This window comes from Porites lutea, chromosome 5 (genome assembly GCF_958299795.1).
Source record: "Porites lutea chromosome 5, jaPorLute2.1, whole genome shotgun sequence".
Lineage (NCBI taxonomy): Eukaryota > Metazoa > Cnidaria > Anthozoa > Scleractinia > Poritidae > Porites > Porites lutea.
In genome coordinates, this window is record NC_133205.1 from 9,634,168 (window position 1) to 9,695,981 (window position 61,814).

A 61,814-nucleotide genomic window follows, 5' to 3' on the forward strand; every position below is an offset into this window, starting at 1 on the left:
TCTACTTTTTGTATTTTCTGTATTAATTCCTTCTTTTAATGTTTTGCGCGATAATTGTTATGTTTCATTCAATTTTGGTGATAGTTCCTATTGTTAGAATTTGGATAAAATTCGTGACACAGCTAGCTACAGCTGCTCAATTAGATGTCACAATCTTTCTCCTCCAAGTTCCTCTCCGTCTGAAGTTTTGGGAAGAAGTTTTCGTCAAATGACATGCGGAAAGTTTCCAGCGCTTGTTTTGATACTTTGAAAGCAAACTAGGCGTCAATGTGGCTATATTCCTCAAAATCATAAGGCAACCATTGAAATTATTCTCTTCAAAATTTGCGAAAAAAAGAACATAAAACACTCAGCTAACCAGACTTTTAAATCATTCTGTTCTGTCATCTGGCAAAAAAATTTCTCGTTGTTTTTTCAGTGTTTCGCATTTTTTATTCACTACGCTTGACATAGAATTGAATTAAAACTGTACTTTTCGGCAGAGGTAACGCTGACATTCGAGCATTGAGAGTCTGGGTATCATTTTCGTTGTAAGTTATATATTTTATATCAATTGGTTTGGACTTGTGCAATGTACTATTGCAGTCAAATTATATTGATACCAAGGCCAACATTTAAGTTAAATGCAGTTTTTTGTCGCTTCATGAAGTTGTTCCAGAGAGACAGGTATCACGTAGTTCAGGCATTAGAGAATCTGCCTTTGATAAAAGTTTGTTTCAGCACTGGAAGCCAAATGATCGATACTGAATAAGCATGAGCCAACCTCAAGGTTCGACTTTAGCTGTTTTGGACGCTTTCAAGGCCAGTTTATACAGTGTAGGATCGTAGCGTTTCTCTCTTTTAACCTGGATATGAAGCCCGTAAGGCGAGGATAGTCGCGCATAATTTAGGCGCTAACTGGGGCGCGATTACTAAACTCTGTAATGCACATGCTGAACTGCGGTGGCCACTCGCCTCGCGAGTGTCTACCCCTCTCGCGCGCATCACTTATATCGCGTTCTGCTTCGCCCCGCAAGCCACTCGTACTCACTCCAGCCACATCTCGGTCAGACTCGCTGAGACTTGTTCTGTATCTGCGCAGCGAACTCGCCCAAAAACCGACTTGTATGGTACAAATGTTTCTCAGTTACGTAAGTGAAGTTCATGGTAGCTATGTAGCCTGCATTTCAGACAGTCTTAGCGACCTCATAAGTGGTGACCCAAGACATTTGACCTTAGAAGTTTAATTTTCTTTTATCCATTAACCGTTCTACAATAGCCACAAGTTCTTATGTTCGCCCCACCGCAGCACAACATAATACATATTGAGCGCATCAGTGATTTTGAGCTGATTGCAAAGTAGAGTAAGATTTCACTGTTATTTTTAATTTAGTGATAAATTTCTTCTGGTTATATCGATGCGTAGTTAGTTACAAAAGTCAGTTAGCTGGTCTTGTAGATGTTTATCAGGGGTCGTGTGTTGATATAGCTTGCCCCGTTCACAAGGGACGCTCTTTGACTGTAGAGCGTGTAGTTTTTAGGCAGGGATAATGTTCCTAGGTTATAGAAGCATTAACAGCCATCGGCGGAAAGTGCCCAAGTCGATTTGCCCGGCTTACGCGTGAATATAATACTTACGTTTAACGATTAATGTCGTGTAACAATGTAGCAAGCGCAGGCTTGTTTGTTTACAGAACAGAATCTTTGCGACAAGGACATCCGTCGTAGCATTCATTTGCGTAATTTGCGAAGAGGAAGGAAATTCTGTCACGATTAGTACGTCCACGTGCAATTGAAAAACTCTTTGACCGAAGCTAAGTGGTATTTCCTTCTCGGCGATATAGGGTAATTCTAAACTATTAAATGTTATAACCTTTGCCTTTACTTGTTGAAATTTCATTTAACTCAAATGAATATCGCTTAAGACGAATGGCTTTTAATTATAACCTATTTTAATATTAAACTATTGCTTGTTTCCATGGGCGCAATTTTTATTGTGTTCATAAAAAATATTGTGCGTAAAGCTGAAAATAGTGAGCGAGTGCGGTGTATTATAATGAATTAGAATTGACCCGGAAATTTCCTCTGTTTAGCTTATGTCCTTGTAAAATTGTAAATACAACCAACCGCACAATCAAACACATCAATAATAATAAGTCCATGACCTTTATAGTCCCGTTATCAAACAAATTGAGTACCGAAGGAGAGGCGCGAAAAATCGCGTTTTGGTGGGCAATAAATTACGCCCTCTTCCAGATCTTTCCAGATATCCGCAAAGAATGAATTGAAAGCGAAGAAGTGGGAAAAATTTTGGCGCGTAATATTTGGTTACTTTTCCGACGGAAGTGGGATCTAGTTACGTATGCGAAACAAAAAAGTAAGACCCGCCCCCTTTGGCATGTCAAGGTTAAACATAGTTTTGTATAAACACAATTCATCAAGCTGTCTTTTCGCTATTATCATCAGCTTTTAGTGTTTTTATAATGCTGCAATTTTATCCCTGGGAAATGTGTGCTATTTTAAGAATGCAACAGAGCCGGCCCTTTGTCTGGTCAACGCTTGAAGAATCTAATAAAAAAAATCGTGAAGCGGTTGCCTCAAACATGATTTGGACGCTTTAGATAGGTGGTTAAAAAATTTTAGCTGCTTTTTTCGCGGAATATGTATCATCAGCTAGCCAGGTTCATTAAGAGTAATACTTTTTTTTGTTTCTTCGAAAAGTAAAATTTGCGTGACTTGGTGTAATTGTATTAGGTTCTTAGGCTAAATGATAGCGGGCGGTTGCTCAAATTCAGTAAACATCTTTGCGTAGTATCTATTTGGTATTTCTCGCAGCCTAATTATGCAAGTTATCTACGAGTAATATTTCTCGTATCTACAGCATACTAGCATTCGTCCCTGTCAGCAGAATTGCGTTTTGAAAAAGCAGAACTTTTTCTGGTTGTTTCTTGACTTCGTGGTCTCCTAGGAGCTCAATCGGTCGTAGCATTAATTTACATTTCCACTAATACAATGTAAAATACTTATGTAAATAAGCAAAGGTTGCGTGTCCGTGCGTATGTTTTGGGCAAAGTGAAAATTATCCATCTTCAATCTCCTAGATCCGTTATCAGGGCATGTCATTCAATTGACCATCGTTGACAGTCATGTGTTATCATGAGACATGGGTCAAATGGACGTTTTCGCTTCTCTCCTGATCGGAACAAAGACCTTCGCTAAGGGGCGTGCTAGGGGACTGGATATTCGCTCTGGTATATTCTGGCGTGACTGTCAACAAACTTAAAAGTCAAATGGAAAGCACAACAAGGCCAATGAACGCTGCTTGAAGTGATCAACTATCGATTTTTTGTTTTTCGTGATATCTCGATTGACACTCACACGCCGAGGTGTTAAATTGCTGTTTACTCAATAAAGCTCACGTGTCTGCGACATGCGAACCTCGCTTTTCTCTAGCTTCCGAGATAATTTTTCAATATGACTTGCAAATTGCTTTTCTTTGGAACCACGATCGCCCGGGGCAGTACTTATTAAACAGTACAGGCTTTACTGCGCAGAGTTATAATTAAACTTCCATCGCGGGCTTACAGACAAAACCTGATCGTGATAGCGGAACAAGGTCTATTTGACCAATCACACGTTCGTTCGTAACAAATGCAACCAGTGAAGCAGAACTTTCGCAGGCCCCCGGCAATTTGTGAGCCAACTTTAAAGAGCACTTGAACCTCGTTTGACAGGCTTACCATATATAGAATCGGTCGCCACGGAAACCCGACATTTTCAACAGATTATGTCAAAGTTCAGCCTTTTCAGACATGACACGGTTGATGTTTTTACATAGCGACTTACTGTTCGAAGGTTGTGTACCCTCCACTCTTCTACATATGCCGCTTTGCTGCGTGAAAGCAGCATTCGCGCGAGGGTTTTAAGTCAAGTAAGTAAACGCAGTTAACGTGGCCTTGGGATCCCGTTAATAGATCCCAGGTTCCAAAGTTGCCTCGAGATTGAGCGGCCGATCACGGAAATGCCATCCGCTTGATCACGCGCGATCTTCAACCACGCTAACTCTTAGCTCGTAATTACATCCACAGTCCTAATTTGCTGAGTGGTATGGCCGTGGTCCCTGCCCCTCAGACATGGTGCAGTGAGAAGACGGAACCTTTAGAAGAACCGACGGAAAAAAATGTGCAGCAAGTGGAGTGCGCAGTTTGCGGCGACAAGTCTTCGGGAAAACACTATGGAGTATTTACCTGCGAGGGGTGCAAGTCGTTCTTCAAGCGTAGCGTCCGTCGGAACCTCAGCTACACTTGTCGTGCATCGAGGAACTGCCCTATAGATCAGCACCACCGCAACCAATGTCAGTACTGTAGACTGAGAAAGTGTATAAAGGTCGGCATGAGACGCGAGGGTACGGGTGAGAAATTTTCATTTTAACAATACTAAATCAATGTTCTTCAGTGTGCGATAGTAGGTAGCTCGCAAGTATCCCGTGGCTGCTCGAGCAACTTGTTGAATGAACCCTTTCACCTTATCTCAACAGCCGTCCAACGAGGTCGAATCCCTCCAACTCAAGTACCGCAACCGAGTCCGCAGCATTCAGCGCTGAATGGGAGTGATGTGTCGAATGGTCATTCGTTTCTGTCCGGTTTTATCAGCCTTCTCCTGCGAGCAGAACCTTACCCCACCACTAGATTTCAACAGGGGTTGAACATGCCATGTGGAATCATGGGCATCGAGAACATCTGTGAATTGGCCGCTCGCTTGCTGTTCAGTGCGGTCGAATGGGCTCGAAACATACCGTTCTTTCCTGACTTGGCTGTAACAGATCAAGTGGCTTTGCTGCGTTTAGTTTGGAGTGAGTTGTTTGTGCTTAACGCTGCCCAATGCCCGATGCCGCTCCAAGTTGCCCCGCTTCTCGCCTCCGCCGGTATCCACTCAAACCACATGTCCCCGGATAGAATGGTAACGTTTATGGACAACGTGCGAATCTTTCAAGAACAGGTCGAGAAGTACCGAAACCTGCATGTGGACGCTGCTGAATTTGCTTGTTTGAAGGCCATTGTGCTTTTTACATCAGGTAAGTCAGCTCGCTGGGCGCCACTTTCTTCATGTTTGAAATATATTTTGATATTTTATTTATAACTGTCTTTGAACATTAGTAACATTTGATCTATTGCGGTGAATTAATAGCAATGCCCTCCCTATTCAAGGTCGTGTGCTAGTCCACTGCGGTGCGGCCTATCGCGCCACCAACATTACTTCAAGTATATACCAATGTCACGGATCCTAATTGTGTTTTCACAGATGCGTCCGGTCTTACTGACCCGCAGTACATCGAGAGTCTACAAGAGAAGACGCAGTGTGCTCTTGAAGAGTATACAAGAAACCAGTACCCGAACCAGCCGAATCGCTTTGGAAAATTGTTGTTGAGGCTTCCCTCTTTACGGAGCATTAATTCATCCATTGTGGAACAGCTTTTCTTCGTTCGTCTCGTGGGTAAAACTCCAATAGAGACATTACTTAGGGATATGTTGTTATCTGGAACGCCAACAAGCTGGCCTTACCTGCCTTGTTCATAGAGCAAAATGCTATAAAGCAAGCGGGGATTTTGGCGTTTCAGTTGAGCTTCACGCTGGCGCAACAAGCTACCGCTCTCGTTCTTGAAAAGAACACTAAAAACATTTTCTTCCCGTTCAAATTTTGTTAGCAAAAACCGGCTTCAAGCCTGAAACCTTTAGTCTAATTTTTATTTAGGTTCCTTTCTAGTTAGCAATTTATAAAGGATATTTCTTGTTCGTGCACGAACTCGCAACATTTTATAACTATTTGCGGAGACGACAAAATGGAACCCGCCGTTCCAAAAGTGAAACTAGTAGGTATGGTTTAGATATTAGTGACTGTGAATGTTCCAAGTTAAACTGTCTATGTACATAGTCGAGTCGGTTGAATTCTAGACGCTCAAACTAGCTTTTGACAAAGCTTGTTAGTTAGAAGTTGTATAGCGTAGTTATTTTTATTACAATGCTGTGTGAACCACGAGTAGCTTAGCTATATGTTAAAGTATTTTTTTTTCTCGTCGAACTCTAAGTTCGACCAGTGTTTGATCTATGTCTCTATGGACCAGAAATGGTCACGTTGCTGAAAGCAACAGGTTCGATTATTGCTTCAATGTCCCGAGTTATGTGTGTCAAGAAATTGATGTCCAAGACATCGTATAATGAAATAATACAAAATTAAAGAGACATTTTTGAATAGACGTGATGTTTAGCTGTTTAATATTCCTCACTTGTCTGGAAATGAAACGCAGAATCCGTTTATTCATTGCTAGAAACAGAACTGTATTATTATTTTTTTTCGCTTACAGTAGCTAATATAAAACCTGGGTTATTTAGTTTGGGGCGACATAGGTCAAGATATATCTTTTACCCTGTAAATAAGAAACAAATGAGTCGTTTCTCTTTGTATTGTACACTTTAATCGGGGTGATCGTTGGAAATGAATGGAACTTCTTTTGATGGTGATAAAAATACACAGTACACATCGGTGGCAAAGAACAATACTTAAGTGTCCTGCCGACTCAAATTTGCTCGTTTCATTTATTCATCGACAGACTTATCAAGGACGAGGAGGTACTTTCCATATAAAATGTAACTGGATTAAATGAATAGTAAGATATTAGAACTATGATGGCGTGCGAGTATATTGTTCTGATAAAGTTCTTCAGAGTGGCCTCCGTCGAGAAGACATTACTTTGTAAACAGGCTCTTATTTTGGAAAATGTTTAGACGGTTAAACAATACTCAACCACAGCAGATCCGTCGGCTTCCAAGTTCACTGCATGATCGCTCCGTTATCGTCATGTTGTGACACACAGGTGTTGTGTAGTGATGATGTTATTTATTGAGAACAATCTTTAATTTGGGGAATGTTGCGTTTGATGGTGTTACTTCAAACGGCGGAAGACAGCTAGTTTAACAGAACAAGGTTTTACATCAACAGGCAATGGCGAGTGTTAATTTCAGTAATGAGAAGAATGCAAATCTTTTCCAGCAGTTAACAGAAATTAAAAATGTTGCTCTCTTTTTCAGGCTGGCCGGCAGACTTTTTTTAAGTGACGAGAATGGACAGCAGAAGTTTCTCTGTTAGTCATGCCTTACATAATATCATGTATGACCTGCGTGTATAATTGTTTCCACACGGAAATTGGTTCTTCGACCTTGTATTTGCAACATAGTGCCGTGCAAACGGACTCAAAGTGTTCTAATTTCGAACCCAATTTCAAGGTCAATGAATATAGTGTTTTGGCGATGTCCCACCGCGTTGTTGTCTCTCATCGGTGACCTCTTGTTGTACGGGAAACGAAGGTGGTTTGAGTTATCTCTGAACTCAAACGGAGGCGGTGCTTTTTTATACCGAATTAGAAGCTAAACTGGGCCTAATCCCTCTGTGATTGTAGTCCTACTTTTCAAGCTTTCGACGGCTGTTGTGGTTGAACGTTTTCGCTCTTCTCTCGTAAACTATGTCGTCTGGTATGGTCCTCAAGAAAATCGTCGAAGAACGGTCTTTGGCTTTAAGTATGGGATGGTGCGGTGATCTGTTGCATAGCCATAACGCGTCAAAAATGACCTCTGCGAGCTTGTTAAACAGGAAAACAAGAAGCGGTAACATTAACTTCGTGAACCGTTAAAACTTTATTCCTATTAAATCGCATCAAGAGAAATGAACATAAATGTCCTTCACTCCCGCTTCTGAACGTGTCCGCAGTTTTCAATGCAATAATTCTTCCTAGTGATCCAACCTCGATTCTTAAAAAATTTTTCAGACATGAAATAAACACTCTCTCCTTTAGTGATTTCAGTTTTTATTCAAAGTAAAGATCTATGTTTACTCTAAGTCACTTGGTGAAATAACTTGCCACTCACAAGCGCTTAGACCGCGACATTACCAAGCTGAGAAAACGAACTAAGGGAGCGCTATTTGTTTTTAATTTTATTAAACTTCTTACTACTTCCTGTTGGTCCGCGTTAGTTTTGCCAGCTAACTGCCCAGATTTATGTTGCGTGATAACTTGTACTTCGGCGTGTCAGCTAAATGTTTTGGGGGATTTTGAGTTGTAACAATACACGCTATGTTTTCCAATAGAGCGCATTCTCTAATCACATTACTGCACTACAATTATCGACCTATCGACCTCTGATATATCTTTTACGTAGTGGTTTCTCCCCGTGTGAAGTGCCTACCCTTTATGTGGATACAGGAATTCTAAATCATCTTTCCTGTGATTTTGAACATAAATTTGGGCCCAAAAAAGCCATTTTAAAGTTTGCGTGATGGACAGTGTTTCGCGTGCTCTAATAAAATTCAACAATGTCTGCTTCGTATGTATATTAGCTGAAAGCAATTTCATTCGATTGTTTAGTGTCTGCTTTGAAATTCTCTTTGTCCGATCACCATTTTTAATCTTTGCACTTCCAAACCCACTTCTCATATTTAATAGCGAGGCAGATTTCTCTTTACGGAGCAAACGCTTTTTTACCACTGGATGGAATATTTTAATCAGCCAAAAACAAACTCCAACACAACCTTTTTGCCGATAGTAAAAGGAAATGGATTAATTTTCTGTCCAGATGTACGTCAATTACTTACGGTATAAACGCATCACTGAATTGTGTTTTGCTACACAAAAAACCGCAGCAGAGCATTTTAACCGCGGTTTAATAAAATAGATGAAATGAATGAGACTCGATGTTGTTGCGATGGCTTACACAATGTGTTAAATCTCCAGGTAACCCTACGAACACTGTGATCACACAAGACAAGTGCAATGTAATACAATTGCCAGAGATGGCTTTATTGTGTATCTATTTTTTCAGGCCTCAAACTTTTCGTGTAGAATTGGCGCGAAATAGGAGAAAAACCGTCGACTTTTTTGTGATCTTATGAGCTCGAGTCGTTGAACTTACACCGAAAATGATGGGTTATTTCAAGGTATGGGGCTAGTGCGCGTGTGACGGCAGATAATCATTGGATTTTTCTTAATGACTATTTGTAGAAAGCACTCAGCACTGATTAACGAACAACCATCATTGTGTTTTGTCTCCTCTGTCTCGCATTATGTCTGGTCGCCTTGGTAAAGTTGTTCTAGCTCTGCCATCAATTATAGACATTCTGCTTGCTGAATGTTCTGATAATGGTTTGTTTTTCAACGTAACCAAACAACACAAACCAACTGTAAACGTTTTCTTTCAGAGCAAGAAAAATAAAGAACTGCTTAAACCATCGTGTGACCGGCTCTCACCAAAGAGAACAAAAACTCAAATTAACATTCTGACCCGAGGGTAGGACAGATGTAATCACCGTTGCAGGATGACAAACATTCACAAGGAAATTGTCCCTTATTCGCACGCCAATTTTAAAACTAAATGTCTATGTACGTTGATCTGATTAAGGAGGGAACACTAGGAAATAATAGCGGTCATTGGTGTTACATCTCAAAGCAAATTCTCAAGCCTGTCTTCGACCGTTGTTTTCCTCCTCTCTTGACCTAGTTTATCGCTTTCTTTTGTAAACTTTCCCTCTTCTGTTTTCTTGGGTGATAGAGTCAAGAGGAGTATTGCGCAATCGTGCCTAGACGTAACCTGACTAAAAACATTCAAAGCTCGGTATATTCTTACTTTGAATGTTATTTGCACTAAAGTCGTGCAAAAAGGCGGGATCATTGACTTTCTTATTAGGTAAGTATAAGTACGTAAACTGATTATTTTGTCTTCTTGATTCTGGGAAACCCATCTTCCCATGACGTTAAAACTAATTGATTCCCGGCCGCCTTCAATACTCGCAACATTCTAAGCGAGACGTGTTTACTCCTTAGCGTGTGCTGATCCAGCAATCAAATTGCACCCAGACATCCAATATCACGCATCGATCAGTGCCCGATAATAGGAAAGTAACTTTGTCCTAGTAGGGGCACTCGCCAAGCTGTCGGTGCTTTAGAAAACTATCACTGTAGGATAGAATTTGGAGAACAAAAGTTGGCAGATGGCTCGGTGCCTTCATCATAAAATTGTATTCATTCCAAAAAGTACTCAAAAAGAAATCTCGTTTACATTTCATTACTGTCCAATATTTTGAAGTGCAATCACCTTTCAAAGTAATATAATGTAAAGCGTAGCAGACCAGCGTCTTAACATTGCATTTGCGTTTAGGAAAAATGGGGTGTTGTTTTGTTATGATAGCGAATGCGGCTATCATTCTTCAATACACCTATACAAGTTCAGCGCAAAAACATGAACAGTAGGTTCAGTTACTTTATATTGACAAAATCGCAATTTAAATAAATAGTCAACCACCTAGTTCTCTCTGTGACTTGAATAAAGCCCGGCTCAAGTGAATCGAATTCGGTGTTGTGGTACAACACGCGACCCGGTTGTTCTATAGCCAAGCCATCACGTCCGCTGTTTCGTAATGAAAAGTGTATCTATTGAATGCACTTCTGTAAAGGAAGATCTGGGGATTATGCTGAGCGAGTTGGTTCTAAATTTGAGTATTTTTAAAGCTACAGTAGGTATGCTAATTAAGTGATAAATCCTAGAGGGTAGCATAAATCTGTACCCAAAGGATTTACAAGTCCCCGCAAAACGCTGGTGTGGGGCTGAGTGCCTTTTTGTTTCTTGTTTAATTATTAGGCCATACAGGATGGAACCAGTAGCTGAAATTGTTTAGGTTCAGCATTCTTTATTAAAGGAACAGAGGAGGCCTTTCCTGTGTGGGTTCCCGGTTTGTTAAGCTGTACTATCGTAAGGAAGTTCTAAGGCTTCTAAGTAAGTGTGATCCTTCAACCAGAAGTTGTTGAACTGCGCTTCCCCGTTGTACTATTTAAATAATTCATCATCTACAAGAAGGATCGTCAATAGTGTTTAAACAGAAACTTCAATTATCCTTTAAAAGAAACCCGTTGTCCAGTCTTACTGTAATACTACAAGATGAAAGGTTATTTTTAACTTTTAAACAACAATAAATAAAACCCATTCAAACGGGACCTGAGCAGAACTGTTCACGAGTACTGTTTACTTTTAACAACTGAACAAGGCGTCGCTCACTTTTGAGTCAAATTGGACCATTTTTGGGCAGGCTTACTAGATTCTTTCATTTTATTCTACAACTATTGAGCAAGGTCGTTCTAAAACCTAACGAAATTTCGTTCTTTCTTCGTGTGTGATTTCTTTTAAATCAGAGTTATTTCGTTGTGTTCTCCCATGTTCACTGGTCTATTCACTCATGTCGCATAATCCGGATGATTGTAGCCCGTGGAAAAAACTTCAAAAAAGATTCAAAAATCTCTCCTTGAGTAAATAAAAGCCTATTCTTGTAACTGATATATTATTATCAGTTGGTTTTAAACGGGTGCCCGTAAGATTTGATAATTCAAACCAGAGGGCCACGAGTGGCTCTTTCCTGAAGTGCTATGAATTTTTAAGATTGTGAATATGTTTAAGGTGGGTTTCAGGTTGAAATCTTTGAATGCTGATTCAGGTTTCTCTTCCATTAGTGCAAAATTGAAATAGCCATACGTTTCGTGCCTCTTTTAGTTCAGGTAAAACGGTTGCAGTCATACTATATTCACCGTGTTGACTCGGTAATCAATATGTGGTTATTGTTTATCAAAATATCATTTCATTAGCTAATGTAAGAGTTAACCCTTAATGACAAACGTATAAAGGCTTTCTCCTCCTTTTTAACTTTTTTGCTTGCGGAAAACAATCTGAAATAGGGAAACTCTGGATCCAAGGGAAATATTAGGTTAGCTTTGATCCAAGTACAATGCTGCTGAAAGCTGACTGTAATTATCACATTAAAATGTGGCGAAGTAGAGGTTTTTATTTATGTTACTATTTGAAAAGAAGAATAAAAAATTACTAAGTGACTTGTAATGAAAGTATTTATCAAGATCAGACTATCTATACGACACGGATGTGCCGGCAAGGGGTGTGAAAAATAAACATTGCTCACCCGTTTATTTCAATGCCATGAACTTTGTTTATTTAAGAAAATACAACAGGTGTATTGAAACACAGCTACCTCAAGATGGTGAGGACCAAAAACGTTTATTGCTGGAAGGTTGGTTGGGAATAATTTAATAGTAATTCACCTTGAAATAGGCATAGAAAATAGATATCATCTTGATGTACAAGTCTGTGTGTACATGATCCAGTTTATTTAAGTTCAGTCTTTTTATTGTCCAAGTGTAACTTGAAAAACCTTTATTTAATAAAACAATACTACAAAATAAAAATACTTTCTGCCTTGTACTTTTCCAGAAAATACGTTCATTTTAGAAATGTATTAGTTTCGTTGATTTCTTGTGGGTGGGCCCGATCTTGGCGAACTGGGAGAGCTTACTATTGAAGGTCAAATGTCGGTATCAAAAAAGGATCGGTTTGTTTTAAGGACATAATTATAACTTTCTAGAAATAACAAATAATACACAAAACGCTTTTTATTCACAGCAACTGCACTGCATGCGTATCACAGTCAATTTCGCCAATGGGTTGAGGTCCATATAACACATCTTTCAATATTTATTCTTGGTATAAGTATACAATTTATTAAAGCTGAGGGCTTATAATTTTTCTAAAGAATTTTTTCCTATGACTTGGGGGCACAGTTTCTGGGGGGTTTCACTTATCGTGTCCACAGTTACAAAAATATCTCGTCTTTTTCTTAGAATTCCTCTAAACATGCACCCAGGAGCCTATTTTGAGTGGTTGCTGTGGGATAGTTATACTACTTTAATATTAATATATAAAACTTCATATTCTCTGGCAAGCCTACAGCCGATTGTTAAAAACTCTGGAGTTTCTCATTGTGTTTCTCACCGAAAAATATATGTTCAACACGGCTGCACTTAAAAAATTATATTCTCTAGCTGAGACTACCTTTCAGTGATATGGGTGAAACTGTTTGTGTAGCTACGCCCTGTGCTCTAGCCTCTTTCTAATACGCTATCATTCTCCTGTTCAGCCCTGAACGGCTTATTGTTCATGGTTTTTTAAACTTGCTCTGACTTAAACTGTAACTCGTAAAATTCTCGCTCTCCTCCCTGTTACTGCTCTTATGGCATTACCATCACTGCTCGACATTATCATTACTGCTCGAAGCACTCCTCTCTCAAGACTACTTCCCTGTTGCCTCCATTTTGAAATATACCTCTTTTTCTAGGCTATACAACAGTTTTTTCCCTTAGAGACTGGCATTAATCTTCAGCTCTATTACAGTAATTACTCTAGATTTCAAACCATATCTCACTTAACTATTGAGTAGATTTGTTGCATTTGGAACAAACTGTTGGAAGTATTGTATACATCACTCAGTCTTGAAACTTATGATTCAGGTCTTAGAACGAGTGAAATAAAGACTCTGTTATCATACGTTATCCGGACGATTCTACTCCACCAATCTCTCATTTTACTGCAGAATACAAAACTTTACACCGTCTATTTCTCCCGCTTCTGTATGGGGCTTTTACCTCTCTTTGCTACGACTTGTCCTCATTAAATCCGTGAGGCACTTTCTCGAACTTCCATTTAATTCTGGAGGTTCTCAGTATACTTTTCATTTTAACACAACTAGTTGTTCCTTTCTGAGGCGAATGTGGCAGTAAGTGTGTCTTTCTAACTCTCGGGTCTTTGGATTGAAATGAAATTTTCAAATGGAATTATCTGTTGGCAGGATTTTACAATAAGAAAGCTAGATTTTTCATGTCTCTGAAAGCCTGTACACTTTCCCCTTTTCTCCAAGTACAGTACTCAGTGTTCCTTTATCAAACCCTTTTCTTGTAGTATTCTCCATAATAATTGTCCCAAACACAGCTATGTCTCTTAGTTACTTTCTCCTGTACCCCTCCTTTATGGTACTTTTTAAATTTTGCTAATTTTATTTACTTTTAAACCTCTAATAACACTTTTCTACATCCCTACCACTTCCAAACCTCCCTTGCAGCGCTTCTCAGTTTTGCCAGTACTTTCACGTCTCCGAGTACCGCTATAGAGTGAATTCAACGACTAGGTTTCTTCGACTCATTTTAATTTTTCTCTATCAGTTAATTAGCTGGATCGAACAAAAAACTAAACTGAAACACTTTTCATTTCTTCGAGCCCTTTTACACTGCTGTCACTTCTCATAACTAACTGTGAACGTGAACAGTACACTACTTCGATCGGTGCACTCTGTTTTGTCTGTGTTTGTTTTTTACTCATAGCATAATAGTGCTAATCGCTGTAGTAAGTGTTAACATCGTCATTTCCAACCCGTCACTTCATGAGTAAAATTCTAAAACTATCGTGATCAGACGGTGTCTTGCTTTATGCTCGTGTTTCTCTCCCTTTACCCTCGGCTGACTAATGCTACAAACTCCTGTTGTTAGTAATACTGTTTTCCTACTGTTCTCTTTAGTCTTCTTCAGAGAAGTTTTCTGCACCACACGGCTGTAATCTCAGTCGCTTTCTATTTTTTTTTACTGACTATACTGGGTTAAATACAATTAAATAGCCCATCGATTTCAGTCACTGATACAATTCATTTCCAAGTGCAACCACTAGCTTTAAGTCAAAACTCCAAATGATTACAAAAAACAATTTACGCTTGAGAAGTATCCTAACAGACCTTTTATTCGAATAGCTTAATCTTTAGATTTAATTCACCGAGTTAAAAGCTGCAAAAAAGACTTTCGCCGCCGACGATCGCATTAGATTTGTGGAGGTGCAAAGGTTGTTGACACTCCCATAGTACAGCAGTTTCAATCTCCTACAGTCACTCATGCAATCAGCTGAGTAACTTATGATTCAAAGTGTATATGCTTTATCGAAAAAGATGCTTGTAATATTTACAAATGGATGATTCATTGTTAGCATTAAAATCATTATGTAACCACTGAGTCACCTAGTTACTCAGCTCTTCACCCGCTGTATGTGGTATTGATCCGTGATCGCCGCCCCGCGACCTCTCATGCTGGTCGAACGATAATCTGTGTCTTCCTCCCAGTCACAACTCCAAAAATGCCGAATAATTCTCCGTCCAGCAGCTCTTGCCTTCACTGATCTGCAAAATGAAAACGTTCAAGATCAAAATATAATCCTAGGACCCGGACTAATCGTGTGCGTGCCATCTCTGAATGTGAGCGAAGCGTAACAGCCCGCGTGCCTGTTGGCGGACGTGTGTTATTTCAGCCACAACAAGTAGACTAAATATTGTGCACTGATTCCTATTGTTGAATCTAGATAACAAAAACCTGCTGTCATTTTCTCAAACCAATACACTTTCCACGTTGCGACTAGAGAACGCAACCCTCTGTAACCGATTGAAATGTATTGCACCTGGCGCTTCGCGCGCGTAAAGGAAGTCTTAAAGCTTCCTTTCAGAGTTGAGATTACAACACTGAAGCCAAACGACCCGGGCGGAAGAAGCTGAGCAACACAGCAACCAAAATTGAATTTTCACATCATTAAAAAGCGCAACAAAACCCATTATTATACCGTGTATAGGTTATGTTTAACCTTTTTCGACCTTCTTCCCCTTCCACCCTTCGTTTGAGCTTAAATCAATCATTCGAGTTTTACCTTTCGAGTCTTTTGTAGTTGAAGTCCATCGTTCAGCCTTTGAGCTTTTAGCAACTCTTTCGCTGAAGTAACCATATTGTTTTCTTTCGCTTTTTTTTTGCTCTCTGGGTATGTTAGTAAATTGCTCTAGGGATATTTTACTACTTTGAGTTTTGCCGCTGCCTCCCTTGGGAGTTATATTAAAGAGCCGTAAAAGGGCAGACTTCTGATAAATAATGACGCGGTTTTAAGATGGCCATACACCGTCTCAATAAAGATTCACTGAGCATTGAGGTATTAAAAGGTCCATTCTCTTTTCTGAAAGGTGAAATTACACTGAGAAACAAAAGGCTTTTCATAGGGCAGCTGGTCGGCAGCAGATCTTAGTTTTACTACACCGCTGTTTATCCTTTGAGTTTGACCAGTTTGTATACTAGATAGATATAAAATATCAAAGCTCCACTTTGAAAGGGAAAGTCTAGAGACTATAGAGCCGACACAACAACCAAATGTAGTGGTTGTGTTTGGTTAGTCCCATTATTATATCAATATTTGAACGTAAGCGTTGTGTCCTTAGTTCCAAAATACACGGTTTAAAAGTTTTATTATCAAGCTATTCTCTAAGAGCAAATAATTCCGGTCGGTGAGTGGAACAAGGCGACATATTGACCCTTGCGTTTGCCGTGTTTTATTGTTGATAGCCGAAACATTACTTCTTTTCCTGATACTGTAGAAAACAAATCGATAAAGGAACATATAGGATCATCTGTCTAAGGAAAAAATCATCTGCGAGGCCTTTTATGATAGACAGACTGGCAGTTGCTGTAGATCTTTGCGAATCTTTTAAGAGTGGTTTAAAAACAGTATCAAGTTTGAAATGTTCAAAATAAGTCCACAGTCTACGGCATTGTGAAATCTACGTGTTACAAACAACACTAAGGCTTTTGCCTTTTTTGCAGTTCCCAAATAATCATAACATTCGAAAAGTACACTGGTATTGATTGAGAATTGATTTGCGAGATTAAACCAACACATGAAAAACTTGTACTGAGCAACAAGGCAGCAGGTAATATGAATCAGAGATGAATGGCAACACTTAACAGTTTATTCATTTAACAAGTAGATCACTTGTCGACCCAACTGAATGTTTGACTTTATGTGAACGTCAGGTCAATAATAGTAAAGAGAATTGGGGTAAAAGTTAATTACGGAAGAGACGAAGGATTAACGTATATAAGTTATGTGATAAATACAGCTTTTTTCACTCGGTTGATCCGTTTTTAGCACTTTTATTGGGGGACACCTAAGATCATTGCGTGTCGTGGGTAAGACTCGAGACTTTCGCACACACTTCGCACTTTCATTCACCGCTATCACACTTTTCTAGCACCTTTTTTTTGTTTGGGGGAAAATATTTGCCGGCGACGTCTCCGGAATATTGAACAGGCACTCTCTCTCAGCCCAGACAAGGTCACAGTGTATCGATTTCAAGCTAAAACCGCAGAGATATATCTTTAAATCAGTGAACTGGGTCACGAGGGTAAGTGGGACCTACAGACTCAAAAGTATTTGCACGCGAATGCACGCAAGTTTTACCATCATCTTTCATTTAAGATGTTGCAGTAGAATTTACATGAAGGGTATAAAGAGGTTACATTTTAACTTCTGTATAGAACTAGCTGCCTTCATTGCTTTTAATTTTCTAGGAATGATGAGCCACTGCCGTTGTGCTAATTACATAAATAAGATTATATCTTCAATCTTTCATCGACTTACATAATAAAATGTTTCATGTAATGGTTCTGATGGTGACTGATTTTTTGCCTCTTATCATGATATTATCACACGACTCTTGTGTTATATAACGTTGTTCCACATTAAGTCACAAATTATTTCAATGATTAAACAAAATGAAAAAAAGAAAATAATAATTGTGATAAAAAACCCGAGTTATTTTAAAAAACATTTCTTTCCTAATGATAAATCCAAGATATTTGTTAAGAAAGACTTAAGCAATGGATTTGGGGTTATTAGATTATAAGCTCACTGCTCTTAAGAACCACCGGGGTCCATTATCTTCCAATTCACTATGAGCTTACGATTCTAAGTATAATAGCTGAATTCCCTGTGGTATTCATTTGTTTGAAAAATTAAACAGGAAAGATTAACTGGGATACCTACTGATAATCATTTTATCATCTTGTCAGGCAGCTTCACATACGTGCACTCCTTCAAACAACTTATTAGTTTAAAATTTAGTTTAATAATTTAATTTGTTTGTTTTTGTTCCATACTTACGACTAGACAAATACACCCCCACGACTGTAGATGAAATAAATATTTGGCAAGTAAAAGCATCGTGAAGTTTGTTGCAATTAAATGCTTCATTATTCTTAATCCATCTCGATAATATCTGAATTGACAACAAAAAACTTGAAATCTTTATGAAGTAATAGTTCATGATTCTCACAATCCTTTGTCGCATCTTTCTGTTAGCCAAGTTTAGTTAGTAAGTTATCCAAGTCGGTCAGGCAGGCAGATTGATGGTCTTTGTCATCCAGGTCGATCAGGTTAGCAGCTTGATGTTCTCTGATGTTAGACATGCCGGTCTGATAGAAGTTAGGTGATCCGTGTTTGCAGAGTGGGTCAGACAGAAAACGTAACTTGATGGTCCATGTTTCCCTGAAATCGCTTTGACAGGCAGTTTAATGTTCCATGCTAGTAATCAGCCAGTCAATCAGTTGTACTCTCTCATTTCATTCACAAAGTTGGCTAGAAAGTCAGTTTAATGGTCTATGTTAGCCAAGTCGGCCAGGAAGGCAATTTGATGGTCCAGGTTAGCCATGTCGGTCATGAAAGCAGTTTGGTGGTCCACGTTGGCCAAGTCGGTCAGGGAGGCAGTATTATGGTCCACGTTAGCCAAGTCGGTCAGGAAGCCAGTTTGATGGTCAATGTTAGCCAAGTTAGTTAGGAAAGCAAATTTGATGGTCCATGCTAGCCATGTCGGTCAGGGAAGCAGTATTATGGTCCATGTTAGCCAAGTTTGTCAGTCAGCCAGTTTGATTGTCCCTGTTTGCAAAGTTGGTAAGGTTGAAAACGTCATGGTCCATGTTTTCCCTAAAGTCGCCTTGGCCGGTAGTTTAGGGGTCCATGTTAGTATTCAATCAGTCAACCAGTTTGATTGTTCTATTTCATTCTACGTTAGCCAAGTCGGTCAGAAGGCAGTTTGATGGTCCATGTTAGCCGAGTCGGTCAGAAAGCCTGTTTGCATGATGGTCCATGTTAGCCAACCGGTTAGGAGGCAATTTGATGGTCCATGTTAGCCATGTCGGTCGGGAAGACAGTTTTATGGTCCATGTTACTGTCATGTTACCCAGGTCGGTCATGAAAGCATTTTGATGGTCCATATTAGGCAAATGGGTCACGAACGCAGGTTGATAGTCCATGTTAGCCATGCCAGTCAGGGAGGCAGTTTTATGGTCCATGTTCGCTAAGTCGGTCATAGAGCAGTTTGATGGTGCATCAATGCCAAGTCGGTCATGAAAGCCATTTGATGTTCCATGTTAGCCGAGTCGGTCAGGAAGGCAATTTGACGGTCCATGTTAGCTATGTTAGTCAGGAAGGCAGTTTGATGGTCAATGTTAGCCAAGTCGGCCAGTCAGTTTGATTGTTTGCCAATTGGAACAGGGAAGCTGTCTGTTAGTTCATGCTAGACCAGTCAGTCAGGCAGTCAGGCATAGTAGTTTCATGGTCCATGTTTTAGAAAGTTGTTCGCTCTGTTTTTCCTGTTTTCAAAGTCGGTTTGGCCAGTCGGATCCATTTGGTCCCTTTCTTACAAGTTTGGTGGTCTATGTTTGCTAAGTTTTGTCAGGAACGAAGTTTGATGGTACATACTAGCCAAGTCGGGCGGATAGTTTGATGGCCCACATTAGCCAGGTCAGTCAGGAATGTAATTTGATTGTCACTGTTGTGAGCGAGTCAGTTTGATGGTCCATGGTGTCCCAGTCGGTCAAGCAATCAATTTGATTGCCCATATTGGTCCAGTTAGTAAGTCATCAGTCAGTTTAATTGTCTCTGTTTTCCAAGTCCAGTGAGTTACTTGGTCAGTTTTTTTGGTCCCTGTTAAGCAGGCCAGTCATTCCAACAGTTTGATGGTTTATGTTTCCCAATTAACCAGTCAAAGAAGACGCTTGATGGTCTCCGGTCATTCAAATCACCTTGTCAGTCCGTCAGTTTGATGTGCCTTTGAGCCAATTCAGCTAGTTTGTGAGATGTTCCCTTTTTGCCAACTGGTTTGGTAAGGCAATTTGATGGTCTCTGTTAGTCAAGTCAGTCAACCAGCCAATCAGTCAATCTGTTTTTGTTTTTCTTTTAGCCACGTCTTTCATTTAACCATTCGCCCGAGTAACAAATAGTTTGATAATTTTCACCCTGTTAGGCTAGTCAGTTAATCAGCATCATCGTGGTTATCATCTATACTCCCCTAATCGAGGACTGCGCTGCATTCTAGAAGTATTTTCTGACACACGGGAAATTATCCTTGTACGAAGCCATAATAACCTTAATAATGTAAATAAACATTTTTTCCACTTACGCGTCATAGTGTGCGATATGACAAGTTTGGCAAGTTAGTAACGATCCTTAAAGGGGCTCTCACTATCTTTGCCATCTTTTCTAAAAGCTAAATGGTGTCTTGGTATCAATTGAACTGAAAAATAATGGCCCAATTTTGTTATTTAAGGCTATATGTAAACATTAAAACTCTTTCTTGCTGTCTGTTGTTACGGATGGAAAGGATGGACATGCATTGTATGGAACTTGAATAAGACTAGGCGAACTTTTTCACGTTTTAATACTATGCCCGCAAACTATCATCAAAACATTATCATGGGTAGTGATCCTATGATTTGTTTGGTATCTTCTTCATAACTCTACAGAAGAATTTTGCGTATTTTGGGTATGGCATTAGCAAAGAATTGACCTAAAACAACAATATCCTCCTGACATTGCCGCTTTAAGTTAGTCAGTCACTCAGTTAGCAATCAACTTAATCTAACACCAGACAATTATGTAATCACCAACGTACCCTGCATGCACGGAGAATTGAAAGATACTTCATGCGAGGAAGAGGACAGTCACGAGTTTTTATATTTAGACATTAAAGATGAGATCGTTTTTGTCCCGAAAGCCCATTCTAAATTTAGCGGTAAACAATACCTTAGATTAAAACTGAAACAAGTGTTCACTCTGCGATCTTCAGATCATAACTGCATGGATTAGTACGCCTGTTCAAGTGCAATCTGGTTGAATGACTTTTCTGTATCATTTGTCTGTGAATTTATGGGCAACTTAATGGCAACTAAATAACAATGTGGGCGCCAGTGGGTCTAATAAAATGAGAAAATTGTTACAAAAATAGAAGGCTTTCCACATTTATTTGTCCACTTGCAATAGAACCGGCAGGTGTCTTTAGAAGTATCGACAAGTGAAAAATGTTGCGGTTTTGCCTTTGAGAAAGTTAGACGCATGGTTTCTATAGATAGAGTACTTTTTCACATTTGTTTGTCTAGTCATAAGAGGGCGATGGGTGTCCTTAAAAGAATCCACAAATATGATCATTGTTGTGGTTTTGTCTTTCACAAAGTCAGACACATCATATATAGAAACCCCATTTTTCAAAGAATCGTTCATTGTAGATACTCACAAAACTCAACAATTTGGTAGGATAATAAATCATACTCCTTTGCAAAATATTTTAAGCAATATGACTACAACGGGAGTGTGTTTATGTTACAATTGATGTTAACTGTGCTGTAATTTTGATCGATGGTAAACGGCTTTCTGTAAGCGCAAGAGGTTGTATTAGGTATAATTTTTGACTCTTCGGCACTTAAAGATTAACAATGGCCGGAAAGCTCCACCAAGCCTCAGAGTTCAGTGGTGTTTTAGCTTTGGTTTTAGTTTAGTGTGCTTAGTTTTTATTGATCACAGAACCCATTTGTCAGATTATTTATAAGCCCGGGACGTAAGTTTCTAAAAATCCTCCTCAAAATCATACGATTGAGCTGTAAATATTGATCATCTTTTCAGCCTCCATATTACGCACATTCTTTCACATTCTTTTTACCCAATTAACAAAAATATAACTGTAGGAAATAGGGCGACAATTTAAAGATTTTCCACCATGATCTATATCACCTATACTTGCCAGCCCTTTTTTCTGATCTTTTGCTGGTATATAAATTATTGAAAACAGTAAAATCTAAACTCCTTCCTGTGTTAGCTATCTGCATGCGCCGCTAAATATATGATAAGACTTTTCGCCGAACGGCTTAATGAGCTTGAAAAATACTAAGTTAAATCAATCTCTATGGATATACAGCGAGGAGGAGGTTTGTTGAGTGGAGTTTAAAGATAATTCGTAATCGTCCTTCCTTGAAAAATCTCGACATAGGTTATTGATCGAAGAGATCACCGTGCCACTGCATGATGATGGAGAAGGAACTCACGCTAAAAAATGTCCGTCATCATAAATTACGGTTACCAGTGTTCAGTTTACGTTTTCTAGACTAAAATAAAACCTATCCAATGAACCCTTTGTAAGATAACAGACTGCAAAGTTCCCTTTTTGATGTTATTTTTCTGTCATTAATCTCCATTTTTGACGGTGGTCTGGCGGCATCTTTTTTATGTCGCTGGCCAATGGTATTCTTCTTTTCTCAGGCTACTGAGTTAACATGCTTTAAGATTTAGATTATTTAATATTGTTCGATAAACTAATGTAAAACAGTAAAACATTAAGCGGCGACTTGAATATAATTAATGGTTAAGTTAAACTACCGCAAGGCTCAGCGGTGGTGTAAGAAGATAATAATGATAATGTAGGTTGGTTCCTATTCATTAGCGCACCGAATTTTCTCAGAAAAATTGTCTTGGCGTCCCTTTGATTTACAATGTGCTTATGAAAACAGAAACCTTAAAGGGGTGAAAAAGAGCGGATACCATAGTTTCTACGGTAGACAGCAAATTTCGGTTATTCTTTGAGCATGAAGTCCTTCGCTTTTAAACGGCGATCACGAGAGCCGAAATGTCGGGTCGATACCGCTCGCTCAAATATGGTCGCCTTAGACTTGAAAAAAGCGAGCGAATGAAGGAGTGAATGGAATATATTTATAATAAAAACTATTTTCAGTTTTGGTTGCTGTAACACTGCTGCCTTTAAACTAACTTTTCATGAGAGCGTAAAATGTTTGCCCCTTACTCTTGGACAATTCGCCAACTACCTCACTATAAAGCAAAAATTCGCAAGACTTTCGAAACATTTTACCGTATTTCCTACCTTCGGTTCCTGTTTACAAAGTTGCTTCAGTGACTGAGGCTTATCACTTTGCCGACTGCTACACTCTATGATTTGCGATCCTGCATTATCCGGTAATTTTCGGTGGTCTGTCTCACTTCAGTTTGACGAAGATCAAAATGGCGTTGGATAGGTTTTGGAATGGAAGGCAAGCAATCGACATTAGAGGCCAAACAATTTAATCAGATAGCGACTTTAAAAGCTAACTATATTTGTTCTTAATATGGAAGTAATTTTCTTTTTAAACCAACAAAGACAACGCAGTTCAAGGGTCTTAACTTTTTCTGTCTGGGTCAAAACAAAGCAAACAAACTAACGAATCTTCACTGAATATTTTCTAGCTCTAATTTTATCCGAAATATCTGTTTCTCCAATGTTTTCCGTGATCTATCTACTTATCTAGTATCTCGTTATTTTAGTTCATTAACTGAAATAAAATGAAAGCAACTTGCGTTGTATGACGTGCATAGACATTTGCCCATGTTTATTTTGCCGATTTCGGAAACAGGTCGCGACTGTGAGATTGTTCGTTTCGGGCGTGTCGCCGCTGGCAGGGGAACATGCAAAGGCCTCCCTGTGCCTCTTTATCCCTGGGATACTTGTCAACGCGTGCAATGCAGCTCAAACCGGCGAAACATATGCGCTATGCACACACGGTTTTACTTATTACAAAAATAGGCACTTCGAAGCAATTGTCTAAGCTGAAAATAACTACATTTTTTCAGCATGAAAGACAACCATCTTTGCATGGGTTTTATTTATAGTACCACAAGAGAAAAGCACCATCGTTAAAAGTTGCGTGAGACTGTTAATTTTGAATTCGCTGGGCTGGGATGGAACGGTGTATAGGGTGTTGTCAGGAGCCCATGCTCCTGGTGTGGTCTAATTCATTTAGTTGTTCGTAATGTAGAGAGCATGACTCAATCATTGGTTTCAGATCAGATCTCACGAGGAATTTTGAAAACATATATCCGCTTGCTATAAGTGCTATTGGAGGTATAATACTGAGCGCGATCTAAAGATGTTTTACGCAGGAAGGTTGGAACATAGAAAAAAGCTCGAGCAAGTGTAAAGGAAAGTACAAAAATTTTGACTCTAAGGAACCATTCAACGTAGGTTAAAAATCTACCGGTACTAGGTCTTGTTACCCGGCAACCTCTTTTTGTTGAGATGCTTGGACTATACGGAACTGTAACGTGTGATACTACTTAACTGCAAGGTTTGCACTGCCACATAAGCTGAGGGCACTTAAATCAGATCAGTCCAATATTTTATCTAGTACAAACGGTCTTCTTCAAGGCTAGCGGGCTAGCAAAAAAGCAGACCAGCCTTCGGCTGTAAATCTTCATTAGGTTAGACAGTCACTTATCCTTTTCGCACGCTTGGTACGTGGAAGCCAGAGCAGGCACCACCCCTGAATGTTTTAACCACTGGGACAAGTCCATTTAGGACTGTTTATTACCAAGTGTGGCAGTGATGAATTGCAGCAAATGGTCTTCTCGATCATGCTCAAATATGTACTCGGATGATTCGTGCGTGACTTCCTCGAGAAATTCAACAGATTAACTTAGTATAAGGCTACAATAGTTTGGAGCTTATTTCTAGGATGCAAGCCAACATTTTTTAAAGTTTAAGTGAGTTTGTCTTTTATCACAATCTCAGGAATTTAAAACAACGATAAGTATATTTTGGAAGTAGACGCAAAACGTGACTTGCCCTAACCACATCTTTTCGGCTCTTGTTTGAGATTTGAGACTGTGTTAAAAAAAAATTATCAAGGACCAGGGGCAACTCGCCAAAGAAATTGAAAAACATTTTGAGAGTGTCTGACAAAAGATCCAAGAAAGCAATGGAAACCGTTAATAGTAGAACAATAAAAATACATTTATCAGCTTAAAAAATCGCATTTGTTCCAAAAGTGTAAAAGTTCATACCATTGTCTGAAAGAGACTGCAAATTTATTTTAATCTGATATAAAATGACAAAACCATTGACCTTACACATAAAACGTTCTCCCAAACTTTAACCTTGGTCTTATTTTCTCTATTTTATATTTTTTCGTCTTTTTATAACTTTCCAGACCCAGAGATGAGATCAATGCTAAAGCCTACAGGCGCACGCGCGTATTTGGGAGTCGCCTGTATCTTTTTACAGTAGCAAAACGCCAACCTCGTCCCTGAGGTTGGCTAAAACTTAATTCACCCCGGGTCAGCAGAACGCCTGAAACTGCACTCCAGGAGTTTTTGCAGTTTTTTTTGCAGTTTTTATCGCGCTTGAGCTCAAAGTTTGCAGGGTAGTAGAACTTTGTATTCCAAACAATCGTATGATTTTTGTTTTTAACGGTTGTTAAGCTACGGGAAAAATAACGTTACAAGATTGACAGCAAAACTTTTAGTCTTAAAAGACTACATTTAGCCATTGAAAGTGTTTCAAGTCGACTGCTGCAATCGGAATGCCACGGATGGAAAAATTGGCCCTCCTTTTTCAAGTTTATTGATTGATTGATTGATTTGTTTTTGTCACATTACAGATTCTATATACCGAAAAATATATTTGGGAAAAGATAGTGACGGGCCTGAGAAGCCTGAACTGGAGGCCTGGGGCTTATATGGGGTCCAGGCTCCCCAGGATTAGTTTAAGTAGACATAACATCTTGCATAACATCAGAGGAAAGAAGGCGAAATTTAAGAAATAAACTACTGTATGAACTAAGATACTACAAAACAGAAGAATTATGCAACTTAAATTACAGACAAAAAATTACTTACAAATGTTTAAATAGGTGTCTAAACACTATGACTGCAAAAGTCATCAAGGAATATTATAGTTAGGGCTTCCGAATGAAGTTTGGTAGATATCATCTTCATGACTATACAGAAGCGTTTTGTGTATTGGTAAAAGCAGTGTAAGTAATGACTTCAGCACAGAAATGACCTCAAACTGAAATATCCTTGTGGCATAACCATTTCAGACCCATTTTTGTGTAACTTCTTTATACTAAATTATAAAATTATGAGAGTAGTTTCTCTAGCAACCTTTGTGGCTTACCAGGTGTTGGGAAAGGGATCACCAAATACATGGCTTCTCCTCCACCGATAGAATCAGTGGGTGAAGAAGTAGAGGATGTGTGGGAGAACGTTAAAGGTATAAAGTGAACGTAAAATGGTTGAGTTGTGTCAGGAGCCCATCAAATTTGAAGGGCCCCTGGTTGTGTAGTAAAGAATGGAAACTGGTGGACTACCAAACGGCATTGCAGTTAATTAAGTCCTCAGTGACAGCGTAATGAATGAAATGAATTAAGGGGTTAGCAGATACAACTTTAGAGAGGGCAGGGGCACCCAACGACAAATTTTGAGAAAAGGACCTAAAAACAACAACAAAGCGTGAATAAAATTTTCTGAAGCCATTTTAAGCATTCTGGGAGGTTGCTGGGAAAAATGTATCTGTTCCTCACTCCCAGCAAGACTGATGGAAGAGTTCCAAGCCAGCAAGGTGCACCTACAACCGGCAACCTGACTTACTGGGAAGTCACCAGCAGACGTATGTCCAGACATTACTGGCCAGTTTGGGTGTGGTCATGGGGCAAAATTAAGTCCCTCATTGGTGGGGGAAGGCGGGGTGTTGGATAGGAAATTGGGTGTGAGAGGAACCCACAAACTGTTGTGCAGCTAGCTATGTCCGCTATGTACAATATTGTGAAAACAAAAATCATATACAGAGTAGCAAGTGTTTATAGAGGTACTTAGTGCAAAGGTTGCTAGAGAAACTAATGATTTCATAACTTTATAATTTTGCCAAAAGAAGTGATAGGCATATTCTGGAGACACCCTTGTATTTAAAGGACTGTTATCCATTTTGTTCATAGTTTGCCAGTCATCACCGATACTCACTTTGAAACTTAACGACGAAAATACTTTCAGAGGACAACATAAATTCTCACTGTATTTTTATCAGGTATAATTTAACTAAAGTTCCACTTAAGGCAAAAAAAAAAAGCAACATCATAATCAACAACAACAAAAGCAACTACAGTAACAGTAACAAACATCACCGTGGCTGGACAGAAAAGTTTTCAAAAATCCCAATTGTTATATGAATTATAATCCGAATTAATCTTCTTCAAATTTGTCCATCCGTGCCCTCCTTTATATTTGCTTTGTTACTTAATATTCCCTCACTGTGTTGAGAAGTTATTTTTATAGATATTTCAATTATTGTTGGCCAAAAATTAGTATTCGTCTTTCACCAATATAATGTGGCACGGGTTCCATTTCCGGCAGCGACGTGGGAGGCCAAACGCGGGTTGAGTTTCTTGTTGGTTTTCTAGCTTCATTGCTATAAGACACCTTTTTCGCGCGTACTTCGGTTTGCCCTTTTCCTCAACTGACCCAACACAGTCGAACCTCCATGTGCGTCTACGACGACTTCCTCTCCCCTCGTAAGCTACCCTACACCACCTATCATCACCTATACAAAGCACCAAAGGTTTCCCAGTTAAAAGTTTTTCAATGGGAACCTCCTGTCAACGACCATCTCCCTAGCGACCGCGACCACGTTTCGGGGCTGATGGTTTAATAATTTTCTCCTTGTTTTTTCACCTCTTGTAAACGACCATTTGACGCATGATCTGATCTCTGCGTTCGCTGTAAGTACAATGCTAATTAGAGTATAAAAGGAGGCTCTAGCGACAACATACAACTACACATATTGCAACTCAGAAATTGTACACAGTGAACTATCTTCCATAAAGTAGATATAAGTGTCCAGACATCTTTTCAGAAGAGAACTCCTGTGGTTGGATTCTTGTAAGTGATCATCTCCTGTGGTGTAGCCTTCGCCCCCTGGGGTGGGGGGGGGGGTACTTCCTTATAAGAGGCAAATGGGGATGTGCCGCTGCATGGGGTCGCATTCTCACGCCTGAATTGACTATAATGGGGTCGCATTTTCAATAGAGTTACTAGAATGGTGTCGCACATTTTCGGATTTTTTGAGGTAAAACAGTTCTTCATATTTACAGAACGTTGGAAAACGTACCAGAATGTATGTAGTGCAGATGAAAAGTAAAGTGTTCTTCATTAATTGAAAAAATGGGTCAATTCATAAAAATAGAAAGTGACTAAAAAAATTATTTGCCCAAAAGTGACTAAGATGGGGTCTATAATTGGGCACAGAATAGACTATAATGAGGTAGGGGTTCTGAGAGGCCAGTACCCTGCGTACCCAGTATCTCTCCAGGCCGGACGCTCCGGGAGAGAAAGGAAAGGAGTTTCTCTCCCTTCGTAGCGTAGCGTCCGGCTTGGAGAAACCACTGCTCGCAGGGTAAGAGGCCAGCGGCACATACCCAGCAAAAATTAACCTAAGTCCCACCCCTCCCCCACCCCCCGGCTGGGATCTTCGCAATTTGGGTGGTCAAATTGCGGGAGGTTCGACTGTATTTCCTGATCCGAAAATAACAATGATGTTAACAACAACAATAATAATGATACTGATAATAATAATAATAATAATAATAATAATAATAATAATAATAATAATAATAATAATAATAATAATAATAATAATGACGACAATTACTAGCGAAAAGCACTATAACTACGAGTAAATAGTAATAAAAACGTCTAAAAAAAAACAGGCACCAGATAGGTATTGAGCCCTCAGGCTTTAACGACTGTTTTACGGTCTAAAAAATCGAGAACTTTTAAAAAGCCAAAACAAGATAATAATAATGATAACAATGATAATGATGATGATGATTTTTGTTTGCTTTTTATAATAATATATTGCCTGACAAAAAATTGACTACGGCAGGGTAACAACTAACATCAACTAGAATACAGTTTTTCACTGAAATACAATAAATGTCTAACCAAAAAATAAAATAAAATATCATAGAATAAAAGACTCTAGAACAAGAATAAATAGCACTTAAGCTAACCCATATAGATTTGTCTACACTAACACCACGAGGCATGATTATCATTTACATTGACAGAGTATTGCTACTTTAAGAATTCAAATATACAGATTGCGACAAAGCAAAAGAACTAACAAACAAACAAGCAATCAAACAAACAGAATTATTTATGATTTACTAACGATGATGACGATGATGATGATAAGGCAAATCCCTATATGTCAGGCTGATTAGAAATTTAAAGGTTTTTTTCGGGGCATGCACCACCGTGAGTAGAAATTAAAATACCCACTTCCTCGGTGATTACGTTTTTGGAAAACGGTCTTATTTGTCATTTTCCTGGATCAGTGGAGTATAAATTTCCGTTTTGTATTATATCGAATTTCGCACATGTATTTTTTGTGCTGGGATTACGAACGTATTATATAAATACATCTTTCTTTACATGCTTCATTACAGTTAAACAAAACACTGTTTTGAAACTAACCAAAAAAATAAAATCTGAAAAGATTTTTTTTGATTGTAACGACCTGGTTACGTCTAAATGAGTCTGGCTGCATGGGTGATCCTGACCTCCTATAATTATCCTTACTTATTAGGATAATGTTTTCCGTTTCTGTCCTCACGTGAGATAAGGTGTTTCGTGAGGTCACTTCCCTCTAACTTTAAACTGTTTCTTAATTCTACGACAAATTATTCAACATGAAAGGAGAAACTCGAGAGGAAGTGATACAATCAGGCCAGGCCGTGGGGTGGTTTAAGATTTATTTTTAATTAAATGCTAGTTTTTTATTTTTCCCCTGAGGTTTTACATGTATAAAAATGCAAAGGATTTTATTGACGCATCGCCTGTTTAGTTCTTTTATTACGCCAATGTAATGATCAGAATGATCGCGATTCGCGAAGGGTAACTTTGAAAGAAGTATTGGGCCGGACTGTATGGCAGGCAGGGGCACCCAATGGCTGTGTTCCTCAAAATATCTGCTCTTCAGGCAAATTTTTGCTGGCTGGAAGATGTCCTTGGAAGGAAAGAGTTGCTGGGCAAAAGACAATTCAGGGTGTGTGAGGCAATTGATGTCTAGAATAGCTGGTATGTGTTCTTTGTAAGAAACCTCCTTTGCTCCTCCCCCTCCACCAAAGGGGTGAATTTCTCCCCCAGGCCACACCCATTTTCCTACGAAACCCCCCTACTGAAAGTCTGAATTTTGCCCTATGACCACACCCAAACTGGCCAGTAATGTCTGAACATACGTCTGCTGATAAACTTCCCAGTAATTCAGATTGCAGGTTGCAGGTGCACCTTGCTGGCTGGAAACTCTTCCATCAGACTTGCTGGGAGTGAGGAGCAGATAAATGTTTTTCCAACAATCTCCCAAAGTGCTTAAAATGGTCTTTTCCTCAAAATTTCCTATTGGGTGCTCCAGTGCAGGGGCTAACACCGTAGATATCTGTTTGTCTCATACACCAGTGTCCGTTTGGAAGTTGGACTGTTTTCTGTATGATGATACTGTGGATTCGTCAATCCGAGAAGGAGCAAGGCCACCTTTTCCTGCATGAATTGATGAACATAAACGTTCTGCTATTGGGAAATATCTCTGTGATGCTCACAATTTACAATAAACCCCTACCATGGAATGTACACTTCAGTTTTCCATCCTGAAAAGTTGTTAAGGAAAATAAACCTAGTTCCCAGGGAAAGAGCACAGGGTCAGTAATACTCGCCTCGGCAGTGAAGGGTCTCTGATACAAGGGCCCAGTCGCCCGTTCTTAGACCAGACTGCTATACCATGATGATGAGCCCCCCAATAAGGGCGAAACACTGGCTGTCCATGGCTGCCACTGTCTGGGTGATGTGGGCTTGCGCATGCGTGAGGTACTGGCCAGGCGAAGGGTTGGTGTATTTGTGCCCCTTACTTTAATTAAGTTTTGAATTTACTGGCAATCAGATCCAGGGGCGGATCTAGGGGGAGGGTGCAGGGGGTGCGCACCCCCCTCCCCTGAGATGACCTGCGGTTTTCTAATACAACTGGTATTCTGCAAAAAAAAAAACTATGTGGTTAATTGGTGTTGAAGTAGAGCAAGAGACGAGTGCACCCCCTCCTAAAAAAAATCCTGGATCCGCCCCTGAGATCAGGGTGGATCCGCCTTCTTCGCTCAGCCAACAGCTTCCACATGCGTTGTGTGGAGCTGGCGATTAAAGGAGTGCTTTTTCCTCGCCTCGGCAGCATTAAAATGTCTCTAATACACGGGTTCTTCCTTTGGCTATGTCACGCTGACGAGCCTCAATGAGAGCGAAACAGCTGTCCATGACTGCCACTGCCCGAGTGATATGCCTTTGCGCATGGGTGAGGTACTGATCAGGCAGTGGGTCAGAGTATGTGTATGTACCCCATGCTTTAAGTTTGTCTAAGTTGTTACCAGTGTTCTAGCGTTTGAATACAGCCGTCTCTCCTCGCTCCTCGCAGTTTGAGAGAAGGCTGTTTTTCGCAGTAATAAAGGAATAATTAACTGCAAAAACCGTAGACGAAGACCCTGCTAGTTGTAAACGTTGGATCTCTCGCAAGCTCATAGTGCTGTTCATAGGGATGAAAAGCCTGAACTATTTAAATAATTCCGCTCGTACCAAACCATCTGTCTGATTTTCAAGTGAACGTTGGTTTGCTTCTCTCATTTTCATTATTTTTTCCCTTTTCCACATTTTTCATATTCCTTTATTTATATACCATTTACAAAAGCACATTGCTGTGACAATGGCGACTTGTAGTCGCGTTGTGTTTTAGCGAAAATCTTAGCGATAAATTTTAGCCGTAAAGCCACTAATCGAAAAAGCGAAGTTTCGCCTCCTCACCCCCTCCACCCTTACCAACCTTAGCCGAAGAGCCCAGATCCCAGCCACGTGTTTATAACACGCAAGGAAGTCTGGTATACTAAACAAATATGGCGGAAGGTGGTGATACGGGAAAGGCAATTTCATCCTCAGAAGAACCTCTGGGAATGAGAGCTGTTTTGATTGGAGCTACCGGTGCTATCGGTGAATGTCTGCTTGGAGAACTTTTGACCTCCAAGGTTTGCTTCCTCCTTTTTAACCAGAAATACGTCTCGGCAGCCCTGTTGAGAATTAGGCGGGGTGAATTAGATGGGTGACCAGCCGCGTATATCCTGTCGTGATTTATATCTCTCATTGTCTTATTGTCCGCTTTTTTCTCTTAAATGCGTAAAGTGAAATATATAAAGATTTTTTCGGCCGCGGAAGGAAAACAAACGACATGTTTGCCCAGTATTTGTGAGTATTTATATGTTATGCATCAGTCATTTCCAGCTGGGCCCAGCCCCCAAGGGCCGATATCCCCGGACATTAGCATTTTTTTGCCTTGGATATATGGCAATTTCCCGCGGGCGGGGACTCTTGAGCTGACAAATCCCCCCGGGGTGGAAACGAATAAAGAGAGCAAATGCCCCGTCCTCCATCAACACTGCAACATTTTCATTGATCACACAGTCGAGTCGTGGCATATTTTAAGCATTTTAATTTGTGATTTTTTGTTTCAATTAACGTCTGCCTTTGTAATAGAACTAACTATTCTAATTAAGACTTCACGCCACGATGACACCAGTTTAGTCAGTTTATGGTAGTAGTAATTTGTTGGCAAATGTCTGCAAAAGTTGCTAATGCCCCACCCCAGGACTGACAAGGTGGGCAAATGCCCTGCAATAGCCTTGGGGGGTGGGGAGGATGGGGGGCTAGGTGCAACAGGAATTTACTGATGTAAATAAAGTTAGAGTCAATACAATATGTATTGCTGCTACGGCCGGCCAGTCTTAAATCCATCGGTGGGGAAAAGAGTTTAACATGTATGAGACCATGAATTCAAAGATATATTGCAGGTAAATAAGCAACTTTTTGAAGTTAAAGCCAAACTGAAACCAGGTCCGTAGCCATAGAATATTTCCCAGAGGTACTCACAACACTAGGGGAAGGGATAACCTAATAGAAGCCTTATAGAAGATTATGGTTTTTGTGCCATTTCGGTCAGAAAACTGCCATAGATTTTGCCCATTTGTCCTCTTCAAAAATTTCCTTATCCCTCAAAAATATTTCAAAGATGAATGTTGTTGATGTATAGTATTGACCCCCTTAAAAGCCCCTATCACAACATCTCATCTGCAGGGGAGATGGAGGTGTGGTTAATTAAATTACCCTCCCCTTGGCATGGTGTGTTCTTTCAAAGCTTGTAACAGCTGATAACTTGTTTCTTAAAGCATATTTCCAAAGTTGTGTCCTTGGGTCGAAGAAGTGCCACAGTTCCTTCTGGATACTCTGTTGATCAAAAAGCTGAGGAAGATTCAGGAAGGCTGGAGCAGCATGTTGTAGGTACATAAAGGAAAATACATTTTAGTTATTAGTCAAATTTAACTTGAGTATCAAGTCTTTGACTGAAACCTTTGATGTCACCCTTACTTGTACTTGAAAATAAATTTCTAATGCTTACTTTACATTGAGCTGGTTAAAAAATTGTGCCATTATAATATTTACTTTATGCACCCTTCCTATTGAGGTGCTCAAGATTGAATATTACCCTTTCAAAAATAGAAATTTTTTCCCTCACAAAACAGTGGTGAATCCAGACCTTCAGATAATGGGGGGCCCCGGTCATTCAAACCCTGCGAAAGGGGGAGGGGGCGGTCTCAAAACTTTTTTGTTTTTCCGCCCTCAGTTTGGTCTAAAAATTAGGGGGGTGGAGGGGGCCTGGGTTCCCCGGGCCCCTCCCCTAGATCCGCCCCTGCAAAATTAAAGAGATCAAACCTTGGCCTTCACAGTCAGGAAGATGTTGTTGATTGATCAAAGGTACTGTTAATGACACAGCTACCCCTTTAGAAATTATAACTCTTGAAAACCTCTTCCCTTAAACTTCCACTAAGAATTCATGGTACCTCATTAGGGGGATGCAGACATCAAAATAGGATGGTAATAGATAACAAGAAATACCTCGATGGGATCTAAAGATCGAAAGGTGACAGCTAGGTGACCATAAGGAAAACGATTTCCATACCTGGGAAAGGGCAGAATGCGGGCTTTACAGAAGACCATTAATATCGGTTAATTGATTGTATTTTTTCATTTTTTTCTGTTTGTGTAAGACTTTGAAAACATTAGCAGTGAAACATTTGGGGCACATTTCAAGGACAAAGATGTGTTCTTTTGTACTCTGGGTACAACACGGCGTGCTGCAGGATCTGCAGTAAGTATATATTTTTGCTAATGGTTGTAAATATTAATACTGTCGATGTAACATGTTTTACAGAGATTTTAAGAGAAGTCTCACCCCACAATACCAATACAATGGTACAGTATAAATTTAGAAACACCAGGATTCTAATCTCCTGTTCTGGATATAAATATTTCACTGCTGTTATTTGAGGGTTTTACCTTTGAAGTATCTTATAACTTTAAAATGAGAAATACAGTTTTGTATGAGATATCCTATTCTCTGTCCAGTGTCCTGCACCTGCCACCACACCCTTTTGGATGGCACACATCCATTAAAGGGATTTTGTGGAAGTATGTTCCTGAGTTTTTCATTTTCCCAAGAATCCCAGGGAGGCATAAATCAATACTTACAATAATTTAGTTCTGACGAGATGTCGTCATTTATTTTTAGGCTGCTTTCAGACATGTGGATTTTGACTATGTTATCAACTGTGCCAAAGTAGCAAAGGAAGCTAATGTTCCACATGTGTTATATGTGTCTTCAGAGAGAGCAAACGCTTCCAGTTGGTTTTTGTATATGAAAGTTAAAGGCCAGGTAATTACGTGTAAAAGGTGGCTTTTTTTATTGTGAGCCAGGGTGGAGTGGGGTGGGCAAATTTGTTGATATGCCAAAAACTATCTTTCTATGCCCCCTCTGTAGTAAGCTGAAAATTTTAATACAATTGTGCTGAATATTACGTGGGCTGTGATTGGTCGCTGCCCATGATCTATAAGAGTACAGACACATGGATGATGTCAAGGCCGGGAAACTTGTTTCCTCTATTTTGTTCAATATGGCGTGAGGTTCTGAAAATGATTGCAAGATTATTTCAGATTAAGCCAGTGGGGGCCGCCTCGAAAAAAGTTAGGAGCTATTAACAAAGAAGAAAATGGAAAAGTCAAGACAAAAAGAGTTCTTGATGACTTTAAAATGCCTAAACTGGAACAAATCTTCACAACAGTTGCCATGATGTGTCATCGCTTTGAGAGGCTTGCAGTTTTGGAAATATTTAGTGATTATTGCCCTTTAATGAGCAAATGAAGGTGCTGAAAATCTTTTTGGAGTAAATGTATGCAACTAAGATAAAGAGGAAAAGAAGAACAGGGTTCGAACAGTCTTGAATTCTTGAAAAAGTCTTGAAATTTGCTCAGTAATTTTCCAGCCCTAGAAAAAGTCTTGAAAATAGAGATAAAGTCTGGAAAAATAGTAGAAAGTCTGGAGCATTTTGACGTCAACAGTGATCTATTACTGAACAGACATACGGCAACATGGAATCTATTATTTTCTAATTGTTAAACAGTTTTTGAGCTAACTCTTCCAGTTGGCTTTTGTATCTCAAAGTTAAAGGCTAAGGTTACAATTAAAAGGTGGCTTTTTTTATTATGAGCTCACCAAGGGTGGAGTGGGCTAGGCAAATTTGTTTATATGCTGCGAACTATCTTTGTATGCCCCTTCTGTAGTAATCTAAAAATTTACAGAACTCCCCTTGACTTTGCTTAAACTTAATCAGCCCTAAACAGTTTCCAAAAAAGGAACACCCTCCACAGTTTTGTGGTCCCCAGTGGCTTCAAAATAAATGAAAGCTTCTAATTAGCATACATTTATATCCTGGGAGCTTAGCAACAGAACAACAATAATACGTGTATGAAATCTACAAATTGAGAATTTTCTAAAAAATCTAGCCATATGTAATCTTATAAAATATAGTCCTCCAGTGCGATTTGGATTGTAGTCTTTACCTTAGGCAAGATTTTAAAAAAAATCTACAAGAGCATTAATTTTTTGAAATACACAAGATGCTCTAAAAGCATCAACTTGAGCTTTCTTGGATATTAGATAAGAAATAAGGAGGTGATTAATTCTTAAGTGCTGCCTGTTTGTGGGCATGGAAACCATATAGGGAAGGAGAAAAAACTGCCAACAGCTAGCTTGGTTACACAGTAACAATTGACTGCCTTTGGGACATACAATAGTCAGAGACTTTGTGTACCTTCTGTTTTAAACCTGGAAAAAGATTATAGCATTACACTTGGGTACCTAAACTTGCACACATTTGCTAACCACTAATTATTATTGTGGGTTAAACCTCAACAAAAAATATAAGATTGCTCAACTTTTCATGATTTTTTATGATTTTTAATTTTTTTGATGAACAGAAAGACCACACCATGGACACCCTTCTTCTTCTTCTTCCTCTTACTCTGTGGCATTTCCTTGTGTTCCTGTCGTTAGCTGTCAACAACGAAAGAATACTAAGCTACTGAAAACTAATACAAACAAATGCAATAGTGCAATGCAATGCAATTTATTGTATATCTAAAGTGAAAATTTCCGATGATTTCTACGCAATTATTACTGAAATTTTAAGGAATCTTCCACAATCAAAAGCAATGTATTACTAGCCTGCATCACAGAAATAATTTAACCTCAGTTAGGGTGGATTTTCACTGTCGTGTAATATTTATGTGGGTTAATGCACGTAGATTTTGTGGGCGAAGGCAATGTTTGGGAGGTCAATGGTAACGTAAAAGTTGAGCATGAACCTTGTTAAACTTTTATGTTTACGCGGGACTTGTCATGCATTGCAGATTACGACTCTTGCTGCTATGGGACTTAAGTAATAAGTTCTAAAAATTTTGTTTCCCAGAAAAATTCACTTTTTGTTTTTTAATCATCAACAAAAGTGATTATTTGATCAATCCGTATTTTCAGCTAGCATAAGGCGTGATTTAGGTTTTTCAGAAGTGAATTATTGTAACAAAGTTTGTTTCTTTGTCAGGTTGAAGAATCCTTGAAGGAGATGCAATACCCAAAGACAAGCATATTTAGACCTGGTCTTTTAGATAGAGGGGCCAAGAAAAGATTTTTAGAAAAGGCATATGGTAGGTTGCTTCCTTTTTTAATGCAAGAGACCTTATTTCAAGCATGTGATTCATTTTGTTTTGCATGCTGAATATTAATTAATAGCAATTTTTGAAACCAACCTCACAGAATCACATACCTGAACTTTGAAAGTTGTTCGTTTGGCATCTGCCAGTAACAAAAGTCAGCATAGTGCTGGACACTAAGACATTACAAATGCTTTCAAGAGTTTGTCATTCGAAAATTGAACTTGTAACTTGTACCAGTCACTATAATTCAGCACCTCGACTCACAAACACCTTAATTGGTGTGTTTTTGCGCTGGAATTTAGACCAAGATTTGTTCCATTAATTAGCGCCATACTTTCGTTTCCACATATAGATTGGGTTAAAGCATTGTTTATTCATCTTTTTTTATTAGGTTGGATTGCAACGTCCATTCCTGTTTCAACAGTTGCAAAAGCAATGTTGATTGATGCTGAGAAATATGCCAGAAACAAAGAGGCAGATCCTGCTGCTATCACTTATGAAAACTCTGACATTTTAGCTTTACTTTCTGCAAGTTAAGTAGATAACACTGTCAATTGTTTCAAAGGAAACTTTTAAAATAGTGAAATACAGCACCCCTGTTCCTGAAAAAACAAAATGAAACTGAAAACAGTTTGACATGTCCCTTTACAACAAAGCAGAGCTACATTAGAGTACAAGACATTGTGCCCTTGCATAGTTTGAGGCTAGTTTAAACCAACCGTCATATGATAGGCTTTTCAAACAATCCACTGAGTTGTTTTTGTTTTAGAACATAAATATCTGTCATCCATCCTGCTCTCAAGTCTAAATGTACAGAATAGAACTACCTTTCTCCCAAAAATACGGCCTTAAAGACTCACCATAAAAGAATCTAGAGCTCATTTGATTTTGTATTTATTAATTTCAGATGCCTTACCAATAAATATTAACCTCTAGTAAATAAATTAAATTTTTACAGACCTCATAATGTTTACAAAATCCAAACTTTGTACCTGAAATTTACAAAGGTTCTGTTTATACAAAATTAACACCAGCCAACACACTGATCAATACATGATTCAATGTCCATGTCGAATCACTAGTATTACAGTGCATTACTGGCACTGAAATCTTGTTCATTGTTTTCAAAAGTTTTTTTCTTTCATGATATCAGTCTTCTACCGGTAATAAAATTAACAATTAATGCAAAGCATGTACACTTTCCCTTACTTTTCCTACCCTGGTCACAAAGGTGTTCTTTTTTTCTTTTGTTTCAAATGAACTTGAGCTGACAACTGAAACATAAGACCTTTGTGACCAGTTTGTTCTTATCTCTGACTTTTGTTTATCATGCAACATAATTCTTTATAAATTATGACCTTGTACTCTAATGTTACTGTCAAAGTAACAAAACCAACCCAGAAATATTGCTGGAATGTTATTGTGTTTCAAAGAAAAAAACCCAATCAGGCGTGAGAGACTAAACTGCCAGCAATGACATTAATAATATTAGTCTGTTGTATTGTGCCTAGCCCGTGTGTCATGATCTTTGCACTGGATGGTTGCAAGAACTTCTTCAAAAACATTTTGCAATATTAACAAAATGATTTTTAAAAACGTCTTAACTCTTTGGCGCACCCATTCCACTGGTCACAACATTGACTACCTGCTAGCAGAGTCGCTTTGATCTTTCCTAGATAAGTTGGGAAAGAGACTTATCTAGGAAGATCAAAGGAGACTCTGTTCGCAGGGTAGAAATTGACAGGCTCATATCTGATGTCTCGAGACCTAAATTAAGGAGCTGAAAAAAAGGATTTTATGCATTCTTATCCCTTTTATAGGCTGCCAGTATTGTTGCATCTAAATGCAACGCATCTTACTGGCATGTTGTTCTTTTTAACAGCTGTTTCCGTTAATTGTGAATTGGAAATATTTCCAGAACTCCACACTCGTTTACTTGTATTCAAAGTCATGTGTTCCCTAATTTATATCATTAAAATTTCCTTAATGACCTTAATCTATAGCACATCTTCGTATTCTGAACGGCTTTCAAGAGAAGACTAAAATGGATGGGGTGCTAAAATAGCGGCATGTTTGACTGACATTAACAAAAGAAATCAAGGTGTGGTTAAATAAAAAATATTTTTTGCAGAAGTTCTTGTAGTGTGTTAATGTTATGGCACTTCAAAAACTTATTAAAGCCTTAAATTGTCAGCAATTCTATAAACAACACTGACGCATACAAATATATTAACAGATAAGGAACACTCTGCATGTTATTTATATGACTTGTTTTTTAACAACACCAAATATACCACTCACTATTCTAAGAAGAAAAATATTGTAATAAGAAAAATAAAATGTATTTCTACCCAGTGTTATGGTACTGAGATATACGTGTAAAAAGTTCTTTAAGATTAAAGTGCCGTCCTTCATTTTTGTAGAATGGTGCAAAAAAGAAAACTTCCGTTTCACTTTACAGTACACTTGCTGGACTTTAAATCAATCAACTCTCTTGATACCTTTCCTGACCACATCTATCTTGGTTCGCATTACTCCCAACTATTTCTTTTCCTTTTTAACCATCATTAATAATGTCAAATGGTTGTTGTTCACAATTTTTTTTATCATGCTTATATAGTGTCACTCTCCACTTGTCTTTGAAGTTTCTGATAAAACACTTTGTCGAGCTGTCTTTGTCTGTACCACACCAGCAAAGAAGAGCAAATCAGCCCTAAAAGCATCAAGCCCTGTAGAGACACACAAAAATTTGTACTTAGGGATCATGCACAGTGTTTCGCAGCACAGTCTTAAATTCGGCAGGCGGCCATGCTTGTGTTTCCCTCCAGTGTGGAAATAACGCTAGTTATTTTAGTAAGCATTCTTATAGTTTTGTCAGTGACTTAAGAACCAGAAAACAACTTCCTGCTCATCAACAGAGCATCCTGCCTCTTTTGGAGGACGAGTGGAATGAGTAGGAGAGGGTTCCTTGGAACTACCCTCCAACGCAGGCATTTTTAGGGGAGCTTGTATTTTGTCCCTCCCTGTAAACGCATGCTCAACCGAGAACAACGTTCCTTTCCCAAGATTAGCCATTCACACTGTACCTTCCAAATTCTGGAAGGTTGACCTTGACTGCAGGGTAACCTGATAATATTACTTGATCTCCATGAAACACTGGGAAAGATTTATGACTTGTAATAAATGTCAGTCTCAAAGAAGCAAAAGTAAGAGTCAGATTTTAAAATACTCCATGCACAGCATAACCTTATGAGTCCTGTTTAGCCTGTCAACATGTTATTTCAAAACTGTTGATTTGTCACTTACCACGCAAATAAAACAATGGGAAAGGAATGTTGTTCTTGGTTGAGCAGGCGTTTGTGGGGAGGGACGAAATAAAAGCTCCCCTTAAAATGATTGTGTGGGAGGCTTCCTTGGAACGTGATAAATTGATCAGAAAAATAATACAATAATGATAAGATTGGATAGTGTTTTGTTTTCATTCACCTGTGTCCATGGAGCATTTCAATAATAACTATTATTTAATTACTTTTCTTTGCTTTTGAATGGTTCAGAATCGTAACATTTAACAACACAGAGCAACACAAAAAACTGGACCAAGGAGGAAATTGAACTAGCTGAAGTTGTTCTTTTTCTTGCCAGCTATGGCTTAAACATTTCCAACTGGACTAATATCTAATCTTCCTTTGCCTTAAATTATAGAAACAAACCTTCCAATGTTGTCAGTTATAAATGACAGTTCAGTTCATTTGAAATTTTCAGTCCCCTTCCCCCACCCCTACTCCTGCAAAATTCCTTTGGTAAATACACAGGCATAAAGAAAGGCACATCTTTACCGTAAACATCCAGAACTTCTTTTCTTCCCACTGAAGTACATGTGGACAACTACAGCAAATAAAAATAAAAAATACAAACTAACTGGTTGAAAATGTGTGGTTCCAGATAATATCCACACTCGGCTCATGGAGGGTCAGTAGATAATACCCTTAATTCCCTTTTGGTCTCCTTTTGATTTTTGCTAGCATTAAGACTTCACATAAAGCCCTAAGCCACACTGGGGACTGGGTCAATCCCTTTAAACCCTAAGATCAAAATTTGAATTCTCATTTGTTGCCCCTATTCATTTCCAAGAGAAGTAAAGGGGAGAAGTTAATAAAATATCAAGCAAATTTCATATTGTGTGATCATGTCCCTAATTCTCATGACCACTTTCTTTTACACAGCATTGATATTGCAAGGATAAATTTTTGTGCTGATCACCCTTAGGGCTTAAGGGTTCAATTGGAGGGGGGTGGGGGGGGGGGAGTTAGTGGTTTAGTCATTGATGTATATGTATATTACATATTTTGGGGGGGAGGGCGGGGGATGGTAGTCTCCAGATTTTAGATCTTTAGAGGTTGGCATCTCTATACATGTACCATGGACGAAAAAAATCCACAATAAGTGTTTGAAAAAGTTGCAGGTAGGGAGCAATTAATAATTATAGAAATTGACAAAACAAACCTTTTATAAAATTTAACATTTGAAGAAATACAAAGTCCTTGCTGTATATTTCCAAATTCTAAACATCCAGAAATAGTTTGCTTTAAAATAAAAATTGGGCATAGCACACATCAATATCGAACTTCAGGAATTGCATAAATAATAATACAGTATATCCTTGAATTTAATAGTTAGTTCTTTTTTTTGCACCAAAAGGGGGCGAATGATCGAGGGAAAGTAATTATTCGAGGGAGGTGATTATTTCAAATATTACTCACTGGAAGTCATGCCTGATAAATTTTGTTTTACTATTCCATTAAATCAAAAAAAAAATAATCATATATCATATAAACTGAATATGGGCTTTTTAAGTCCCAAATTTGGTTCCTTGATTAATTTTCAATGTCAATATCCTCCAACCTTGTAGGGTGGGTAGGAGAGAACCCTGGGAACAAGGTTGAATATCCTCAACATCAGAGCTTGAATCGTCACTGATTAGTTCTGCTCCATCAGACTCCACTTCAGCTATGTTTGTTATCCAAGTTGTCAATTTTTAACTTGACAGGGGGTGGATAAAAAAGAGAGGATGATGAGAGGGTTGGGGGGTGGGGGGGGGGGGGCGGAGATTACACTGGAAAGATGCAATTCACTGGTAATTAAAAGAAAGTAATAGATTAATTATTTTCAGAACTTTTTGAGGGAATTGGGAAATATTGGTCTAATATTAATTACTGTTAGTGCATGCCTTACATCTAAGCAGAATGGGGATATTTAAAGACAATCACAGTTGTTAGTTCCACCAAGGTAACATTGTACCGGTGTGTTTCACCTCTCTGTTGACAAAGTGCCACATATTCTGATCTTTTATAGCAACTTAAACCATACAAATCCTGGTTCCATCTTGAGAGTATCTTACACACCACAGGAGTTGATAAAAATTTTGAATTAAAACATTTCAACTGGCCTATATATGAAGACGTACATGCACTCGGAGCAAACATTCACGAGAACCCAATGAGTTTGTCTATAATTATATTACTTACCTTTTCATAATCGCTGCAATGAATACAATCTCCAATGAGCCTTGTATTTTCTTTTTTCCAACATTTTGAATTTGGAACATTCTTTGCATTTTCTGCTCGGTAATATAAGAGAAATAATTATTAATACTATTTAAACAACACAGTGCCTGCCCTCTACCAATGGTCTATTGGCTGATAGAAGCCCTGAAGAAGGGTGATCAAATTGATCACATTTTCAAGGGGAAAATATTTATGTTTATGTCATGACTATATATACATGTACAATAAGAAACCCTCTGATCTTTCAGATTATGCCAGCATAATTTTGAGGATAAAACTATAATGTAGCAGCTTGAGAAAAAGGTTAGTAAAATCATTGTTGCATTGAGTTTCTGCAATTATTACTAATTAATTTTTTCAAACTTTCAATTTACAATTATAACAACAACAAAACTTGTCACTCATTATTAGCTTATAAGAGGCCCTGCCAGGGTAAATTCCAACAAGCGACATGGGCCAAAAAGTAGCGACAGCGCTTAAAATGAAATCGCGACAAGAGACAACCTCCCTTGGCCAAATTGCGACAGTGACAGCAAAGACAACAATAAGTGACAAGCATTTATAAACACCGACATGAGATGTTTTAAAATTCAGACGGGCCACTTGGGACCCCTCCCTGGCAGGGCCTCTTATAAGCTAGTCTAGATGGGCCCCAGGGCAGGTACTCCCATACGTTTTGACTGGGTGTGTGCAGGCCGCACAGGTTCTTAAACCCTGACCCTATTAACGGATGATATAAACAAAATTGATACCCTAATTAAGTCAAAATCCAAAGAATCACACCGTCTTCAAGGGAAAAAAACTAAGAATTTAATGGCAACACACAAACCTTCATCGCTTTCCTAATACTCTTCAGGATAGCTCAGTTTTAACTGATGATTAATGTTTGAGTCATTTGTGCACTTGAATTTTAGCCGATACAGTTTAGGTACCCTACTAGCCTGTTCCTGGCTCTCAGATAGTGGGGAAGGCGTGAAAGAGTGGGGATGATGCAAAAGAGAAAGGCGCGCGAAAAGGGGGGCGAGGCATTTTCTTTTTCTTGTTTGTGCTTCAATTCTGCAGACCCGACTATTTTGGAGCCTGGAACAGGCTAGTTCGTTACCTAAGGATCACACCAGCACCACAATGCTAACAATACCCTATTTACATGTAAGGGTTGAGATACCATACCATACGGCTCATACCTATTTATAAAATAACTAAGATAGTAGGCTCTGATTGGCTGAGAGGAGTGTTTGCATGGGAGTATGTAAACATGGTTGTGGTGTCAAGATGCTTTGCTTTTCATGCGCTAATCACGCAAGCACGAATTTGAAAAAGTTTTCGAGTTCAAAACTTGACAAGATTACTTTATTTACCCATTCCTCCATCGGCTAAAACTTGGAAAATCGTTACAAAGAAGGTGTGTCAATTTTTTTCGCTTAAGCTGAGGGTTTAAGCGAGAAGAATCCGTATTTTGAATAGCATCTTTTTGCAAATCAAGAACTGATTACGCGTGCAAGACTTTGTGTACAAGACTTTCTCTTTTAATCAGTGCCATAACAAAGAGTTTTGCGTTTTTTCTTGGGAAAGTTATTTTATACAAGCAATAGCCAAAAGAAAAGTTTTTTCCTGTGTTTGCATAGCCTGATATAAACACTTGAGGGGTTGGGAGAATTCTCAACAGTTATACAAACCCTGGACTTCGTCTCAGGTTTTCATAACTATAACTTGACTTGACCTTGAATTACATGTAAATGCCTAGGGTACAACTGTGCCTGGGGGAGTGATAGCCTGTCTCATGCAGGCGTTTCTAGGGGAGCTTGTTTTTCATCCCTCCCCACAAGTGCCTGCTCAACCGAACACAACATTCCTTTCCAAGCTTGGCCAATCACATTGTACTTTCCAAATTCTGGAAAGTTGACCTTGCCCGCACGATAATCTGATAATTACTCGATCTGCATGAAACACTGAGAAAGTTTTCTGACTTCAATAAATGTTAGATTCAGAGCAGCAAAAGTAAGATTTAGTCAAATCTTAGAATACTCCATGCACTGCACAACCTTAGCAAAGGAAAGAAAAGAAGGAAAATGGTAATTCTAGGGTCGTGTTTTAGTCGTGTTCAGCCTGTCAACACTTTATTTCACAACTGTTGGTTGGTCACTTACAACGCAAATAAAACAATGGGAAAGGAATTTTGTTCTTGGATGAGCAGGCATTTGAGGGGAGGGATGAAAGATGAGGAGCTCCCCTAAAAATGCCTCTGTGGGAGGCTAGGGGGAGTGATGGTTGCTATTGGATAAATGGAATTGCTGTTTCATAAATAATTTGCATCCTCTTCTCCCTGATGCAGAATAGCTGCTTATGTTTTATTTTTAATGACTGTCATAGTTCCTATGACAAACTTCTAGAGAACATCAATAGGCCTAGCCTGCACAATGGTAGAATACATGATATGTTAACTCTTGTATATAAGTCTTTTCATGATCTGGCCCCTTGTTATATTAATGAGCTACTGATAGAAAGAAATTCTTCTTACAATTTGTGTGGTTCACTCTCTCTCAGTATTCCCAGAGTTCAATCAACCAAATATGGTTTGCACTCCTTTCACTACTCTGGCAGCAAATATTGGAATACGCTTCCAGAGTTACTTAGAACTGCTCAGTCATTACATGTTTTCTTAAATAAAAATTTGAGAGCATTAGCTGTGATAATAAATGCTGCTCCTTTTGTAATTAGTTTATATATATATAGTCACAATGTATATAATATTTTTCTTGTCTATGTCATAATATATAGTATTACTTTATTCCAATTACCATTTTCATTTATTTTCTATTTGTTTTGCTTTTCCTTCGGAGATATTAGCGTTTATGCTATCTTTGAAATTCAAAGTGAGATTAAGCTTTTGATTGATTGATTGAGCTTCAACTTCCACTACTCTCTAAACTTTAGATACTTACCTAAAGAATTTGTGCTGTTGTATTCAATAACTGTTGGGCGAAGTGTAGTATTCAAGTCGGCAACAGCTGAACTCGTTCTTGATGAGTTTTCTTTATTCTTAGTACTTCTTTTCTTTATCTGAATACTGAAGTCAAAAAAGGAAATCAAATTCGAGAACAAGGCAGTAGACCCAGCCATTAGAGCCTTTCTTTCGCTTGTTCGATTTTGGCGTAGCCTGCGAGTAGAGCTTCCTTTTGTCTTCTTGAGAGGGTGAAGGCAGTGATAATCTCCGCACGGCACGATAAATCTACTATACATATATTCTACGCTTTAATCATGTACACCTCTTGTTCTCGGGGTTAGTATTATCAAAATTCAGATTATTTGAAAAAAATTATAGTTAAGCTTACATGTATGATTAGCAGGGATATAGGCATGGGGGCTGATTGAAAATTTTACCGAAAATAATTCTAATTTTCATCGAAAGTGAAAATGTACCGCGCAGAAAATATTCAGACATAACTCTTATTTTAATTTAAGGTGAAAACAAATTTGCAAAACGTACCTGAAATTTGCTATGAGGAGTAAAATTATCAACCCTGACACAATCACAATGATCCGCCATTGCTTCATTTTCTTGTGACTCGATTCCAAGCAACCGTCTAGTGTCCAGACTTCTTCGTTATTTTTAGGTTTGACGTACTTCCCCTTCCTCACGTTCGACATACAGTATTAAAATTCTAGAAGAACTCCGGGGCTTTCTGGTCATTTTTCTACATTTGGTTTGGTTTTCTTTCTGCTCAAGTCTCTTCTGGGAATTGTGAGACAATCATGACAATGGAGTCGTAAAAAATTTGCAATTTTGACCCTAAAGCCTCGGATTCATGTTAAAATTTGAATCTGATACAGTATATCGAACGTTCCGCTATTGTTACGTTTTTGTTACATTTGTTAGTTTACTTTTCCGAGTTGTGTAGTTCATCGGGAGCTCGAAGAAAATAGCCGGAAGTAGGGTAAAAAATGTTTTTACTGTACAGTGACCACATTTATCACATTTTATTGAAGAAATGTTGAGTGAAAATTAGAAAATTAATTTAGATTATAAATCAGAACGTAACGTTGCAAAATTTAGCCCATATAGAGCATGCGTTTTACTGTTTTGAGAAGTAAAGCTATTCACGTTACGGATGAACACCAGCTTCCACTAGAAAACTATCTGCCTACAACACGGCAATGGGGCTTCAAAACCCAACGTTTCGGACCAAAGTACACTGTTTTTCCCGACTTTTTAAGCGCTCAAAACGGGGTTCGAGTTATCTCGAGAGTAAAATTATATGGAAATGATCTGAGGGGAAACAAAAATTACTTCGAGTTAGCAGGATGTTCCAGTTATCGAGGGTTCGAGTTACCGAGGGTAAAATTAGAAAATGTATAAAGGAAATTCAGGGGAAATTGATTATGGTTCGAGTTAGCGAGGGTTCGAGTTATCGGGAGTCAACTGTAAACCAAAAGTCAAGGGCCTCCTGCCAGGACTCCTGACATGGCACGTCATTTCAGTCGACCGCATGGTCATCACAAGACTCATTTGCATACAATGAAATCATCGACGTTTTTTACGGGAAGGCTTCTGCCCTTGGTCTAACCGCTTACCCTTTTGTATACCAGTTTTGAAATAAAAGGTATGTACCCTAAATCCTCTATTAAGCCCCCCTCTCAAATAAGCCCCCCTCCCCCTCCCCCTCCCACTCCCCCTCCCCCAATCCTTATTCTTCACAAAGGCTGGAAGTTCATATTGTTTTAGGTCTTCGGCCGCATGACCTTCAACTTCATATGCTTAACTTTCTCAACTTTGTGTACGACAAATCAATACAAGTAACCATTCTCATAAAAATTACCTAAAAACATGAGGCCGAAAGCACATTCTTGAAGAATAAGAATTTTGTTTTTGTTACTTTTAGGCTCCCACAGGTGAATTAAATACTTTTGACAGTGACTTTAATCACAACGCGTAAGTCTACTCTGTCTCATACCACGATATTTTTGCTACAGATGATGTGTTACGCTAAATTAAATTAGCCCCCTCTCTTTTAAGCCCTCCTCTCTATTAAGCCGCCCCCCCCCTCAAAAGTGCTTGAAAAAAATAAGCCCCCCCCGGGGGGCTTAATAGAGGATTTACTGTAATATGTACCCCTTTCTTATACCTCAGGCTAGACTTCCAAAAAGTCCTTCGTCGGATTTTATATTAGTATCTCAGTAGCTGTTTGTCCCGTTCCCACTTTCTTAATACGGAGCTTAAGCAACGACGACGGCGACGGCAAAAGCACTTCGTCGCTCGTGGTCGGCCGCTTCGCGGCCAAAGAAGGCTCGCTCCGCTCGCCAAGAAGTCGACTTGTAGCAAGTCTAACTTCAGGCTACTAACAAATGGTGCCCCTTTGACATATATACTTACAATACAGTGTAACCCCGCGCCTTACGGCCACTTTTTTTGGCCGCACGGTAAACGGCCATACATTTTCTTGTAACAAAAATAACCCTCGTTAATACGGTCACCCGTTAAGACTTTGCATTTAAGCAATAGAAAACGTTTTCCGTGTTTGCATAGCCTGATATAAACACGAGAGGGGTTGGGAGAATTCGAGACAGTTATGCAAACCCGAGACGAAGTCGAGGGTATAACTGTCGAGAATTCTCCCAACGCCTCGAGTGTTTATATCAGGATATGCAAACACAGGAAAAAAGTTTTCTATTGCTTTTATAAAATAACTTTGTCGAGAGAAAACGCAAAACTCTTTGTATGGCACTGATTAAAAGAGAAATTCTTACCAGTCGCAAAGTCTTGTCCACGAAGTTTTGCACGCGCCATCAGTTCTTGTTTTGCAAAAAGATGCTTTCCAAAATACGGACTTTTCTCGCTTTAAATGTCAGCTTGAGCGAAAAAAAACGACATACCTTCTTTTATAACGATTTTCCAAGTTTCAGCCGACGAAGGAATGGATAAATAAAGTAAACTTGTCGAGTTTTGAAGTCGAAATCTTTTTCAAATTCGTGCTTTCGTGATTAGCGCGCGAAAACGAAAACATCTTGACGCCACAACCATGTTTACATACTCTCATGCAAACACTAGTCTCGGCCAATCAGAGCGCGCGTACTATCTTAGTTATTTTATAAACTTCGCTATTAAATGTTAACCAGTCGTTTAAAAATCCAAACCTTTAGTCAGTTCGTTGGGTACTCCTGCTTTAGTCGGGGCTTAAACTAAATATGCTCCCTTTAAAGTGGGGTCTTTTCTTCCTTTTTTTCGTTCAGCTGTCTAATGCCCCACGTCTCCCCGGGGTAGGAAGGGGGGGGGGGGGGGAGGTTTCCAGTGACAAGTGCGTTACGGGCATTCATACCGACCGGTCACTCTTTTGAGGGCCAGTACACAGCAAGATTGAGGAATTTAGACACAGTAACTGAGGAGGTTCATCATGAATGGATGTATTATACTTTACATTGTGGTACCAAGAACGACATAAGTCCAAAGACTATTGCAAAGCTGATTTAAAACAACGTGTATTGTTTTTTATAACAATTTTTCGGCTGGCCATACCAGCCTTCTTCAGGTTTACAGATGTTACTGAACTTATGTAGCGATCACAATATTATATAGATGGAGAATGTCGCAATAAAAGGGAGAGGGGGAAATGACGTACAACATAAAAACTGGAAAGGAAAAATCTAAGGATATGGATTACAATAATTCGTCACGGCGGTTTAGGCCATGAGGTTCAAGAGTCATGGCCTTATCTTTCAAATGTGACTCCCTGGCCTTACGAACTGAGTCATGTGTAGAATTGTGGGTATTTTCAGCTCTTCAGAGCTAGTGGAACCCCATATCAATCCTTTCGTAGTTCACTGAGCTGTAGTGTAGAAAGAGGAAGCTAAATGACAGGTATTTGTGAGAGACTCACAGTGAGCATTGAATCTTGTTGCTTTACCGCATTTTAATACTGTAGTGGGCATACACCTGTAATTCTCTGTAATTAAATCCCGAAAACCAATAAAAGGTTTCGTTTGATTATTTTTTTTGGCAAACCCAGTGGAGATTTTAGGGTAATAATATTGATCATTAAGACGATGTCCAAAAGGCAAGTTTTAATTTTGGCAGTGGGTCACTGTTGGGTGTTTGGTGTAAATTAGTGCAGTTTGTGGTATACTGTGTGTGGTTTGTCATGATGTCAGATAGTATTGAAAAAAATTCAGCTGTTTTTGAGGAGGGACATGTCTTGCAGCTTATGGTTTTTTTCTGGCCACTCAAGCCGCTTGGCCAGTATGCAGGTGAAGATCTCTTGAAACCCTTTTCCAAAACAAAACTCCGGACTTAAGCTTAAAATATATAATATACAGATTTAGCCAGGGCTAAAAGCGAAGCTCTCGTTAATAAAACGTGTAACCAAAAAATTACATCATGTAATGCTAAACGGAGACGACAATGAAAATGGCTTCAAGACTAAATCTAATGAGCAAAAAAACAACTAATTAGCAAAAAACAAATGTGCACGTGTAGCACGCTTTTTTGTCTTTCCCTTGCCGTTGTTTTGCACGACTACAACGCCGTTTTGTACGACTAAAGCGTCAAACTTCCTAGTTACCCATTATTTTTATGGAGGAATTGTCGTATGTGCTTACCCAATATTTTGTTTCCTGTGTTCATGTTCGCTTTTATTTTTCACTGCTGCTCATTTTCACCTTGCTGGCCGCTAGCATTTCTCATTTTCTTACCGCCGCTTTGAATTTCCATGTTTTTCCTCCTAAGAAATTCGTCTCGTGTGTTTTCAATAACTCGCTCTAGCTCTTTCTCTGTTATCCACGTTAGTGTAAACATAAAAAAAACCCCGAAAAATACACGACTTTGTTGTTGTTTTTTCTTTCTAAAAGTCCGGGCGGCCATGTGATTTCCTTCCAAATAAAACCTGGAGTTGCATTTGGGTTGCCATACCTGTTGATTGAGTTATTTTACATTGGTATACCTGTGGTGCAGACGGACGGTCGGGCGGGCGGTGTACGGTCACGTGATTACCAATTTTTCTCGGATGGGTAGATTACCGTATTTCCTTAGCTATGGGGCTCCGCACACGCGCGGCGCTTCGCGCCTGGCGTAGAGCTCCGCTATTGACCACTCCAGAAAATACCATAACATGCCATAATGCTCTTTGTTTGTCACCCCAAAAAAGAGAAAATGAAAACAATACTTATGCAAAATTTTGGGGTGACAAACAAAGAGCATTATGGTATGTTATGGTATTTTCTGGAGTGGTCAATTAATGTAAGTGCATGATCAGTGGGGACAGCATTAACAATGAACTGCAGTGCGAACGATTTAGGCTGAGTCTGGGCAGGGAGCGCTTGATGAATCCGGAATTTTTCTTCATTGCATCAGTAACTACAAGAAAGGATAAAGGGGCTAGCCTCTTTATCTTCTCTTGGTAACTATGAATAATTCTAGGGTTTCCCTTAACCTTAATTACGAATAAACATAATCTATAATCATAATCATTTCTCGCACGATTTCTCGATTTGCATGAACCCCAGTATAATTCTCAAGTTTTATCATGAGGAGATCAGACTGATACGATAAAACGTTGATCTTCTCAAAACATTATTTTTAATTTACCAAATATGACTTAGTTTATTAAATTTTTTTCTTTTGCAGAAAACGTTCCAGAATTCTTTTATTCTGTTAGAAAGAAATGAACGCCGCCTTTGAATAACTGTGAAGCTGCCTGTATTCCAGTTTGTATAATGAGTGACATCACAAACTTTTAGTCATGTTCATGTGTTAAGTTTGTCAGAAGATTAAGGACTGAAACATGCTTTTTCCATTAAAAACGATATTTTCCTTGTAGTTTATTTGACACTTTGAATAAATCGACCAAATGATGTGAATCTGAAACTCCTTATACTCCTTCTTGCATTATGTGCCGGTTCTGATCATCTTTTTTCTTTCAGTATAACAGTAATTATTTCTTGGTGTGATTTCTAATTTTAGTTTTAAATACCGCTGTATGGGGTATTTTGTAATCAAGTATCCTGTAAAGAAAACAAGCGTTTAAGACAAAACGAAAACAACGACAAAAAAAGCAAACAACCAAAAAAAAAAAAACCACAACTACATATAATAAAATCTGCAAAGCAGAAATGTTAGTTCGGGACATTACCCTACCAAACTTACGTCCGATTAGACCAAAACGTCACAACGAAGACTCCACTGCCTTTGCTTTGGTGGCTGATTTTATCTATCAATAAATCATTTTTAAAATGTCCTAAAATTCTTGTGGAAATAATTAGTTCGTGAGAGCTCTCTTTGAGAACATCAACTTCAGTCCAGCTTGATTCTTAGGCGACATACTGCTCTCCTTTGAAGGAATGAGTTTGCCAAAATGCACTCTTAGCGACTTGTTACTACTTGGAATCTGATTATATATTTTTTTGTGCATCTTTTGTCTTTTTGCAATTTCCGATCCTTCCGGGAAAGACTTAATGAGACGTAACTTCACGAATTGAATGAAAAAGGCAAAAAGTCAATATCTCAAGAACACACTTTATTAAAATTTAACACTCTGTGAAAACTGCTTCCTCTTCGCAATGATCTTTTTTCAGTTGTGTAAAGAATGTCAATTTTAACGTCAAATTTCTCGTGGGAGAATCCCTTTTAAACCCCACGTGCCATCCCCAAAATTCATGCATTTGTTTCGAGTTTTTTTCGTTAGCAACTGAATTGGTGGATTTTAACGTTTGATTTTGTTGATAAAAAACGAAGGCGTGGTATTCTGATAACATCTGATAGGAAACCTCGTTGAAAATTTCAATTCTTTTACCTTTGAAAATGAAAAAAAAAAGTGATGTCATAATATAAATTTTTTTGTCTCAATACGAATTGGTACCAAACGAAAAACACTCAGGCACCAGTAACTATATCGTTAACTTTAAATGATGAATTATTGCGTGCCAAAACTAGCGTTTTCTCTTGCTTTTTTGGACCTTTTCAGTTTGGTCTAAATTAAGGTAACTCATGTCTTTATCATCTTGGAAACTTTCTTTGTATAAACGAGCCTTGTCATATTGAAAATGATCACGAGTTTCCTTACGGTGTTATAAAGCTCTTGCCAATTATAAAAATCTTTATTCAAATACATTCTCAGATGAGTGCTAAATCAATACCTTAAACTAGCCCTGACAACTTGTAAACTGACCGCATTGTCTTCACAAAATCGTGTCAAAATTTTTAATAAACTGTGTCCTTTCTCATAGCCCCTTCGATAATATGACAGAAAAGAATGGAATAAAAAATCCCCATTGGATGACAGACTAGGAGTTTAACCGGGCTTTCACCAAAATTAATTTTAAAATTCTGGAGTGAATTTACTATTAATGGAAATTTACCATTTACTGTAGAAATACTTCTCCCTTAGTCGAAATATTTAGGAAATTCCATACTTTTTGATTGGGGGCGTTGTAGTGATTTCTTAAGAAGTAAAGTTCGTTGTTTATTTTAAACTATCTTTTTCAGTGCGAAATATTGCGTTCTAACAAAGTTCGCTTTAAATAAAGTTTGGGATGGCAAGTGATTTGTGCCAAGCGCTAACTGAAAAATGTGCATTAGGGTCTTTTCCGGCGATCAACAGAAAATGTCGGATGAAAAAGACAGATTTATACATTACTAAGTTTTGTTGCCTTACTTCTGGTGTGAGTAATTTTGTTTTTTAAATAGGAGAGATTGGATCGGATGATATCGGCAATAAAGGCAATTTGAAAACAAATAGTGTGAATAAAGACGAAATTTAAATTGTTTCGGTGGAGTTAATAAGAATCGATCCTTCTGTAGTTGCACGAAAACTAAAACAGAGGATCATTACTTCTTAACCCGGTGTATTTTTAAGTAAAAACCAGTGGTACGTAGTGAAGTAAGGCAACTCAAGAAGTATTGTACTCGATCGTTATTGATCATCGTACAACTGGCATTAGAAATATGTCCAAGTGTAGTGTGTTCCATTTTTTCATTGGTAACTTGAGCAAGTCTTCTGGCTTGTATGACCAGTTTTTAGACAAATAAACTGGTCCATTCTCTTTTATTGATAAGCGAAGAAATTCATATAGCTTCGATATAACGGTCTTTTTCCGGCGAGGTCCAAATCTTGAAGCCATTTTTTTTTTCGCTTTTCTAAAATGTTAAAGTTATTTTTCAACTGCCATTACTGATGTTTAGCACCAACCTTTTACCTGCATTCAGTCAGATTCGGATAATTGGGCACATGAACGACAACATGCGTGGCTTTACCAAACCAGTACCCAAAGATAAACATTTGGCTAGTGTTGTAATTGTGACTGCCTTGGTCTTGAATAGTTGAGAGCAAATGCCGCTCAGTGAATTGTAGTAAAATAGAATCGTCAGTAAAAAATAAAATGGTAATCATTTGAAATGATGAAACAAACGCTGTGAAACTCACAGTTTACCGTAAAAGAATTCTTCCTGCTGTCGACTTGGCTTTTTACCAAGGAGTCACTCAGCCACCGCGGGTGCGACGCGATTCGCGCTTCTTTTCCCGCATGTCAGAAACATTTTGAACGTGTCGCGGAACTCGGAGTTCATGGAGGCATAGAGCAGAGGATTTAAAGCAGAGTTAAGTGTGGCGAATATCACTCCTCCAGCATAAACATAGGAATTGACGGTGTTGTTCAACGTGGTGTCAACAATCATGATTACAAACAGAGGTGCCCATGTGAAGATAAATGTGCCCAAAACCAGCGCCACCATCTTGGCAGCTTTCGTCTCTTTGATAATATTAAGTTTAGGATCATTTTGAGTACGAAATACGCTGTTGACAGCCGCAGCAATCCTCCGTTCGTGATGACAGGCTGTTTTAAATATCTTAATGTACGCCGCCAGGACGAAAATCGATGGAAAAAGAGCAACGACGCAGACGGTGATAATGTAGCCCTGGGCAAGATTTAGTGGCACTTGGCAAAACAGCCCGGAGGAATGCTTAGGCGGAATTACAGTACGCCATCCCATAAAAGGGATAAACCCAAAAATGGTTGAAAAAATCCATAAAAACGCGATGATTGGGAAAATCATTCTTTTCGTCATGACTGACTTGTAACGTAGAGGAATTACCACTGCCAGAAATCGATCGAACGTAACGGCGCCCAGATTCGCTACGGAGTTGAACATAAGAGTTATGGTCAAAGAGATCGTGACATGACAGTATGTGAGCCCGTTCTCAACAAATGGCCCCACTGTGTTTGACACAACAATCAGGGGAATTACAATAAGTCCAATCATGAGATCCCCAATGGCCAGGCTTGTAATAAACGCGCTTGTTTTCGTTTGAAGTCGCCTGTTACATATAACCGAAGCGATGACCAAAGAATTTCCCGCGACTATCACAACAGCCAAAAGAAGTACAATACAGCAAAGAAGAATCACATGAAATTCAGCCTTTTCTTCCCTCAAGATTTTTTCACTATTTGCGGTCGCATTTTCCATAACTAGATGTCTTGTGTTTGTAAATCTTAAAATGCGAAAGCGACTTGGGAGAAATTCATTGAGCCAGTCCAAACTGTTTTGTGAGTCTATACGGGTTTGCTGAGATTATGTACATATTCGGCGAAAATGTAAGTCTTATACCCTAATAGTGAGTCTCTTCAAAAATCAGTGCAGCTGTTTAAACAAAACGCTTTTATGATCTTGAAAGATGCATATTTCTCAAATGATTGTGCCTACCCGCGGCTACAGGTTTTCTCAGTTGAAATACAGTTTTTTAATTTTCTCGGTTCATATGTCCTGTGCCATTAATCCGACTCAACCAAAGTTCAGGTTTCTTATTTCTACAGTCAGAAATAAATTCAATATGTCTAATACCCAAAGAGTTGATTTGCTGTTAATGAGACGAAGAGAGAATTAAGACTCACAACTATTCAACTGTCATCTAATCGCTAACCATCTAGCTTTATGAAAGCTTGCGATGTTGTATTCTCCCAAAAACACGTCCTTGGCTTCTTAACAATACCCTGCGTCAGCGCCACACACCTTTTCTCTTATATTAAATTTCCTCTCGAAAATGCACTAAATCCTTGTCCGTGATAATTTATCAATGTAATGTTGCATAGTTATATGGAAGCATGGAAACAAGTGGGTTATGCTTTCCTGCCAATGGAAATAAATGAACATAAAAGGCGTATGGCAGCGCCTGTCATCTGATGTGCAGTATATAATTACCGGACACTTCAAAATCTGATTGGACACTTTTTGTAGGATATGAAGTCCCTTCGTCTGTTTCACGACTTGTAATTGCGTTGAAATTGGTAATGTAGTTCATATCTCATAAATTCAGTTTGATTCATAAGAAAAATTTGCATAATTTTCTAGTTTTTTTTTTTTCGCCGTATATATTAAAAAAGATTCACGGATAAACCTTAAGCCGTACCTATTCATTACTTATGACAGTATTGCAATTGCTTTTGAACGGCCTCTAGTCTGCTATTGGCTGTGTTGGAGGTGATAACATCAGAAACATTAGTTTTCGCAAAGAAAATCGTTTCAAGTTAAATACATTGCCATCAGCTTGCATGTGTTTTTGGCGCATCTGCTTCGTTGGCGATGTACATTTTACATGAAACAAACACTTAAGCTTTTAACTGTAACTTGAAGATCTAAAATCATTTTGAAAGATGCATTTTGAACAAAGGAATTAATGAACATGTTTTTCACGTAGGATAACCAAGCTTGCCAGTCTCTTGATTCCCAGTTATTTTGCGATAAAATAGTTTGGAATGTTTACAATGCATCCTTTTCTGCAGGGGAACTAAGACTAACACGCATTTAAAAAGATCTTAAAACGCACAGTCTAACTCAGATGTTTCGAAAAAGGCTTCGAATGGTGTCGGTCTGTCATGAATCAATTTATTTGGCAGCCTGCCAAGCAACGGAAACGGCTATTTATTTTATGCTAAGTCGGTAGTTCTTAACGTCCTGTGGTCATAAACTCAAAACTGAGCTAGGAATGTAAAAATATGAGAAGTTAATTAATAATTTTTCTTTTTTTTAAGGTGAAAATATAAAGGGCAATGAGGATATTTCCTCTAAGATTTTCCTCACTGCGATAACTCTTCACCTGCCATCTTCAAATGTTCCTGTCATAATGTATGTGTTACCAGGTTTGTAAATTGTAGCAGTGTTTTAAGGAGGTGTTAACCGCCTGTTCGGTGAATACAAAGCTTATTTTTACTCTTACGACAAGTTTTGATGTGTTATGTTTTGTTAGCTTAATGGTCTTTAAAAAGGTACTCAATTGTAAGGTATTGGCTGTAATAATAAACTGCGGATTCAGGGAAAAACGTGACCGGGAAATAAGGGAGCGTTCAGACACGTAACGAGCCGTAAAAGCATACTGGGAAAATTGTCAAGATGGCTGTGTCGTCTGGTTTCCATAGCAACCATTTCTGTCTGTTTTACTAGATGTTTTCATGCACAGGCCACCCTAGCTCACTTTGATGGTCGTATCACGTTCAAAGCCGAAAAAAAGTTGTCCTGTTGATCTACCATAATCTTCATGATGGGGATTACCTATTTACTCCACTTATCAAGAGTTCTGTAATTATCAGGCCTGATTTTTGTGTTACGTTATTAATAGAGAGGTTGTTATAATCATGTTTTACGACAACGGGCAAACTTCAATTTGTTCCATGTGACCTGGTCGTTTACTGATCATTCTATCGAAACAAAAATAGGTCGTTCCATGTCAATTTCATCCAAAAGATTAATGTTACACAGTTTTTGTCTTTTCATTTCTAAATTTGAGAAATTGTCAATCTGATTCTGGAGTTTGACGTTTCAGTGCCTAGATTCTAAATCTATTTTTACACCAGTTTCTCAGACAAGAAAATATTGGTTTCGGTAATGTTCACAAAAGCTGCCTCGGGGCCAAATAGTCTGGAAAATACTTCAGGACTTTGAAACTAATAACATGCATGCAGTTCCTCTAATTGCGCCGGCGCTTAACTATCACGATTGTCAGTCTTTTGGTTTTTAATTACGGCCGTGGCATAGGCGCATTTGCACTGTGGCCTATGGTAATTTACTTTCTCAAAGTAGTAATAAATATAAGTCTGCCATGCTTAGTTTTACAGTGACATGTGGAATGCATGTTTATCAATGTTACTGTCAGACTGTCTGTGCTTATTGTTATTAAAGACTACTACTGAAAAGATTTATTAACGGCAAAATTAAATCGATAGACAAACCATGTTGAGAGCTCAAAAGGCGAAAGCCAGGCCAAATATAAACAAGCTAGAATGACGGAAAATTATTAAATTGGGAATTTCAAGGAAGATTGAACTGTTTAAGTTTTGTGTTTTTTCCATAACATTGAAACTTCAAAAGTCGCGGCGATTTTCGCTGATGCCACCTGAAGAGTGTTAATAAAGACTGCTTTTGCGGTCCAACCCGACAGTTTTTTTAAAATCGCGGTAATGATAATGGCACTCCAGGTGAAAAAGGTGTTGGTCTTGAAACTCGCCCCACCAAGTGACATTTGGGGAAAAATCCACCGCCAATTTTGCTATTCACCTTCTATTCTTTGCAGATTAAATTTGTCTCCTTTCTGGAAAGGTAGCCATCCAAATTTCTATGTGAAAGAGGGACGAGGAAGTGGGTAACGAAACTGAATATATATAGCTGAGAGAGTCAAAGGGAAAAAAAGAGAGCAAGAAGAAAAAAAAAGAATCAATCGGAAATAGATTCGAAAAAAAGCTTACGCGCGGGTGTAAAAAACAAACCAGCAAGAAAAAGCCTACATATTTATATCCGATTAGAAGGAAAAATATGCCCTCAGTGTTGGTCTTTTTAAACCATTTCCAAGTTAACTGGCTAAAAACCGGTTTTTTCGCAGCTCACCAAAGAGTTAAACTCCATGCGTTCAAATTTGTCTACATGGATTAATTTTGTTTATTAATAAGTCTTATGGTTTGCGAGGGAGACTCCTTGACTGGTCTAGGGGAAGCCGTAGTTTTCATAACAAGCGAGTTGCTGTGGACTGGGGATGACCGTTGCAGCGGAACCCAGTCCATTCACGTCTGGCGATCGTCAGGGTTACCTGTTGGCTTTATCAAATATACACCTAATAGTCCATCAGCTAGGGGGGTTGTATGGCTCACTTAAGGGGAACAAACAAAACATGTATAATCTAAATCTTTGAGTAAAAAGCATCACAAAAATGCATGATAGCAAGGATAGAATGGTAGCTTTCACTTTGTAAATCGAATTTTAAATTTGCCCCTTAAACCCTTATTTTGGTCGCCATCTTGGATTTATAAACAAACCTTTGATTTCCTCTTAATTTAAACATACGATTTTTTTAAAGAAGATTTGAACTACTAGGTATCAGAGATACTATTTTAGCATTGTTAAGGTTAGTCAAGATGTGATGACGTCATATATGACGTCACAGTGACCGCCATTTTGCTTTTAAAATTTGCCTATTCAATTGATATCTTAATCATCTAAATAAGAAAATTGCCATTAACCTTAATTAAACACAGCAAGTTCTTCTTTTTCACATTACAAACCTGTTTTGTGCTGCAATGGGCCAATTTGACTTTATCAGGAAAAGGCCAATTCGAAACAAATTGGTAACTTTCTTTAACCCTTTGATAACGGCCGGCGAGTAGCGAAAAAACCGCATTTTTTCACAAATTCCTCTTGTTTGGATTGGTTTTCGGCTAATTAGCATGGCTAAAAGTATGGCTAAAAATGATTTTGCATCAAAAAAGGCATATTTTCCGATTAATCAGACGTAATTAAACGGCTTTTTTGTTTTTCACGCATGCGCACAAGCCAAAATTTGGACTGTTTGCGAATCTATTTCGATCTCTCTCTATCGCTCTATTTTTTTTTCTTTGCCTTTCTTGTTTATTAGAAGTTTGCCTACTTTATCTTCTTTTTTTGTATGGAATTGTGGCTGGCCAACTTTTTAGGAGAGGGAAAATTTATTCTTCAAAGAGTAGCAGATAAACAGCGACATTGGCAGTGGATTTTTCCTCAAAATGTTACCTTTTTTGTGAGTGTAACGTTGTTAGGATTAGTCAGAATATCCAAAAGGAGATATCGCTTGATACCTTTAGTGTCGTTGTTGCTTACAAATTTATTAACTTAAACTGAATGGGTTTAGGAAGGAAAACATGCATGCATCGTTCCATATGGAGTGATAACGACCAAAGCAGTCGTCGAAGGTTTAAGGCCATCGAAATCACAATGCTAGAAGAACATGTTTAGAGCTTTGCAACTTCGTTTTCTAGGGAAAGAAAATCATACCTCTACCAAGAGGCAATAAGGCACAAATAAGAGCAGATAACTTGCTCGGGGGAGGTGAGGGGGGAGGGGTGGGTTGGGTGCACTAAAGGGAAGTCTTGGTAGAGCTGTGCCGCCGAGACCTTCAAACCTCGACGCTGTTTAAGATTCTGACATTGATTATTTTTGTTTTACATTAAGAATCAAATAGTTTTTCAAACTAACATCACGGAAATAGATATATCTGAAAAAAATTATTGGTATTGCAAATGTAAACTGCTTATCGCAAGCCTTCAGAGTCTTTTTAAGGCTTCCAACCCAAAAAGACACTGTTCAAGACGCTTTTAAGCGAATTTTCTATTATAATAGAATTTTACCATTAAAATAATAAAATGAACATTAAGAATTTTACTATTAAAATAGTAAAATTCCACACCCTGTTTAATACTCAAGACCTTGCGTTCAACAGCACATACCTGACCTGTATAAGCCAAATAAGGGAGTGCCCCTCCCCCCCTCCTCGAAACGTGCTCCAGAACTTGTTCTAGAACTGACACTGACACTGAACACTGACACTGAACTTGTTTTAAACTGACATCATTCGCATAACACCATTCTTCACTGCTGACATTCGCGTTTGGAAAATTTAACATAAACACAGATTCACATCTACAGCATTTTCTGCTCTAACATCATAAGCTGAAGAAACGTTCATACGCATGAGTTGCAACTACTCTACCGTAACGTGCCGACGAGGGGAGCAGAACCATGGTTCTTCTTCACATTGAGGCTTCATAGTTGCTCCCGTAAGTCGAAAAGATGACTCGCATGGCGGCAGATTCTCCATCTTGACCTACCAGCCTTAAGCTGGGGATGAATCTCGTAGCAGCGCACTATGCCACTTCTTTCCGTACAGTTCACATACGCGTGCCTCCGTATCTTAAATTTAAAGTTCTCATTGGGTACTGATCGCTCTTTCCCGCGATACTCGCCATAACTCGGACGTACCCTCCATTGGCTGGAGAAGCTGGACTGCTTTCCACTTCCCTTTACTAAAGACGGCAGAGATGTTATCACAGCCTGTGTTCGAGTTTACACCTATAAGGGCTCCTCATGAAGCAGTGGTTAACATTACCTGGGTCAAGCTGCATAGAATGTTCGCGCCTCTTCCCTTTTTCATGTAGCACCTTTTCAAAGTCAAGTTTTTGCTAAGAGCAAGCAGTAGGACAAAGACATCAGTGTCAGTGTCAGTGTATCAGAGTGCATCACACTGTCATTCCTACGGGCATGCCGAGCATACAGAACAATACGCGTATCAGCCTCCTCATCACGGAACTGTACCTCAGGAACTGCGTCTCTGGTCACCATGTGTCTGCCTCTAGTCGCCCGACTGGTCTTCAGTTGTCACACGGGAGTCAATGATCCAGTTGCCGAGTCTGCTTCTAAATGCTTCAGTTTTGCCGTGTCGGGCACAAGGAATTTGACGATTTCAGTCTACTTGTGTTCGTTGTTGCATCGCAGTAAATCCCTGTATTGTACACTGTCAGCGGTAGACATTATTTTCAGTCTTTTGACATTTTTGATCCTCGTTGATCAACCACTTCGTCTATGCACCTGCTGCGCCAAGTTAGTTACTCTAAGCGACCACATGGAACATAGCTCCAGAGGAGATCTACAACTTCTGTAGCCTGTCGTTTCATCGAAACTGCCGGTTTTGTTCTCGGCTTGCCGGAACTGTCCCAGAAGTGCCATCCAAGCACAAGAGGAAGTACTAGATCCTTGTTGCGAACCATACGCACAGCCTTCACCTTGGCTTTCTTCACTGGATCAAAGAAAGCGTGTGATTGGATGAGCAACGGCTCATTACAAAGTTTTGCGTTGGCTGCTTTCTCTTGCCGGTGGAGTGCAGTTAGTCATCACTTATCTCTGTGTAGACAAGCTTAGCAAGTTGCAAATCTCTCTCGTTGGTGAACTTAGTTCGGCCATTACATTGATTTTGAAGAGACGTGCGGGGAATTCACA

At 38.8% G+C, this 61,814-nt stretch overlaps 4 protein-coding genes and 1 long non-coding RNA gene across 8 annotated transcripts in view; 2 read left to right on the top strand and 3 right to left on the bottom strand.

Annotated features, from left to right (window-relative positions):
• The window catches only part of LOC140938683 (nuclear receptor subfamily 2 group F member 1-A-like), a 10,390-nt gene extending 4,166 nt beyond the window's left edge, over window positions 1–6,224 (top strand). The window contains exons 1-4 of one of the 4 annotated variants that reach the window (XM_073388181.1): window positions 3,751–3,910; window positions 4,068–4,390; window positions 4,517–5,053; window positions 5,281–6,224. In XM_073388181.1, coding sequence (XP_073244282.1) covers window positions 4,087–4,390; window positions 4,517–5,053; window positions 5,281–5,555 — 1,116 coding nt within the window. In that variant the 5' untranslated portion in view covers window positions 3,751–3,910; window positions 4,068–4,086 and the 3' untranslated portion in view covers window positions 5,556–6,224. The other 3 variants (XM_073388184.1, XM_073388182.1, XM_073388183.1) reach the window with 3 other exon arrangements.
• An 8,400-nt stretch (window positions 6,225–14,624) lies between these two features.
• On the bottom strand, window positions 14,625–23,159 carry LOC140938684 (uncharacterized). Its single transcript, XR_012165554.1, has 2 exons — window positions 22,909–23,159; window positions 14,625–15,072 (listed from the first exon to the last, which is right to left on the bottom strand). It is a non-coding gene; the product is annotated as an uncharacterized lncRNA (long non-coding RNA).
• Window positions 23,160–31,748: 8,589 nt separating this feature from the next.
• On the top strand, window positions 31,749–37,869 carry LOC140937254 (oxidoreductase HTATIP2-like). Its single transcript, XM_073386797.1, has 6 exons — window positions 31,749–31,906; window positions 33,101–33,212; window positions 33,980–34,080; window positions 34,501–34,644; window positions 36,869–36,971; window positions 37,372–37,869. The coding sequence occupies exons 1-6, from the start codon at window positions 31,778–31,780 to the stop codon at window positions 37,515–37,517; spliced, it is 735 nt and encodes a 244-aa protein (XP_073242898.1). The 5' UTR covers window positions 31,749–31,777; the 3' UTR covers window positions 37,518–37,869.
• LOC140937256 (protein JTB-like) lies at window positions 37,859–46,136 on the bottom strand. The gene is made up of 6 exons (XM_073386798.1): window positions 46,032–46,136; window positions 45,487–45,611; window positions 42,506–42,597; window positions 41,484–41,563; window positions 40,817–40,865; window positions 37,859–39,709 (listed from the first exon to the last, which is right to left on the bottom strand). Exons 1-6 carry the CDS (start codon window positions 46,097–46,099, stop codon window positions 39,593–39,595), a joined length of 531 nt encoding a protein of 176 aa, XP_073242899.1. The 5' UTR covers window positions 46,100–46,136; the 3' UTR covers window positions 37,859–39,592.
• A 5,532-nt stretch (window positions 46,137–51,668) lies between these two features.
• On the bottom strand, window positions 51,669–55,412 carry LOC140937257 (5-hydroxytryptamine receptor 4-like). Its single transcript, XM_073386799.1, has one exon. It carries the CDS (start codon window positions 54,990–54,992, stop codon window positions 54,006–54,008), a length of 987 nt encoding a protein of 328 aa, XP_073242900.1. The 5' UTR covers window positions 54,993–55,412; the 3' UTR covers window positions 51,669–54,005.
• Window positions 55,413–61,814: the final 6,402 nt, after the last annotated feature.

Coding starts and splice junctions, on each gene's coding strand:
- LOC140937254 (XM_073386797.1), top strand. CDS start 31,778: ATGGCGGAAGGTGGTGATACGGGAAAGGCAATTTCATCCTCAGAAGAA. Junction 31,907..33,100: donor GAGAACTTTTGACCTCCAAG/GTTTGCTTCCTC, acceptor TGTTTCTTAAAG/CATATTTCCAAAGTTGTGTC. Junction 34,645..36,868: donor ATATGAAAGTTAAAGGCCAG/GTAATTACGTGT, acceptor TTTCTTTGTCAG/GTTGAAGAATCCTTGAAGGA.
- LOC140937256 (XM_073386798.1), bottom strand. CDS start 46,099: ATGAAGCAATGGCGGATCATTGTGATTGTGTCAGGGTTGATAATTTTA. Junction 40,866..41,483: donor AATGTTAAATTTTATAAAAG/GTTTGTTTTGTC, acceptor TATTTGCTGTAG/TTGTCCACATGTACTTCAGT. Junction 39,710..40,816: donor AGAAGTTCTGGATGTTTACG/GTAAAGATGTGC, acceptor GTGTCTCTACAG/GGCTTGATGCTTTTAGGGCT.
- LOC140937257 (XM_073386799.1), bottom strand. CDS start 54,992: ATGGAAAATGCGACCGCAAATAGTGAAAAAATCTTGAGGGAAGAAAAG.